We start from the raw sequence: 72089 nt of genomic DNA on the forward strand, positions 1-72089 counted from the left end.
AAACCTTGCACACTGTCTGGCACAACGTCAGCTCAACTTGCTTAAAGAACACATAAGACTGTCTTTTCTCGCCACCTCCTGGTTTATATCGTTAATGTCACAGGGATGAATGAAAATTCACACATCTACCAGCTCTTACACATCTGCACTGCTCTTACACATTCATTTAGAATGCCACAAACACAAGCAGAGTAATACATGGTTTGCGTGATGGTGTGAGCTATCAGCACTCTAGGAATTCCTCTCGTCCAATCAGATTTGAGGACTTTGATTTTTGACTGGAATGAAAAATCAGGCTGTTATGGGATGGGACTCCCATCTCTTCCATGACATGCACTGTATAAATCTATCAAAAAGCTCCTAGATCACAATTAATTTCCCACAACTCAAGTTTTCTGGAGTTTTTTTGTCTACAAAAATTTCTTGGATCGTCAGAAGAACATTCCATGAAGTGACTGTACTGTATGTCTATCCCTCACAGCCTTGTTGTCATTCCCATCAAATATCAAAGATGGTGCTGCTGTGAATAAGGTCTGTTAAACCATTGTTAAATATACTGGTGACGTGAGCGTGTTTACAAGAACATTCTTACATAGATTATGCTTAATCAGCCATTAACACATGTATTCATGTAAACACATTAAATGGCTTTCCTTTATCGGTGTAAGGTCACAAACCTCTTAAGAATAAACAGATTTATTTGCATGTAAACACATTTACTGGCTTTTACTTCTCAGCTTATCCAATGTACGCAAGTGTTGTGTATATGGCTCTTCATGGTTGGACATCAAAAGCAGAGAATAGCTGTGTTTGACTTTATGCAGTGCTGAGCAGACCAATCGGCACTGGACAATCATGCCTAGAAGGTAAACTCCCGGTTGCCTAAAGTCTTGTGTTAATTGTGTTTTTTGGAAGTACTACAGAAACCCTACATCTACTCCTAAACTTTACCCTAACCTTAATCCTACCACTAAATCTAACCCTAAACCTAACCTTAGTAAAAGCGAATGAGACTCTTGTGAGACTTAGGCTGCCGGGGTGTTACCTTCTAAACACAGCATCCTTGGCCAGACTTGAAGCAGTGCATGTTGGTTTGAAATTTTGGTTTCAGTTTAGATGTCACCACCACCACCAAAGTACAGCGAAAGCAGCTTGAGACCAGCTGTCATGGTTCCGGTGAGTTATTCGATTTGTTATGTTTGTTTTGTTATAACGAAGGATTCCTTGTCTCTGACAATGTGTCTGGAGAGTGATTGCCTTCTAGTCTGCTATGCGCTGGTTCTCTGCACCTCACTACACTTCACAGAGTCCTCACGGATCTGCCCACTGCGTGGCCACGACTCGCACACATCCACGAGTTTCTCTCCCTGCTACTGCAGCCGTTCCTGGGTTCTCCATTCTTTGCCAGCACAGTTTAAGTTGCTATTTATTGTTAATTTATCCTTTGAACTGTTCCTCTGCTCTTAGGTCTCTTTGTCTTGCTCTGGATTTGTGACAGAAGAATCTGGCCAAGTATGGACCCAGCGGAGGAATCTACTCTTCGCGCCACCCTGTCTCAGCAGGGAGTTTTACTGGGCCGTCAGCAGGATTAAATCTCTGCATTAAACAGGGCTCTGGAGATGATGGCACCGCAGCTCGCTGAGCACACCTCTGTTGTTCAAAAACTCCACCAACCTCCCAATACTGGTCTCACTCAGGAGGTGCCCGTACCGGCTCCAGCTGTTCCCCATGTTTCTGGATGCTTAGAAACTCGTATCCCTCCTCCAACCCTGTTTTCAGGTGAGGCGGGATCCTGTAGCATATTCCTTTCACAATGTCATGTTGCAGGCCTCTGCTTTCCCGTCGGAGACAATGAGCGTGGCTTGCATAATCACACTTCTCAACGGAAAGGCCAGTGAATGGAAGACTGTCATCGAGTTCCACACCCTGGCTGCTTCTTGTGAGTAGAACGATCTCACCATGTGGCACTGGTTTGTGCATGGGCTTTCCAACAACATCCAGGAAGAAATCTATCCTTTGGATCTGCCTCCACGCTTAAACGATTTGGTGGATCTGGCCAACTCTACCTACCCGGGCGGCTAGCAATCCAACCCAGTCATTGGCCAGGTCACTAGAATCACGGCCCTACGCAGAGCCCATGCAAGCCGGGAAAACTCAGATCATGCATAAGGAGAAGCGGCGACAGCTCATTCAAGGATTATGCTTTCATTGTGCCTGGTCTGGTCATTTCTACACTTCCTGTCTGGTAAAAGACACCGCTCATCAGTAGGAAGGGGGTTACTGGTGAGTAAAACACCCTTGGATAAAGCCCCCGGATTACGCACACTTCTACCGGGCCGACTGCAGTATGGATCTACCAGTCACACGGTCTCAGCCCTGGTTGATTCCAGAGCCAAATGGAACTTTATGGACATTGACTTGGCTTTCGAACGGCGGGTTCCTATGGTCCAGTTGGATGAACCTATCACCGCCAACACCCTCAGTGGCACGCCCCTGTCTGTCATCACTCAGTCTACCAAGCCAGTCACCTTTGTCTCTGGAAATCATATGGAGCCAATAAAGAGGACTTAATCATCTTTTAAAAATACCTCTAAATGACATTCACTAAATTAAAGTGAAAAAAAAAAATACTTTTTATTAAGTTAATTAATTCAGTAAATAAATTTACTGCAAAAAAAAATCCTATTGTTATCAAGAGTTTTTGTCTGGTTTTCCATTTAAAATTGTCTAAAAATCCTTAAAAGTTACATTTACATCAGAAGCTAAATATAAACATATAAGATATTTAGACTTGCTTTAAGTGTATGTACCTTAAACTAAGTGTATTTTGTACTTGGTTATACTTCTGTGAGTGCAGTAAAGGCAAAAACAAAGCCAAAACAAAAACAATCAAAAAAGTATTTTGTTGCAGTGTATAATGGGGCGAAGACTACCCTCTCTCACATTTCTGTTCACTTCAATCCATCTATAACTCACAAAAAACAAACTCTATCTAATTAATAAAGCTGCATATTGCCAATTTTCTTTACGATAATAAACACATATATTATATATAAACAGTGACATATATTATGATTCAATCAGTCACGAGACATCACATTATAATCTAGCTTCATTAAGCGTGCACCCTTGAGGGATGAGCTTCCCCACGACATAGTGTGCCTCAGCCGGGTGGAGTTTCAATCTCTCCCCCTTAGGGACATTTTGCGCAACTCATAGAAGAGGTGATGACCGCACAGAGAAATGCCAGTTTCGGAGTTTGTAGTTATTTACATGACCTGATTCCGTATTATTTGAACTTTAATAAAACTTGAATGATGCTCAGGCTCCACTAATTCCACAGCAAGTGTGCTTCTGTATTTACTTAATTGTAATTTTTTTTATCATTTCCTCATACTTTGTGATCTACTGTACATCAACTGAAGCTATTTGGAAAGTTTAGAGTGCCTCTGGACTGTGATCTGTGTAATTCTTCCTTTTCTCAGTTAGGCATGGACTGCAGTGCTGCTTTCACGTCATCATTACAATTTATTGTGATCCCATGTTAAATGAGATCAAACGACTACTCTACAACAAAATACTTTTAGAAAATTCTTTGTTGTCGATAACGTTGATTAATGGTTTTAGCTCTATGTGGTTGACCGTTGGACATTCCAGTTTTTTCCCCATTCATCTTAATAGAAGTTGTAAGAGCCAAATCAATAATTTGTGTAATTTATGTATACTAATATTATTTGCATGTTGTTTATTTTCTTTGCTTTTAAGTATTACGGGTTTAAAGTGTATCTTTATTTGTTTTTTTGTTATGTAATGTAATATTTTTTGTCTATATGTGTATTTGTGTTTTGGTTTCAGTTTCAGCAGACCACTCCTGCTGGATGGAAAATTCCAGTGTCTTCAAATAGGTTAAATGTGTGCAAGCAGTATGGAAAGAAAAATGGTTATTTTACTGTGTAAAGCACACAAAAAGGTAACTTTGCTAGGCTAGGAGGACACCCTTAATAAGCTGTAATTGTATTAAGGAGTTACGAATACATACTTCAGTGATGTAAAGACTTTTCTTTTTTGTTTTTGTATTTTTGTGCTTGTGACAATTAAACTTGAATGTATTCATAGACTTCTGGCCTAGTGTGTTTCACGTGTACGATCCCGTTCTCTTGTACCATAGGATCAAGGAAAGTGAATTTCGACTTTGCTCCTATATTCTTATATTCTTTTTGAATTGGAAATTTTGTATTTTTCTTTTTAACAAGAGGATTAACGAGCAATTTATGGATCAGCGGAGACGAGACGCACGCTCAAATCGGATTCCGGTGGTGGAGATTCTTTGACGTTTATGTTTGCAGATCTGTTTGGTGAAAAATGACTTTTGAGTGGACTTCTGTAAAAAAAAGTCACACTTTTGGATTAATATTCAACGATTTCGGACTTGATTTTGTAATGACATGGACATGTTACGTATACTGCATATTAACGCAAGAGGGTGATCTTGAGGAAGTGAATGCTGCTTCAAATAGAGTGCCGAAGATGAGGCCCAGGAGGAACAGCTGAACCAGTTAATAGGAACTAGGAGAGCAAAGTTGGGACATTTATTAACAAGGCAAATGAGAGAAATTTAAGCTTTGCTAGAGGACTCTGGTAATGGGAATAATGTGCATGAATGTATAACCGGTGAGTTTGCAAAGTCTTTTGTTGTGTTCCAAGACATTCATAATGCAGCCAAAGAACTTATGTCTGAAGATGAGGCATACTTAGATCAGTTAAACTGATTTGAGCCTAAATCTCAAGCAGTTAAGCATTTTGTGGATAAGGTCAATGATTGGATTGAAAGAGTGAAGCTTCAATCTAAATGTGGTGGGACGTACTGTTGCGTCTCTAATCAAACTAATGCACTTGGGTCATCGAGGGTCCAATTATGAACTGTGCGGTACCGTATAAAAGGAGACTCTAGTCCTATGTGTGTGATTGCCGTCTGTGTGGTGCGTCATTGCCCGGGGACCGCCCCTTCTGGTTTTCTCATCTGTTTCCGCTCTGAGGTATGTGTTGTTTGGCTAACTAGTTAAAACACAGATGCGTGAACTTTTGTAATAATTATTTGGTTTGTAGTTGTGAGGATAGTTCGCTGCTGTGGGCTGTTGGTGGCTGCTATTTCCCCCTTTCATGCCTCTCCCGCAGTCCCATGCTTTGTGATATGGTGGTAACCTTCTGTGTGTGCGTAATGTGGATGTGCGTCTGGGTATGAAATGAAGGTACGTGAAACCACCACCATTGTGCAGCGCTCATTTTTATACCGCAAGTATACACTCACCTAAAGGATTATTAGGAACACCTGTTCAATTTCTCATTAATGCAATTATCTAATCAACCAATCACATGGCAGTTGCTTCAGTGCATTTAGGGGTGTGGTCCTGGTCAAGACAATCTCCTGAACTCCAAACTGAATGTCAGAATGGGAAAAAAAGGTGATTTAAGCAATTTTGAGCGTGGCATGGTTGTTGGTGCCAGACGGGCCGGTCTGAGTATTTCACAATCTGCTCAGTTACTGGGATTTTCACGCACAACCATTTCTAGGGTTTACAAAGAATGGTGTGAAAAGGGAAAAACATCCAGCATGCGGCAGTCCTGTGGGCGAAAATGCCTTGTTGATGCTAGAGGTCAGAGGAGAATGAGAATGAGACTGATTCAAGCTGATAGAAGAGCAACTTTGCCTGAAATAACCACTCGTTACAACCAAGGTATGCAGCAAAGCATTTGTGAAGCCACAACACGCACAACCTTGAGGCGGATGGGCTACAACAGCAGAAGACCCCACCGGGTACCACTCATCCCCACTACAAATAGGAAAAAGAGGCTACAATTTACAAGAGCTCACCAAAATTGGACAGTTGAATACTGGAAAAATGTTGCCTGGTCTAATGGGTCTCGATTTCTGTTGACACATTCAGATGGTAGAGTCAGAATTTGGCGTAAACAGAATGAGAACATGGATCCATCATGCCTTGTTACCACTGTGCAGGCTGGTGGTGGTGGTGTAATAGTGTGGGGGATGTTTTCTTGGCACACTTTAGGCCCCTTAGTACCAGTTGGCATTGTTTAAATGCCACGGCCTACCTGAGCATTGTTTCTGACCATGTCCATCCCTTTATGGCCACCATGTACCCATCCTCTGATGGCTACTTCCAACAGGATAATGCACCATGTCACAAAGCTCGAATCATTTCAAATTGGTTTCTTGAACATGACAATGAGTTCACTGTACTAAAATGGCCCCCACAGTCACCAGATCTCAACCCAATAGAGCATCTTTGGGATGTGGTGGAACGGGAGCTTCGTGCCCTGGATGTGCATCCCACAAATCTCCATCAACTGCAAGATGCTATCCTATCAATATGGGCCAACATTTCTAAAGAATGCTTTCAGCACCTTGTTGAATCAATGCCACGTAGAATTAAGGCAGTTCTGAAGGCGAAAGGGGGTCAAACACAGTATTAGTATGGTGTTCCTAATAATCCTTTAGGTGAGTGTATGTTTTATGTTTACATTTTAGGAGGAATAGACTGTTCTGTGAGGCCTGCAGGGCAACGCTGTTTGACGCTGCTGTTTTGTATATTGTGACTCTCTCCTGTGACAAACTTTCTCGTCAACACGTATGGCGTCGATCTATGTGTGGTGTGTGACGCCTGCCCGCCAGTATTTGTTCTTGTGATCGATGGGTTCTTTTCTTCAACTAGTCCTTCAATTTGTTTGTGATTTACTCTAATTGCTTTTGGTATATTTATTTTACTTAATTTTCAGTGTATTCCTTTTATGAATGTTGTTTTTCATTTGGCTTGTTTTGTGAAGTTTTCTTGTAGTGTTTTTTTTTTTTTGCTTTATCTTTGTTTTGCTTTACGGGTGTTGTTAGAGGGACAGTGAGGTGAACATTCACCCAGCTTTGGTACCAATTGTGAACCCCATTATTGTAGTATTGTTTCATGATTTTTTGGTTTATTAATTTAAATGTTTATTATTGTTTTTTGTAATTAAGTGTCCTTGTTGAATGTTGAGACCAGTGTGGTAATTTTGCTTTCGTTATAGGAGCCGAGGCTTCAGGGCAGGCCACTAGTAGGCCCTCACGTGCAGTGGTGGAGGTTTTGTCACGGAGTGCTGTGCGTTCCTGTTTGACCTTATTGGAGTGCGTGTGTTGACATCTGTACACAGGGTGGTAAGAGTGATTATAGGAGCCTTGTGCTCACTAAAATAGAGTACCTGCCATTGTTAAGCCTCGGCCTTCTTTTTGGTTCCTTTAAAAGTCGTGAATGTTGAAGGATGAATGTTGACCTAGTTTTTTAATGTTGTTTTTTTAAGATTGTTGTTGACTACTTAAATAAAGCTTTTGTATTTTTTTGTATCCACGTCTCCGGCCCTCCTTTCAAAAAACCCACGCTCCTGTGTGTCCTTTTGTAGGTGGTTAAATTCACCAGTATTAATATTTCCCTGGTCAAACAGGGTGGCATAGTCTTGCATAGGTAGAGGTAGTTTTCTCCTCTTAAGGTCCCGCTTCATAAAGAAGCAGTACAATGTGATGCTGAGATTGAATGCATTGATTGTGTTTCAATTCTTATTCGTCCTCACAACTACCTCTCTGTAGGAAAAAATCTGGCAGTGAAGTAGTGTCAGATGTTTCATCTACAGCATCTTCTAGAATGAAAGTTGAAACAGAGTGGAGTTGTTGGCATGAGCTAGTACTTTGAAGCAAAAACAAGAACTGGAGAGGGAATAAGCTGCAAACTGCTATAGCTGCTGCTGAAGCCAAACTTCAGGTTTTGTCTATGTATGAAACAGCACAAAGTGTTTCTGTTGTCAGAGGTCTGACAAAGGCTGCTGGAAAAGCAGATAAGCGCAGTAAAACATCAGAGGAAGAGGTTGAAGCTGCATTGGGTAATGTCAGTGCAGCAGTCATTGCCTGATACAACTGTTCCTACACAGGTTGAAGCAGGAAGTTTGTTTAGCATCACGCAACGTCAAAATGACATTGCTGAGTTTCTAATGAAACAACAGTCTTTATCTGCTCTCCCATCTATGAACATCCCACTTTAGAGTGGTGATCCACTCGAATGACATTTTTCAATCAAACATTTGAACATGAGGTAGAGAGTAAAACACAGAATGACCGAGACAGGTTGTATTTGGAGCAGTTCACTCAGGAACCTAAGGTTCTTGTGCACAGTTGCCAGCACATGCCTTTTGACAGAGGCTACAAAGAAGCTAAGAAACTGCTCTACCAACATTTTGGTAATGAGTACACAATTGCTACTGCATATATTGAGAAAGCACTGAACTGGCCGTTTATTAAGCCTGAGGATGACAAAGCTTTAGCAGATTTTTCTTACTGGTTGTTGCAATACTGTATGCAGTGTTGAGTATGTAGAAGAGATGGATAGCACAAGCAATATGCTCACCATCTTATCAAAGCTTCCTTATTGGCTGAGAGAAAAATGGAGAGTGATGGCTTGTGAATATCAAGAAAGAACAGGTAGGAGGTCCAGATTTTCTGACCTGGTTAGTTTTGTGGATAAGCAAGCAAAGATTGTTTCACATCCGCTTTTTGACAATATTCAGGATAACAAGCCACCAAAGGACAATGCGATTGTAGCAGTATGAGTTAACGTGTAATGAGCTGGCGTACTTTTGGCCAATCCCCGTGCGAGGCTCCGTCCTATAAATGTAGCGAGTAGTCTTTCTAACATCCTCTCTTGCTCGTCGGTGACGGAAGTTGTGTTGTGCTTCCGAGTCGCTCTCTCCGTGTGCCCTGTTGTGCTAACAGGTAGGGTAGCGGCTTCGCTGTCTCTACGCGAATATCGTTGTTACTATCTGCCGTTATGGTTACTATGTGTTGAACGCTCGTAGATCTCCGGTTGGAGGGCCAGTGTTCTATCTCGTCATTCAGCGCATTCAACAAGCGGACTTGCTGCATTATCGGTGCTATTGGCACGCGTCGAGCTGTTTCCCTCGGGTATACATGAATGCTGCTTGATCGGTATGTATGCCAAATGGCGTGGGATTTATTTATTTTTCTTTTATTAATTGGGGTTAATGGGAAATATTATTGTTTGTAAATAACAGGAATGAGGCTGGTTTAGCTGGAGATCATCGCCAGCCACACAGTATTGATTCGCTAGTTGCTGTTTTGCCTGTACTGTTTGTTTTCTGAACTGCTGTTTGCTTTATGCGCATGCATTGAACATTTGACCAGCAACTGGAGCAGATTGCTGTGCAGTTTTGATTCCTATTTAGAAGTATTTGTATTTATCCCTTGTTTTGATTTTTTAGATTTTTTATTACTGAATATATTTTTTTATTTTTGTACCACCTTTTTAGAACCATTGCTGGTTCTGGCAGTTTATATTGGGTGTATCTTGTGATAAGGTTATGTTAGTTTTTTTTATTTAAAGATTATATATCGATTTCCCTTATTTCCTTTTTTTTTTGGTGAATCTCTGTTAACTGAGTGTGTGTGTTTTCATTCTTTTTCGTTACAGTGGCTGAGAGCCGATGTTGGTGTATGGGTGGTAGCGTCCTCTTTCGGTGTGCTGTGTTGACTTTCTTGTTTTCCTTTGTGTTCACTGTGGTGTGGTTGTGTGTTTACTAGGGGGACTTTCCTTGGGATTTTTTACTGCCTTTGACTCCTTTCTCCTCCATCGGTAAGCCTCAGCAATTATAAATTATATATATTTTTCTTTTTTTGTTTCTTTATTTTTAATGTGCTCTCTTCCCCGAGAGATGAATGTGTTTTAAATTGTTTTAAATGATTGAAATAAAAGGTGTTTCTTCTTTAAAATCGAAAGTTGTCTTTGGCTGAATTGTACATGTACCTGTGTGTCCTTAATTGTATCAATACCATTGTAATTAGGTAATAAAATCATTCCCTGGGTGAAATTCCCAGGGTGGCATAGTCTGCATATTGTCTGTCCTCGTTTTGATCGCCACACAAAGTTTAAGATGAACAGATCAAAAAGCTTACCAGTTAAAGAAAAGAAAATCACTTTTGCAACCAGTGCAATGCTCGTTTCAGATTTCAAGAAACAAAGAGTGAAAGAAAAGACTGCGGCTAAGGTTAGCCATGGCAAGTTATGTTTGTGCTGTAACAATGAACATAGGTTAGAATCTTGTGAAGTTCCGCAACATAAACTGCACAAAGATAAGCTTGATTTTCTTAAGACTAAGGGTTTGTGCTATGGTTGTTTGTTGCCAGGGCACCTGAGCAAGGGTTGTTTGCAAAGACTTACTTGTCAGAAGTGTTCGCTGAAGCATCCAACTGTGCTTCATATCACGGATAAGAGCTCTTTAACTCCAACTCCTCAGAGTGACGAGAGTTTCTTGACTGCTGCAGATTCTAACGTCATATGTGATGAAGCTTGTGGCTATACTGGGGCTGGACAATTGGTATGTGCTCTTGCCACTGTACCACTCAGAGTTAAGTCAAAGAAGAGTAGTCATGAAGTGATGACTTATGCATTCTTGGACTCAGGTAGTTCAGCCACATTCTGTACTGAGAAGTTAATGAATGAGCTGAAACTAACTGGTAAAATGTCAAACATTCTCCTATGTACAATAGGTCAGGAAACATCATGTGTTCTCACTGATCAAGAGGTAAGCGGTCTGAATGAGAATAATTTTGTGGATCTTTCTCAGGTGTTCTCTCAAAAGGAAATACATGTTAAAAGAGAAAACATTCCACATGAATGGGATGTTAAAAGATGGAAATACCTTGAGGAGATACATACCCCTCAAATTGATGCAAAAGTTGGGTTGTTAATAGGGACGACCGTACCCAAGGTGCTCGAGCCATGGAAAGTAATTAATAGCAAAGGAGATGGGCCTTACGCTGTCAAGACCATTTTAGGTTGGGTTGGGTTAGACCTTTGGAAAGAGAGGGCATTTGGAAAGATGAGGAAGCACCACAGGTGTTAGCTAACAGGATTTCTGTGGTAAGCTTAGAGAATCTCTCTCAGCAGCAAATGAGGTATGACTTTCCTGAATGTCAGCAGGCTGAAAGGTTGGAAATGTCTATAGAGGATAGACAGTTTATGGAGTCTGTGTCTAAGTCCATAAAGCTGGTTGATGGTCACTACTGCATTGGCCTTCCGCTAAAAAGAACAGATGCAGTGTTTCCCAACAACCGTGAGGTTGCTGTGCAGCGCACTCACTCTCTGATGAAGAAATTCAAAAGAAATGTGGGTTTTCATCAGGAGTATTACAAATTCATAAATGACATTTTGTAAAAAGGTCATGCTGGGAAAATCAATGATGATGAGGTTAAAGGTATTCCTGGTAGAACTTGGTACCTCCCACATCATGGGGTGTAACACCAGCAGAAGCACAAACTCCGAGTGGTGTTTGATTGTGCAACTGCTTACCAAGGAAAATTGCTTAGCTCTCAACTGTTGCAGGGGCCTGATTTGAACAACTCTCTTGTTAGTGTGTTAATTAGGTTTAGACAGGAGTCGGTTGCCTTAGCTGCAGACGTAGAAGGGATGTTTCATCAGGTTAGAGTTCCCACTAAAGACTCAGACCTGTTGAGATTTCTGTGGTGGCAAAAAAGACATGCTACACTTAATATGGAGGAATACAGGATGACTGTTAATTTATTTGGTGCCACATCGTCTCCAAGTTGTGCAATTTATGCACTTCAAAAGTGTGCAGAGGACAACAGTGGCCTGAGGTTATTAGAACAGTGATCAGGAATTATTACGTCAATGATTTTTTGAGGTCTGTGGATACTGAACAGCAAGGCATTCCATTGATTTGTGATCTGCGAGCTGTATGTGCATTTGGAGGGTTTATTTTAACCAAGTGGATTTCCAACAGTCACATTGTGTTGGCATCTGTCCATGAAGAGGACAGAGCAAAAACAGTAAAAGACTTTGATTTGGAAAAGGACAGGTTGCCTATGGAAAGGGACTTAGGAGTGCGGTGGTGTACAGAGACAGACACTTTTCAGTTCAAAGTGAATCTGCAGGAAAAAACATTGACAAGAAGAGAGATTTTGTCTATGGTCAGCTCAATTTATGATCCCCTTGGAATTCTGTCTCCAGTTATACTTCTTGCAAAACAAATATTGCAAGAGCTTTGTAGAATGAGACATGATTGGGACGGCAGTATTTCAGAGGCTCTCAGGCAACAATGGGTCATATGGTTGGCCGACTTGCAAAAGCTAAATGACTTTCAGATTGAGAGATGTATGAAGCCACTTGACTTTGGTGAAGTCACCTCAGCTCAACTGCATCATTTTCCAGAGGCCAGCAAGCGAGGGTATGGCACTGTGTCATATTTGCTTATGAAGAACAGTGAAGGTAAACAGTACTGTGCTTTTGTTGTGGGCAAAGCAAGAGTAGCTCCATTAAAACTAGTTAATAACTTGAGCTCACTGCAGCTGCAATGGTTGCAAAATTGGATAATATGTTGAAGTCTCAGTTGGACTTCGTGCTTCAGGAATCTATGTTTTCGACGGACAGTACTTCAGTCCTGAAGTATCTCAACAATGAAAGTGCAAGATTCGGACATTTGTAGCTAACAGAGTAGCTTTGATGAGGGAGCTTACAAACATATCACCCAGCCAATAGTGCCTCAAGAGGTCTCAATGCAGATGCTTTTCTTAAATTGATGTCATGGTTTTCGGGTCCATCTTTTTGGCAGATCCAGAAATAAAGTGGCCAGAAATACCAGTTAACACTTTCAAGATGTCTGTCGGTGATCCAGAGGTTGGGGAAACCATAGTCAACTCCTTATGTGTTGAAGGGTTTGATTATACTTCTCAGTTTGTTTTGCACTACTCTGACTGGTACAGGTTGAGAAAAGGTGTAGCATGGCTTCTTAAGGTTAAGAATGTACTTAAGTTGCTGGTGAAGAAAAGGAAATAGCTGACTCACTGTGGGACAAAACACAATGGCAATTTCTGACGTTGAAAAGAGTATGAAGTATTTCAAAGCTTCTTTGCCAGAGGTTACATTATCGGTCAGTGACATTGAGGAGGTGGAAAAATAAATTATCAATTACAGTCAGTCAGTTATGTTTCCTGAGGAAGTTAAAATCCTTCAGCAAGGAAAAGTTGTAAAGTGCAATAGTGCAAAAACTGTCTCCAGTTTTACATGACCAGATCCTGAGGGTGGGTGGCTGGCGAAGCAGATCAGCTATGCAGGAAGAATCCAAGCACCCTGCTATTTTGGCGAAAGACCATCGTGTTTCGAACCTGAACTTAAGATCTAACCATGCTGAACTAGGTCATAGCGGCCGTAACAACACGTTGTCAAGATTGCGGCAAAAGTATTGGATTCCTAGTGTAAAGCCTTGCCCCACTAAAAATGGCAGCAGAGAGAGCATGGCCCTTTTCTATAATCGAAGGGGAGACATTGAACTCAGTTTCCCAGAATGCTTCACAGCCAAACGGGAAGTCCCGCCCATGGACTCAATCTCAAACGTCATTGGTCAAAAGCGGTTGACGTCATCTTCTTATCAAAACTAGCGCTCACATTTGAGTTTTCTCTCTCTCCACATCCAGCCTGACTGCTACATCTACAGCCTCGCTGCGCTCTGAAGAGACATATCTACACAAAGGAATTTCCCTCCTTCTGGACAAAGAGAGACTACGTTTTTACAAACCTCACCATTTGGCCACGGTAGAGTAAGATTAACTTAGCTTTGTTCCAGTCGTGTAGTGTACTTGGTACAACCGGTTAATTTCATCTTCACTGCGAGACAACAGTGAATTTATTTAGAAAACAGAAAAGGATACCAACTTCCCTTCTCAATCGTTTTCTCTCAACGTTGACTACCTCCCGCGTTTCTTGCAATCACCGGACCCAAGACACAATGCAGAGACGTGTCTTTTCGCTGACGAGCATGAGACAAAGGACCGAATCCAGATTGTTTCCTCCTGACCGCTCCATGCAACAGGAATTCAACAGACAACCCTGCTGAAATCACACAGGATTTCCCAATGCTTGATATCTGGGCAGATTTAATTTAGAAACTGTGACTTTTCTTATAAACCTAAATCATATATTTGATCGCTGAATGTTTGATGTTTTGTTTACAACTGTACAACATTTAACTATGATCGCTGATTGCTGTTTGGAGTTATGAGATCGTCATTTTTGGGGAAATGTTATTTTATTGAGTGATCTGAATCAACGATTCAATCGCGCTGTTACCAGCGTGTATCCTCTGTTAAATTGCATGAACCCCTGTTTGTTCGCTCTCTCGCTCTCTCTCTCTCTCTCTCTCTCTCTCTTTGTGTCTTTGTTATCGACTCGAGACACACACACACACACACACACACACACACACACACACACACACACACACACACACACACATATACTAGCATATAGCTCCACCATTTAGTTAGGATTTCCACCTTATTTTTTTGTGTTATATTAATTTAGTATTGGCAGTGTTCATTGCTGTTTGATTATAATAAATCTTGTTATATTATAATAAGTACTCCTGGTTTGTTTGTTTGAATATTGTGTTGAAGCCAGCCTCAGCCACATCAAGAACTCCTGTATTACTTCAGTATTTTTAAATTGCTGTTGCTAGAAGCCAACTGTAACCAGATTACTGTTGGATTCATATGGCAATAATTGGCTAACTTCTTCCCTTTTTGATTATTTTGATTGCCAATCAAAATACTCAATCTGCAGGGTAGAATTTTATGAGACTTGATCAGTCACTTACTATCATTTTTCTCTTGTCAAAGAGTGGTGCCCCGAGGATAGAATTTAACGAATTAAATTATATTATTTAATTGAATTATTAATTAATAAACATTAATTATTAATTATTTCTGATAGTAAAACTGATCTAATCAACCTGTGCACCCTACATAAATTAGTGCCCCGTGTGAGGTTATCATTGATTCTAATCAATGTTCTATTTATTTTAATAATTGATAGTTATCTATGATAATTATTAATTATTGCTTATAAACACACCCACTACTAAACTGTGAGCCCTACACTAGAGCGCAGGCTGCCATACAAAAGATTTTGTCTCAGTGTGTGGGCTGTAAGCGCTTACATGGCGGTACAAACAAACAGTTTATGGCAAACCTCCCTCGTGACAGACTTCTGCCAGATGAACCGCCATTCACAAATGTAGGCATTGATTATTTCGGCCCATTCGAAATCAAAAGAGGAAGAACTTTGATTAAAAGATATGGGGTGATTTTTACTTGCCTTACATTAAGAGCTATTCATGTTGAAGTGGTGAGCCCCCTTGACACAGATTCATGTATTCATGCTCTGTGCTGATTCATAGCAAGACGGGGTCAAGTATCAATTACTAATCAATTAGGTCTAACAATGGTTTGAATTTTGTTGGGGCAGATATGGAGTTACGTGAGGCTGTACAGGGGCTAGACAATGACAAGATTCTGAAACAGTTTGCTTTCAAAGGGCATCCAATGGATTTTCAATCCTTCGGCTGCGTCTCACTTTGGAAGAATTTGGGAACGGCAGATACGTACCATCAGAAAGGTTCTTAATTCTCTTGTAAAGCAGCAATCACTGGATGAGGAAGGTTTGCAAACTCTCTTATGTGAGGTGGAGGCGATCATTAACAGCCATCCCATCACTAGGGTGTCAAGTGACCCAATTGATTGAGTTTTTGAAAAAGTGGATCTGTACTCTAAACGTACAGTAGGTGGTGCCAAGTTCAGTATATGGCTGATCTGTTTTGGAGGTGATGGGTGAAACAGTACTTGCCAGATCTGCAAGAAAGACAATATTCGCAAGGTTTAATGAAAAATCTCAAGTCTGGGGACATTGTGCTTGTTGCTGATAACTCAGCACCACACAACTGTTGGGTAATGGGCAGAGTTTTGCAGGTGTTCGCAGACAACAAGGGTTTTGTAAGACAAGCTCAAGTAAAAACGAGTACAAATGTTCTTTTAAGGCCAGTTACTAAACTTTGTTTGCTTTTAGAAGCAGATTTATAATCTCATTTTCTCAAATGTGATGAGTAAAGTAATAAGGGATTACTTAATAAAGTGTATTATGTTTAACATTTCAGATTGGGTAATTCTGTTTGGCTCTTTAGTTTAAGATTGTGTTTGTAATTGTTTTGTGAAATCAAAGACAATTAGGGGCTGGTGTGTAAGAGCCAAATCAATAATTTATGTAATTTGTGTATGCTAATATTATTTGCATGTTGTTTATTTTCTTTACTTTTAAGTATTACGGGTTTAAAGTGTATCTTTATTTGTTTTTTTTGTTATGTAATGCAGGCATTCATATTTTTTGTCTATATGTGTATTTGTGTTTTGGTTTCAGTTTCAGCTGACCACTCCTGCTGGATGGAAAATTCCAGTGTCTTCAAATAGGTTAAATGTGTGCAAGCAGTATGGAAAGAAAAATGGTTATTTTACCATGTAAAGCACACAAAAAGGTAACTTTGCTAGGCTAGGAGGACACCCTTAATAAGCTGTAATTGTATTAAGGAGTTACGAATACATACTTCTGTGATGTAAAGACTTTTCTTTTTTGTTTTTGTATTTTTGTGCTTGTGACAATTAAACTTGAATGTGTTCACAGACTTCTGGCCTAGTGTGTTTCACGTGTACGATCCCGTTCTCTTGTACCATAGGATCAAGGAAAGTGAATTTCGACTTTGCTCATATAGAATTGGCCCGTCTCTGCTAAATAGTCTGTGATACAATCCACCAGTCTGCAAAGGTAATTCACTTGCATTCACATTGACAGCGAAGATTGAGAGACTCATACCATTGAGCGCAGATCACGATGGTTTCATGGTCCGCACAGTATTAACATAAAGTTGAACTGTCTGCTCAGCTTTGTCACATTGCCAACAGTATCACTTATGTCACCTCAAATCGTCAACTGTCATTGAAAACGAATGTATTCAAGTTGATTCAGTGATGTTCAATTATATTTGATTGGCTTAAATTAATAAGTTAATTTAGATGTTACCACATTCATACAATTTTTTAGGTTAACATTTCTTTTTCTGTCCATATAAAGCATCCGGACAGGCTACTCTAAATGGCTCTAAATGGTTAGGATTATAGATTTACATAATGCATTCTTACAAGCTGAACAAACATATGATAACCATAATCAACAGTATAGGTACACTGTGACAGGATCAACTCAATGGTCTTGAGAAAATAAGTATCAACCATGTGATTGCTGGGCAGATTTGACAAAGTTAAAAATCATTTTGGATCAATAAAAACTAGGCCAAAAACTAACTTTTCTTATGTTATATGTAATAGCACAAGCAGCAATCTGTAAGAATTCTGCCATTTTCTTTATTTATTGACTCTATAATTTAATTGTGCAATTTAAGTTCTGTATATATTATGTAAATGTTAATATAATTTGCCATATATATATGCAGACACACACATATATATATATATATATATATATATATATATATATATATATATATATATATATATATATATATATGTCACGATTCCCTGGTTGTCTGCCCTGTGTTTTCTGTGTCACCGTCACCATGTTTCTCTGTCACGATTCCCTGGTTGTCTGCCCCGTGTTTTCCGTGTCACCGTCACCATGTTTCCTGGTCCTCAACACTCTGTCATTGTTCGCACCTGAATGTCGTTTGTGATCATCCTGTGTCTGTGTATTTAAACCCTGCTGTTTCCCCATTCCCCTGTCAGTCGTTGATGTTAGTGGATGCTTGTTTTGCCTGTTTTCCTGTTGGATGTCTTCCGTGTTTTTGTTTTGTTTGTTGTTATTTCATCTTTCAATAAAAAACCCACTGCATTTAGATCCTCGCCCCTCATCTGCCTTCACCTGCTCATCATTACATATACACTCACCTAAAGGATTATTAGGAACACCTGTTCAATTTCTCATTAATGCAATTATCTAATCAACCAATCACATGGCAGTTGCTTCAATGCATTTAGGGGTGTGGTCCTGGTCAAGACAATCTCCTGAACTCCAAACTGAATGTCAGAATGGGAAAGAAAGGTGATTTAAGCAATTTTGAGCGTGGCATGGTTGTTGGTGCCAGGCGGGCGGTCTGAGTATTTCACAATCTGCTCAGTTACTGGGATTTTCACGCACAACCATTTCTAGGGTTTACAAAGAATGGTGTGAAAAGGAAAAACATCCAGTATGCGGCAGTCCTGTGGGCGAAAATGCCTTGTTGATGCTAGAGGTCAGAGGAGAATGAGAATGAGACTGATTCAAGCTGATAGAAGAGCAACTTTGCCTGAAATAACCACTCGTTACAACCAAGGTATGCAGCAAAGCATTTGTGAAGCCACAACACGCACAACCTTGAGGCGGATGGGCTTCAACAGCAGAAGACCCCACCGGGTACCACTCATCTCCACTACAAATAGGAAAAAGAGACTACAATTTGCAAGAGCTCACCAAAATTGGACAGTTGAAGACTGGAAAAATGTTGCCTGGTCTGATGAGTCTTGATTTCTGTTGAGACGTTCAGATGGTAGAGTCAGAATTTGGCGTAAACAGAATGAGAACATGGATCCATCATGCCTTGTTATCACTGTGCAGGCTGGTGGTGGTGGTGTAATGGTGTGGGGGACGTTTTCTTGGCACACTTTAGGCCCCTTAGTGTCAATTGGGCATCGTTTAAATGCCACGGCCTCCCTGAGCATTGTTTCTGACCATGTCCATCCCTTTAAGGCCACCATGTACCCATCCTCTGATGGCTACTTCCAGCAGGATAATGCACCATGTCACAAAGCTCGAATCATTTCAAATTGGTTTTTGAACATGACAATGAGTTCACTGTACTAAAATGGCCCCCACAGTCACCAGATCTCAACCCAATAGAGCATCTTTGGGATGTGGTGGAACGGGAGCTTCGTGCCCTGGATGTGCATCCCACAAATCTCCATCAACTGCAAGATGCTATCCTATCAATATGGGCCAACATTTCTAAAGAATGCTTTCAGCACCTTGTTGAATCAATGCCACGTAGAATTAAGGCAGTTCTGAAGGCGAAAGGGGGTCAAACAGAGTATTAGTATGGTGTTCCTAATAATCCTTTAGGTGAGTGTATATATACACACACTAGGGCTGTCAATCGATTAAAACATTTAATTGAATTAATTACATGGTGTCCCTATTAATTAATCGTGATTAATCACATATACAAATATTTGCTGAGAAAGCCCCTCATATAACAATAATTCAGTATATAAGGATGAAATAGTTATACATAGTTATCTTTAAATATTTAAAAATTATATATTTTTTTATATATTTAAATAAAATAAAAACATATTCAGATCATTAAAATGCATTACATTCTTGTAGCAGAAGAGTTCATCATTAATAAGGCAATACAAAAATTGGCTTTAGAATACAATGTATTGTTTACTGCCATAATATTGATCATAAGTCAGTCATTGGACAGTAATCCATTTCACAAGTGAATCTGTCAATCAGTTGGAGATTTATTATGAGGGCTTGTTTAAGGTCCCGTCAATTTACACCTGCATCAGACATGCTTGTGTAGCGTCTTGGGTGCGTTGCGTCATAAACATAACATTTTTAGGTCACTGTGTCAAGTTAAATATAGTTTAATACTTAGAACACATCTTGAGATCCCTTAGTTTGGATTTGCACTCCATCAAGTGTTTTGAACGCAAGAATGTAACGCATGTTTGTTTTCTGCTGTTCAAGGGTGTTTTTCTTCACTATATAAACTGCGCATTGCCACGCAGCTGAAGTTTCACTTACTGCCCTATGGAGTAAACAGGTGGTACTATAAGCTTGCATTTCTCAGGAATCTTCCATATTACGTTCCGTGGGGCATTGCGATTAATGGCGTTAATTTTTTTTAACGCGTTATTTTTAGTAAAAATAATCGCACTGAATTAACGTATTAAATCAACAGCCATAATATATATATACATACATATATATATACTGTATATATACACACTACCGGTCATAATTTTTGAAACACTTACTAATTCTTATTATATATATATATATATATATATATATATATATATATATATTTTTTTCTTTTTTTCACATTTTACAATAATAGTAAAGTCATCAAAACTATGGAATAACATAAATGGAGCTCTGGGAATTATGTTGTGACTAAACAATATCCAAAATAAATCAAAACTGTGTTCTATTTTAGCATCTTCAAAGTATTCACCCTTTGTCTAGAATTTGCAGACATGTACTCTTGACATTTTCTCAAGCAACTTCTTGAGGAATCACCCTGGGATGCTTTTTAAACAGTATTGAAGGATTTCCCATCTAAGTTGGGCACTTATTGGCTGAATTTCTTTATTATTTGGTCCAAGTCATCAATTTCAAAACCTTTTATTATTATAAAATTTTAGTTTTATAATGAAATAAAATAATATGGTGGCACAATTAGAATTTTGTCCACAAAACTAATTTCAACAGTTTAAACATACACTTTCAGATCAAAAGATTTTTAAACTCATGAGAAACATTTCCGTCTTGTCGGATCTTGCCTAGGGCACCAAATAAGCCAGAACTGCCACAGCATTAGATTACAACAGACTACAATTACACATCAAAGCTTAGTGTGGAACAGTGGAGAATAAGACAATAATCATTCACCCTTAAAGAAATTTGAAAATGAAAATGATGTCATCATTTACTCACCCTTATGAGTTCTTCTAAAGTCATATGATTTTCTTTCTTTCATGGTCCATAAAATGAGACGTTGCGGACTGACTGCTTAATTTCATTGTATGGAAAATGAGCAGCAATAACGTTGTTCAAAATTTCTCCTTTTGTGTTCCACTGAAGAAAGTCATTTTGGTTTGGGAAGACATGAGGGTGAGTAAATCATGACAGACTGTTCGCTTTTGGGTGTACTATCCCTTTAAGGATGTTTTCCTTCTAGACAAACCACTTTATATCCCATCACAGCTCAGTATAAATGCACATACACTTTGAAAGAAATAAAACTAGTCTATTATTCTGACATTTCACATTCTTAAAATAAAGTAATGATCCTAACTGACCTAACATGGAATGTTTTCTATGATTAAATGTAAGGAATTGTGAAAAACTGATTTTAAATGTATTTATGTAAACTGATTTCAAATGTACATAATTCAAAGCTGCTGGTCAAGTCAAGTCAACTTTTATTTATAGAGCACATTTAAAAACAACAGAAGTTGGCCCAAAGTGCTTTACAAATCAAGCCAAAAAATATATACAAACTGAATTAAAGACAGATTTAAAATTAAATATAAAACATAATAAAATAAGTAAAAGTATTGAAATACAACATCATGTATTAATCAACTTCAACCTATTGAATTATCTATTCAAAAGCTGCTGCTGACAAGGACAAATTGAGACATACAGGTGAAACTCGAAAAATTAGAATATCGTGCAAAAGTTCATTAATTTCAGTAATTCAACTTAAAAGGTGAAACTAATATATTATATAGACTCATTACAAGCAAAGTAAGATATTTCAAGCCTTTATTTGATATAATTTTGATGATTATGGCTTACAGCTTATGAAAACCCCAATTCAGAATCTCAGAAAATTAGAATATTACATGAAATCAATAAAAAAAGGATTTTAAATACAGAAATGTCGGCCCTCTGAAAAATATAATCATGCATATGTACTCAGTACTTGGTTTGGGCCCCTTTTGCATTAATTACTGCCTCAATGCGGCGTGGCATGGATGCTATCAGCCTGTGGCACTGCTGAGGTGTTATGGAAGACCAAGATGCTTCAATAGCGGCCTTCAGCTCTTCTGCATTGTTTGGTCTCATGTCTCTCATCTTTCTCTTGGCAATGCCCCATAGATTCTCTATGGGGTTCAGGTCAAGCGAGTTTGCTGGCCAATCAAGCACAGTAATACCATGGTCATTGAACCAGGTTTTGGTACTTTTGGCAGTGTGGGCAGGTGCCAAGTCCTGCTGGAAAATGAAGTCAGCATCTCCATAAAGCTTGTCTGCTGAAGGAAGCATGAAGTGCTCTAAAATGTCCCGGTAGACGGCTGCGTTGACTCTGGACTTAATAAAGCACAGTGGACCAACACCAGCCGATGACATGGCTCCCCAAACCAACACAGACTGTGGAAACTTCACACTGGACTTCAAGCATCTTGGATTGTGTGCCTCTCCATTCTTCCTCCAGACTCTGGGACCTTGGTTTCCAAATGAGATGCAAAATTTGCTCTCATCAGAAAAGAGGACTTTGGACCACTGAGCAACAGACCAGTTCTTTTTTTCTTTAGCCCAGGTAAGACGTTTGACATTTGAAGCCCATATCCAGGACCCGTCTGTGTGTGGTGGCTCTTGATGCAGTAACTCCGGCCTCAGTCCACTCCTTGTGAAGCTCCCCCACACATTTGAATGGCCTTTTCCTGACAATCCTCTCCAGGCTATGGTCATCCCTGCTGCTTGTGCACCTTTTTCTTCCACACTTTTCCCTTCCATTTAACTTTCTAATAATGTGCTTTGATACAGCACTTTGAGAACATCCAACTTCTTTTGTAATTACCTTTTGAGGCTTTCCCTCCTTGTGGAGGGTGTCAATGATGGTTTTCTGCACAACTGTCAGGTCAGCAGTCTTCCCCATGATTGTGAATTCAACTGAACCAGACTGAGAGACCATTTAAAGGCTCAGGAACCCTTTGCAGGTGTTTAGCTGATTAGATTGTGACACTTTGAGCCTACAATACTGAACCTTTTCACAATATTCTAATTTTCTGAGATTCTGAATTTGGGGTTTTCATAAGCTGTAAGCCATAATCATCAAAATTATATCAAATAAAGGCTTGAAATATCTTACTTTGCTTGTAATGAGTCTATATAATATATTAGTTTCACCTTTTAAGTTGAATTACTGAAATTAATGAACTTTTGCACGATATTCAAATTTTTCGAGTTTCACGTGTATACCTCAAATAAAGAGCTTGGTGTTAATTTCTGCACAACTGCAACTGACAGAAATTGTTTCGCTAGAAGATTTACTACTAATTAAAAACATGAAATTATACTGTAGGTTTCCTACAAGAATATTCCAGTAGTAACCGTTCTACCAATGAGCAGAAATCCGATCATCTTGATCATCCAGCTCAATCACCGACTGTTTTATTTTTGTCAGTCAAATGCATGCACAGATTCACCTGACAGCTCGAGCCGCTCGTCACTGCTTTTACTATAGCAATATGTGTCAATCAACATCCCACTTACCTCAGTACTCATCTGCCACACAACTCAATCTACACCACGCTATCATTCAGGTAGAACTATTCTTTCGACCACTAAAGATAGCTTCACTAATAATCTTCAGATCTATCTCATACACTCAGTAAACCCCAAAGCCCTGAAAAACTTGATGAAATAACTAAAAATATAAATGCAGTCTTCTCTAGCACTCTTGATAGTGTCACCCCCCTTTGATTAAAAATATTTAAGAAAAATAAGCCCTGCACCATGGTACAATGATCACACTCATGCTCTCAAGATAGCAGCTCGGAAAATGGAGCGCATGTGGACGAATACAAAATTAGAAGTATTGAAGGGTCTTGAGCCCTGTGGCCGTGCTGAGTCGAGGGACATCGAAGCACTTACCTGGCTCCTGATCCCCACCAGAGGATTGGTCGGGGAGAGGGGAGGAGGTACATCGTGCCCGTAGTCTGTCGAAACCATCCGGGTGTGGCCATGTTTGTGCCAGAGCTCGGTGCGCAGGGGCCACTGCTGGAGCGCCGGACCTGCCAAAATTTAATGGTGGACTGTGGTCGTAATGTCAGCCGTGCACACGAAAAACTGCTCTTTCTTGAATCCTTGGGTACTGCAGCTACTTGAGCGTGTGGCAAAATTAAATGAGAATGAAACAAAAGATTCTCCTCCCGGCCCTTCTCCGGGGGACGGAGTGGTCTGTCTACCAGCTCCGGAATAGCAGGTCTCCTCGTTCCTGGGTCGCCCATCTCAAGGGCACTTTAGAAGTCTTCTTCTTGGTGGCGTCTGCCACCAAGAAGAAGACCATGAGCGTCTGCTTCCTTTGTGGTGTTCGATGCCGAGGCGGGGCCGTGGTGGAGCCTGTGCAGCCACCGCAGGAGGACGCCCTTGGTGATGAGCAGACGGGGTGCAGGATCTTGTGTCACGCTGGGGCAGGATGTGTTAGATGCTGCAACTTCACTGCCGAGAACTACCAGGCAAAGTCCACAACGGTGTCGCCGAATAGGCCAGCCTGGGAAATGGGGGCATTGAGGAACCGTGCCTTGTCGGCCTCTCTCATCTCAACCAGGTTGAGCCAAAGGTGGCGCTCCTGGATCAACAAGGTGGACATCGCCTGCCCGAGAAACCGCGCCGTGACCTTCGTTCCCCAGAGGGCGAGATCGGTCGACGAGCGCAGTTCCTGCATCAATCCCAGGGCAGAACTACCCTTGTGCAGCTCTTTTAGTGCCTTGGCTTGGTGGACTTGCAGGAGAGCCATGATGTGCAGGGCAGAGGCAGCTTGTCCGGCGGCACCGTAGGCCTTGGCTGTCAGAGACGACGTAAACCTGCAGGGTCTGGAAGGGAGGTTTGGGCGCCAGCACCAGGTGATGGCGCTCTGCAGGCAAAGGTGTATTACAAGCGCCTTATCCACTGGGGGCATCGCCAAGTAGCCTTTGGCCGCCCCACCATCAAGGGTAGTGAGGGCGGGGGATCTGAAAGATTGGGACCGTGCCGCGGGCCCAGGAACCAATCATCGAGCAGTGTGGGTTCAGGGGAGAGTAGAGGGTTCCACTCTAGCCCGACGCTTGCGGCTACCCGGGAAAGCATGTCCGTCATTTCGGCGCCGGCCTGTGACTGGGCGACCATACCCATACTCATAGGTAGAAGACAGAACAGAAAAACTTTAGAAGGTTAGAGTGGGCAAAGAAACACAGACATTGGACAACAGATAATTGGAAAAGAGTGCTATGGATCTTAACCCCATTGAGCTTGTGTGGGATCAGCTAGACTGTAAGGTGCGTGAGAAGTGCCCGAAAAGACAGCCACATCTATGGCAAGTGCTACAGGAAGTGTGAGTATCTGGTCAAACTGACAGCTAGAATGTCAAGGATCTAGAAAGCTGTCATTGTTGCACGTGAAGGATTTTTTAATGAGAAATCTCTTTTTAAAAAAAATTATAATTGTAATTTTTATGTTATGAATGTCTGACTATACATTGTGATCAGTTGAATGTCATTTTGGTGAATAAAAGTGCCAATTTCTTTGCATAAGAGCAAAATCTGTACATTATTCCAAACATTTGGCCGCCAGTGTAGTTATAAAATCCTGAATAATTTATAAATTCTAAACCAGTTATAAATCTGAATATTTAGATTATAGGATATTCTTATAAATCTAAATCTATTTGTAAATCTGAATATATAGATATAAATATGAACATACAGTCATAAATTATGAATATATAGTTAGAAAACTAAAGGGTTGAAAAGGTTGAAATGTATTCCTCTACAGATTACAGAATACATGCTGTAAAATGTCATTTGTAACGTATTCCGTTAGATTACTCAAGGTCAGTATTTTAAATACTTTGGATTACTTCTTCAGCACTGGTAGATTTTTTCACTTTTTTGACGTAGAAAATGTACCAGGGCCAGTAAAGCCTTCTCTGCTGGTGTAACATGCTTAATAAATAAATGTTTTTTCATCTTTTCATTCTCATTGACCTTTTTACCCATTGCTCATTGGCGTATTTACAATTGCTTTCCTCTCCTTATTCATCTACAAACAAATAGCAAAAAACAAAGAGTTTATCCAGTCAGAATTTATTCCTTGATGCTTACAAGTAAAGTGTGACAACTGCTTCACAAATCGCATGCCAGAAGCAGTGCATGAGTTTGAGCTCCACACCGTCAGGCCTTCAGAATTTCCCCAGAAATTGTCAACAGTGCAAATGAATGGGCAACTAAAGTCAAATTGTCAGATTCATCAGCCAATCAGGTTGATTTATTTGATCTTGGTAGGTGTGATCTTTAGGATATGTCCCAGTCCAGGCCTTCTAGCTGTCCTTGAGTGATGCAATCACAATTTGAAAGTGAAGAGTGCAAGATCTTGCTGATGAGTCGGCTGTCATCACTACTGGTATCGAGAAAGAGATCCTTATGGATTTAAAAACCTCAAATGTTCTGCATGATCTTGTGACTGATTAATTAAACAGGAAAGGAGGACTGATTTTCAGTTCAAGTAATAGGTGAGTGCTTTTTGCATTATTATAGCAACATCAGGAGTTTTCTAAGTGTAAATTAGGCTGCTTGAGCGTTCAGTGTCTGATCAAGTTTTAAAAAGTTACCCTAACAAAACAAAATTTATTGCAAGCAAATTTAAAATCGCAAATATTATTAGAGCTTTTTCTTGGTATTAGGCATCCTTGGTTCTGGATTTCGTGCGTGGACGTGTTTTTAATATTTCAATTGGTATTATTAGTTTACTGCCACGTAATGTATGTAGGTAATAATGTATGGTCTTATTCATTGTGAAACTGCGTTTTCTTAATGGCGTGAATCGCAATGCAAGGGTATTTGGTATGCAACATTTTGAAGGGAACCGTTAAAGTGCCCTCATTCTCACACCATTATATGTAGGATATTTGATACTGATGAATTTAGACAGGAACCATTAAAGTGCTTGTATTCTCACACCAATACATGTAAGGGAATTTAGGGGTCGTGAAATATGTGAGCTATGAATTAAATTAAATTGTCCTGATTCTACATTACTATGTAATGCAAGATATAATGGAATCAGTCGTGTTCGACAACCATTCTAATTTAGATAAATGAAAAATAACTAGATTATTTGTCTGAATAAAATTCTCCATTATTAAAATCGTAATACATCATCTCGATGTATCTGCTCACAATTTCTACTGTAGGGAATGCTTTAATAAGAGAATTATGATTATTGAAAATAATATCACACGTATTTAGGTACAGCTTTTAAGCAAAATCTTTTAGATACAAGGATGATATTATTTATCAAAATATACCACAGTCAAATCACAGTCTTTAAATACAGACAAACTTTATTGCTATTCTAAACATAAATCTAATCTAACACATATATACATGAGACAAGTTAGTGAGAAGAGTGACAGAATGTGAAATAAATAATCAATATGGTGAAAATGAACTTTATGGAGTCTGTTGACAATACCTTAAGAACCATTTAACCTTATTTGTGTCTGCATCGATTTGCTATCTGATTAACCAAAGTATTTAACTAAAACACCAGCACTTTGAGCGCAATATTGGAGATGTACTTGCGTGTCATGGTGTTTCCTTGCATTCTTTGTGTTACTTGATTCTTGGCTCTTGTTCGAAAGTTCGTTCTGTCGATGTTTTGGACCTCTGTAAGATCGGATAGTTATTGTCTATATGAATGATGAGGTTGGCTTTGAAGCAAGGCCTTCTCTGAATCATAGAGATTGAGAGGCTTCCTCTGGACTTCGAGTCTCGAGCTTCCTTGGACCTCACATGGCATGGATCTGGTTCCGAAGAAATCCAGAGAAGACCACGAGGGAAGAGCCAGAGCATTCAGTACATTTAGAAGGTTAAATCGGTAAAGTACTGTGCCGGTGTAAAATGTTCCTGGATTAAGATGAAATGTGTTAGTATTAGAGTCGTGCAAATCTGATGGTCTTTTGTAAACCTTTCAAGGAAAAGTCTGCTTATAACTCTGTGTGGAATTTCAGAAGGTCATGCTGAGTGGCCTTTCTGACCAACGACCCTTTTGCTTTAAATTAGGTTGTTTAGAGTGTCTTGACCATTTTATTGTCCAAAGACAGGCCTTCAGTAGGACTGTTGATGCTTGGTCTTTTAATTTATGATGTTGAAGAATTCCAGGATTGCAAAGGCTGGGTTTTCCTAGATTCAAATCAGGTTGCTGCAATTTTTCTGCATGTATAATACTACAGCAATGAAGGCCAAGACTTAAAATGCACGTGCCGTGGCTGGCTAGTACAGTAAGACAAAATACACATTAAAAAGGTTTAGGTTGAAAAACCTAAATATCTTATGCAGTGTTGTTTCTAAAACAAGATCAATCAAATATATATTGTTTTAAGGATTTTAAGATATTTTTACAGTAAAACAATACACATTATTATCAAGAAAACTATTTTTGCCCTAATATCAAAGATCTTACGAGAAAAAAAAGAAATTATGATGTAACGTGAATTTTCTTGATAAAAAAATATGATCGTGCCTTGTAACGTGCATGTAAAATGGCTAGAAATAGCATTTTATCTTAGCGTAAAACTGACAATTTACACAAGGTTTATTTCTATTTCTTCTGCTCCAAACTTACTTCAATGTTACTTCTCTGTCTGCTCGTATGAATGTAACACATCATAAGAAAGTGTTTCACCGCTGTTCAAATGCACTTTGGATCACATCATTTATTTGTATAAATGTTTTCCATCTGAAAGGAATAAATATTAAATGAAACAAATGACAATAAAATGCAAATTAATTGCTTCAGCAATCAAAATACTTTTTGAATGTAACTGTATTCTAAGGTAGTGGCAGATGGAACTTGAACGGCGGCTATTCCTCCGACCCCACCACGTTCGGTGGCTGGTAGCGAGCCCCTCCACCCCAGGCAGCGGCTCCACCGCTCCAGGCGGCCGGCAGCGGGCCCCTCCTCCCCTTGCAGATGGCGGCTGTTCCTCCGCATTCAGGCGGACGGCAGTGACTCCTCCGTCCCCAGGTGGACGATAATGGCTGCTCCTTAGGGCGGACGGCAGTGGTGAGGACTCCATGACAGTGCATCCCTCCTCCTTCCTGGGTTTTGTCACTAATGTAACAGTATAGAGATGGGCAAGGAGGAGGCTGAACAGTCAAAATAATGTTTAATGAAAACTTAAAAAGACATAACCATAAACACACACAGCAGCTGCGAGTGTCTCTCTCTCTCGAAATGCCACATCCAGCTTGGCCTCTCCTTGGCTGATTACCCCGATTGGGAGTCGGCCGTGCGCACTCACGGCTCGGACACACCCTCCTACTCATCACACCCACTCTGCAGATTAACTGAACTGGCTCCCTGCCTGTGAGCCAAACAACCTCAATAACACAACAAACTGCAGCAGTGCATCGTCAGCCACAGCCACACAGCTAAACTAAGCACTGTTGCTCAGTTTCTACACAGACATGCTTGATTTGAAAGGAAAGGCTTTACCATGACACTACACGGAGGAATTCACATACCTTTTAGTATTACATTTCATTACTACAATGTGAACTTTACATCTTGAGGTAAATTACTGGAAAAATCCATTACAAATTACATCTCTAAAATTGTAATCAGATTACTGACTTTACTGGTTACTTTATTTAAAAGTAATCTTTTCTAATTAATTTTAAGTTACTTTCTAAAAACACTTCATGGAAAAGGTTTTCTGCTCAAATTCAAAATAATGTCTATCTTTCTTGTTCATTCCCAAACGCAAACATACAGACATATATGAACATACTTCCTGCTCCAGGGGCGCTGTTTCATGGCTGACCCTGTGCTCTGACCCAGCTTAGTTGGAATATGGAAAACATCTGCATTTCATTGGCTCTGTACCTGTACATCATTTCACATTATGTAATATAATAATAATATTTTTGAAATGTGTAACCCAAGTAATGTACTTACAGTTAATTCACTTGAATCAGTAAATGTAATCTAATTTAAAGAATTAAAAAATAAATGTGCACTACTTTTGTACTAAAAGTAGTTAGATTACAGTGATTCATTATTTTACAATTAGATACACCTAACACTGGTAATGTAACATCAACATCTTTCAATAAAACATTATTCTTTTAGCTGTACTGTAATTTAAACGTTTGTTCAGATAACTTTTTTATTTAGAATGGCAAAGTACAGATGCATAGGAGGACCAGAAGAAAACATATTAAGAACTTTGTTGTTGTTATTATAAGCTTACTGTATAATGAATGTTTTAATTATGTAGTAACATCACTTGAACCTCCTTAAACCTCAGTGACTCCTGTGTTATATAGGTTGAATGTTTTGAAAAATCAAAGACTCACTCAATATATATATATATATATATATATATATATATATATATATATATATATAAATAATTTATTTATTGGAAAAACAAATGAAAGTGCATTAGATTAGAAAAGACCTCATTGGTATCATTGCCAGGTGATTACAATGAACACAAAGTAATACATTACAAATACAAAACTACATTGAAGAGTTAAACAACACTTAAATTAGTACAAACTGTACACAGTCTTCTTACAGTATTTACAACAAGGTGTTTTCGTCATTGTTGAATTCCTTTCTATTAATTTCCTATTAAATAAATAGTAAACAATACAATTCATATAACTCATTCGTAGTGGATAATTTTTCCCCCCAAATCACTTTGGGGCTCGCAATAGATTTTCATGCTTGTCAAATCGGCTTCAATTAGATATAAACATTAAAAGTGACCTCTGAAATCAGAGTAAGTTATAAGGGTCAGTTGATAAACAGTATTCCTCATTGTACAGTATAATAAAAATCAATTGTAAATAATGATGCTCAATGAGAATTTACAAATTTAACATAAAAAATACATATGATTACATTATTGTTCTGTATTGAGGAAAAAGTTATTGAAATGAACTCATATGAACTCTTTGTCCACAATGTCTAGTTTTCAGTGCTTCAGGTCTGTCGTAGCCTATACATGACCAGTCAAACAGCCAGATTACTTCAGAGCTTCAAACAGCCAAATTATTTTAGAGCTTCACAAAATACAAAAAAGAAGTAACGTTCAGTGGAGCCAGAGTCAAGGCTCACTTCATGTCTAACATTCGAGATTTATGCTCACAGGAAGTGAGGATTTCAGGGTCCAGTAAAACACGGAGCTGCCTCATGTGCACATGTGCTAGACTATCAGCGTGTGTGTGTGTGTGTGTGTGTGTGTGTGTGTGTGTGTTACACGGGACAGCTTCTCACATGTCATTATCATAGTCCCCAGTCATTCTCCGTGAGTTGGAGGCGAGGAAGATATCATTCTCCCGTGGGCAGTCATAATGACAGGAGCAGGTCTTAATGAACATCATCTTCCTCCTGAAAGAGTCTCCCTCGGGACAGCGAAACTCCACCTCGGCCGTGAGGGTGGAGTGAGGCGTACAGCAGCGGCCGTCTGTACACATACCGCAGAATTTTGGCTTATACACCCTGACACTCTGGCATCCAGAAAGTTCAAAACGCATCCCACGCTGGCTCTTTGGGGTCCGTACACACTTCTTGCCTCTCTGTAAAGTGGATGAGGTGTTTTTTTAATATTTGAGAAGATGATTCTTGATAGGTTTACTACAAAATGAGAATTAAGACCAGAAACATATTCTATGCAGTGCAAAGACGCAGTCCCATTTGACAATTTTTTGGTGGCAGTAACAAACCCTTGTATACAAGTGGTGGGGATAGAGTTACCTTGAAATGTCTGTGCTATCCATCTTTTACCTGAATGCAAAAGTGTTCCATGATTCATAATGGAAGCCTGTTCTCGTTTTCTGGTCTAAAGTGTTTTAACTCACCTTGGTGTATGTTTTTAGCAGATTATGTAATAGCAAACGTATTCAATTAGTAAAAAGTTGCTAAATAAAAAAATAGGGATGCACCGATCCGATACCTGAATCAGTATCGGCTCCGATACTGAAGTTTTCAGATGGATTGGGCATGTTGGTGCGGCTATTTTAATGAAAAATATTCTAAACTGATTATGCAAAAAACAACACTGGTATCAGATCGTATCGGTATCGGCTGATACTGAGATTTCCTATATCAGAATCGGAAGACAAAAAGTGGTGTCGGTGCATCCCTATAAAAAAACATGAGACTTCAGAGTGCCAATACTATACAGAGATGAGATGGCCATCTTTTGACACTGCCTCACCTTCCAAACTTTAACGAGTGGAAAGATGAGCAGCATTTTTACTCCAACTAACACATAAAATGCAACTAACACATGTTCTCCACCTGGATCGATAGTTTTTACATTGCTTCTTATGGAGAATTGAACCAGAAAACAAAATCATCAGGAAAACTGTGGATTATACTGGATGTGTTATTATTAAAGTAGCTAGCTATAAACATGTTGACTTGAATTAAATTCAGCCTGATCTCTTGAAATGTATGTGACCATGACAACAGTTTTGCAAACAAAATTACATGCTGTATTACATGTTCTGCTGCAGTTTCCAAGTGAAATGTCCAGTGAGGGGCACCAAAAGTGAGTAAAATGTTTAATGTAAATTTTAGATGGAGGTTTTAATGAGTAAAACCTAACCAATGGTGATCTAAATGCAAATGAGAGGTAAAAAAACAGACATCCTTACCCTAAAACCAACACGGCATGTAAAACTCCATTTGCAAAAATTTAGTTATAGTAAATGTTTATTCAAAGAGACTAGGTTGACTAAATTGCTTAGCAATATTCTTTTCAATTAGTTAGTCTTCCATGACAGTAGTTAACCTTAGAAAAAGACAATCTTTAACAATGAGAAACCTAGATATAACCAGTACCTAGATATAATCAGAAATGTGTAACTAGAAGCTTTTGCGTCCATGTACTTGCATAGAGTGTGCTTCAGGCCTTAGTTATTACTCACTACCCATCTTACCTTGATGTCCTTGTCCAGTTCTACATGGCAGGGGCGGATCATGCAAATGCGTGTCTGTCGTTCCAGCTGGCATCGCTCATTGTCATTGGTTACACGAGAAGACATGCCCATTCCACAGGTGGCAGAGCACTCACTCCATTCAGTAGTTTGAACGATGCAGTTGTCTCTTGCACTCTCAGGCTGAACATCCTGAGATATTTCTCGATAAGCTGAGGTAAAAGAGAGGGGTATTAAATTCATGCACCAATGATGATACGTTGAACATGACAACAGCGAGAGTATTATTTTCAAGCAGTGTGACTAGTTGAATGAGTATGTTATGTAGGGTTGGGAACCAAGAACTAGTTCTTGTTCAGAACTATGGGGAGTTCTGTAGAGCTTGTCAGATCCAGCAACTGTAACCAAGGGGGTGGAGCTTAGTAAAGGGTCAATTGTTTTCAATGTATTTCTGATTTGTTATATCTGCTTTGTAGAAATCAGAAATGATCTCATCACTTGGCAAGAGGCTGCCGAGGGCAGTAAATACAATAAGAATGTATTATCCTATTTACAAATAATTCTTCTAAGGATACTTCTGGATCCAAGGATGCTGAAAAAGTGGATGCTTACAGTTGCGGTCCATTAGGACATTTGTTCTCAGATCTCTCCAGCTAAATGTTTACAAGGCTAACAGTAAATAATATCAAAGAATTTTTAAAAGAGGCTAAGATTATATGTAAATTAGTCATTTATACTGAAGAACTATATCCATTGATATACTTTATTAAGAAAAATGCTTTTTAGGCAGAGCAATGTAAAATGAAAGAAAGGTTGACTTGCCGGTTGACCTACCAGCCATTGCTGACTGGAAGGAGTCTTCTTGAGGGACCTGGTCGCACACCCACTCCTCACAGCACTTTCCGGGGATCTTGATATGCCGTGGGTAGGGGCAGTCTGGAGAAGGCAGTCGTATGTTGCTGGCACAGGTTGGCACACAACCGATCTCCCCATTCATGCACACACATTGATGCTTGCAGCTGGGCTGAAATGTCTCTCCACTGCGGTAGATCACACCACCCAGGTCGCATGTCTGACCCTCTTGAGCTGCATCACAAACAGAAGAAGAAGCCAAGCCATTGCATTAGATATAACAACAACAACTCACATTAGGTATTTCCAACATTGAGAAAGTCTATATGCAACAACTAAAGAACGTGCTACATGTGGTAACATCTAAATTAATTGCTTTTATGTTCATTTTCATGACTGCAAAAAAAAACTCAATGGTCCTAAAAAAAGGCTTAATTGTGTTGATGCACTTTTTATAATTGAGTGAAATGTGACTTGGAGATGTTTGTGTGAGTTTTACCCATTTTACACTTTTTAATATACAAATGTAATTATTTACCCATTATATTACATTTCCAAAAAGCAACAGAGGATTCATATACATACCCATGCAGATGCCCATTTCAGTGTCACTGAGGATGCTATAGTCGCAATACAGGTCCTTATGATAGTCGCATGGCTCCAGGAGAGAGCAGGGCTCTCCCGCCTGTCGGGCACACACCTTACAGCAGCTACAGCTGTCCAGCACTAGACTGGTCCCTACAGGGCATAGAGGGGGCTCGGCTGGGCAGTCACAGGGCTGGGAACAACCCTGACAAAAAACCTGCATGGAAGAATGAATAGTGCATGGAAGAAATAATAATTTGACCAACCAAGTTTCAAGTGATAATTTCTTTGCTGTGATTTAGGTGGACAGTCCATATACAATACTTATGATGGCCACAAGGGGGAGACAACATGTACTACAGAGGCAGATATGTATAGTAACCAAAGTACTGATGTTTTGAAATTACGCTACTATAACTGTAACTACAACCACACAAAGCATGTTTGAGGGGGAAGAAATGGTTATGAAACTATCAAGATGACAGCTTTTTTTCCTACCAGTCAATACAGAACACAACAAAACACTTTTACAAAAATAAAGCAAACTAGCATAGTTACTTACACTCCACCAGAAATGTTATTAAGGGAACTTTATTAGCATCTAATTAAAAGATCCAATTGGCTCAATTACCAAGAACAACAGTTACAATGTTAACCACACCCCCAACTATCTGTCACACTGTGCAGACAGTAGCACACATACTACACACATGCATAATGGGTTTTTCATTACAATGTATCTTATGGCTAGTTGTTGAATCAATCCAAAAATACATCAATCCAAAGGTGAAATAATAACTCTTGCTTACATAACGTAATCAGCTATTTAATGTATATTCTAACTTTTCATAAGTAACATTTTATATAGCAATAGTTGCACATTTAGTTGACAATATCAAAGGTTTATTTTCACTCACCGTATTAATAAGCAAGAAGAGAACGATGCAGGATTTGATGAACATTGTTCCAGCTATTTCCTCAGCGAGTTTCCTCCAGACACACACTCAACACTTTTGTTTTGGTTCTCTGTTGCGTGTGTGTGTGTGTGTGTGTGTGTGTGTGTGTGTGATTACTGTTAGACTGCAGGACTGTAGTGGAGTGAGCAGAGAACCCCTCTTAAATACTACCAGAATGGGGTGTAGCCCACCAGATTCAAGCCATGCCACGCGACCCAGAGGGGTGAAAATATTTCAAATCCAGATGGTTTTCCAGAATGTTTGAAAACGCTACAGATGCTGTCGACCAGCCTTTCAGTTAATCATACCACAGATTCCAGAGAGTTCACAGGGGAAAAAATCTGTTTTTTTGCAACAAAGTGTGACTTCTGTTAATGTGAATATTAATGTAGGCAAGTTTATCAGGATAGTTCAGGAAGATTTTGCGCATCTGAATCCACTAATTAAATACTTTTATTTAGCATTTTTGTAATTTAATACAGTTGTTTCCCCCATTGGAAATGATCAACAGTCTGAGTGAAAAGTTGCATTGAAAAATAAACATGAATTCCAGAATTTCTCAGTGAGTAGAAATTCTTAGACTCAGCATGCATTTGAGCTGGCATGTGTTCCACAGGATTCTGCAAAACATTATGATCCATGTTATCTCAGTATTATTTGCAGCTTTATTTTATGAAAATGGTGTGACAGGGGTGACATTTTGCAAATTACATTACAATCATTACACGTATCGCGGTGGAATGTCCACTGTGTGGCACTAAAAGCGAGTTACAGTTTCTCCCAAACAGATGAGGTTTTGAAGGTTAATGCTTTATTGAGATTTGAATCAACAAAACCAACATCCATACCCTAAAGCTAAATCTAACCAATAGTGTCATAAAAAGCAAATGTTAAAGGGGCACTCAGTAATATTTTGAGGTATGTCATAGTGGCTTACATTGTCTTAAACTGACACTTTTTGGCCTGGATGTAGGATCATCCAAACACAGTAGTTACCCAGTAAGCCAGGATTTATTTAATCCATGAGTGAATGTGTCCAATATCAGGGCAGTTACTGAGATTAAGCAAGTAGTATTCAGCTGGTCGTGTGATGCTAACATGGCATTCCACCAACTCCCTATGGGGGCGCCAACTGACCCTAGGAGGGCACCAGAAAGTCCACTGGCTGCCCTTACTCGCACGTTATATGTTATTCAAGGACCTGAAAACAGCTGCGGAACACAGATGACCGCTTCACGCTCATATCACGCGACTCGGTTAGAAGATCGCTCCGCACTCAAATTATCAACCCGGTCTCATATAATCACATTAATATACCTACATTTTCGTTGTACGTATCGTGGCAGTTTCCTGCTGATATGAACACTAGAGGCGATACAACAACAATCTATCTAGAAAGTCAGTCCACTGGCGGCCATCTTTGGAATACTTTCAGGAAGCTATTTTCAGCCAGTGCAGATCCTATCTACTTGAATGGGGGAACAATTATATCTTCAAAACGGTTAGTCAAGATTATGATCACAGAACATATTTCAAATCAGCAGTAAAATCTGACAAAACAATGTTTCCGGGTTGCACAGCAAATGCGCATGTGCATTCTCAAGTTGACTGACAGAGATCCATATCTAAAAGGCGATTGGCTCTTTTACCTGTAAGGCGGGACATCATCTCTACAACTGTTGACCATTGAGCATTCTAATTTCTGCCATTTATTTTAATAGAAGAGGCCAGTTTCTGCTAGATAGCTTCTACTTTTATTAACTTTCACACAAATTGTGAAAAATGTGCTTATTTTGACCTAAAAATAGTGCAGAATCTTGAAAAGGTCTTACACCATATATTTTCTTTGTAAAATCCAAAAACTTTATATACAGGTGTGAGGATAACTTTGCATCCCAGATTATCAATGATCTTAGACTTTTGAACCACACTGTTTATTAGTAAATTTATCGGATATTGTTGGAATGAAGGAATGTTTGACTTAATAATGTGTGCACTGTGCAACCATGCATGCAGGATGATTCATTGCTTTGAAGTTTGGACTACAGATTTAAGAGATTGCATCATATGGCATCGCATTAAACAGTTGTTTTCACATTGAAAACATTACACAACTGATTTGAATGCATTGTTTTGTTACACAAATGGCTCAACCACAGTGATGTCATACTAGACATGCCTGCAGGACAGAAGACATGACAAACACCTCAATTTAATGTTCAGTATGACTAAATTACAGGGAAAAGAAGATTGTCATAGAGTAGAAGGTGTGTTTAGAAGAAAGACGATAATAAAGTATGACTGTGTCAGGTGCAGATAAAAAACATTTAAGAAAAAGTAAATGTTCTTAACTCTAGCCATTTCCTGCAGTATGTCAATCTTGTGAGGTTTTGTGTGCAGCACTTAGAGAAAAGAAACTGCTGCCGGTTGCACAAAACCCCTTAAATTAAGAAAACCCATTGTTATAATTCCCTTAAAAATATTATATATTATTATATTACATTATATAAGATTATCCGTTCATAGACACTTACTGTTCTTATGACATTTAAACACTTTTACAATGGCACCTGAAGGACAGATTTTAATGTTGTCATTACATACAGTAAGTAACTACAAGCTTGTTCAAATGCATTCAAATTGCGCTGTGATTCAACTGAGCAATGCACTTTCGATAAATAGGATCGGGGTATGAAAAGAGCACGCAAGTCGACACCTGAGCCGAAATTGTCATAGAAGTACCACAAAATAACAGTTACTTCAGCAATTGCATTTTTTCATGTCACATTTGCTGTTTATGACACTATCAGTTACGTTAAGATTAAAAGGCGAAAGTAAAAGCCGAAAGCTAGGTGTCTGCGTTCTGGACACACAACGCAAATTTCGTCATCAGCAGGGTGCTCAAGCAGGTGCAACCCGATTTTTCTAATAGGTATGCGTATGTGCCTGGAAATATTTGCACTAATAAGTGGGTCCACAAGGTGGCAACACTCACAGTTCAGCTGCTGAAGAAGATGTAATCACCACTAAACAGCTCGACACAAATGTGGAAACAAGAACAGTGGATGTGCACGTCAAGAGTGAGCGTGTGAGGAGAAACCTGCATTCTTATACAGGCTGAAGGAATATAAAGACATCTTTATGGGTCTAAATTCTTGAAGATAAACAGTTATTATTATTCTTGGGGACTTTAACAAAACAAATCTCACACGCGAACTGCCCAAATACAGATAGCACATTACATGCCCAACCAGAGACAGGAATATATTGGATCACTGCTATACAACATTAAAGGATGCATATCGCTCTGTCCCACGTGCAGCTTTGGGACTCTCTGATCACTGTCTGGTTCATCTTCTCCCATCCTACAGGCAGAAATTAAAATCAACAAAGCCAGTTGTAAGGACTGTAAGGAGATGGACTATTGAAGCAGAGATGGAACTACAAGCCTGCTTTGACTGCACTGATTGGAGTGTTTTTGAAGCTGCAGCTACAGACCTGGATGAGCTCACAGATACTATTACATCATACATCAGTTTCTGTGAGGATATGTGCATCCCTACTAGGACATTTTTATCATTCAACAATGATAAACCATGGTTCACAGGAAAACTCAGACAGCTTCGTCATGCCAAAGAGGAGGCTTACAGGGGTGGGGATAGAGTCTTGTATAATCAGGCCAGGAACACACTGAATAAGGAAATCAGAGTGGCTAAAAGAAGCTACTCTGAGAAGCTGAAAAACACGTTTTCAGCTAACGACCCTGCATCAGTGTGGAGTGGCCTGAAACAACTTACTAATTACAGGACTCCTACCCCCAACCTTGTGGCGGACCAACGACTGGCTGACGACCTGAATGTGTTTTATTGCAGATATGAAAGGCCCGATTTCACACCCCACATGCACTCGGACCTTCATTTCACACAACCATTAACACCTTCTGCAACCCCCCTCCTACCCCCTCCTGCTACACTACCTGCACTCAAGATCTGTGAGGATGATGTGTGCCATGTCTTTCGGAAGCAAAGGTCAAGGAAGGCTCCAGGCCCAGATGGCATCTCACCAGTGTGCCTTCGTTCCTGTGCTAACCAACTGGCCCCCATCTTCACTGAGATCTTCAATAGATCACTGGAGCAGTGTGAAGTCCCATGCTGCTTCAAACGCTCCGTTATTATCCCCGTCCCTAAGAAACCTAAAATCACAGGACTTAATGACTACAGACCTGTCGCCCTGACATCTGTGGTCATGAAGTAATTTGAGAGACTGGTGTTGGCCCACCTGAAGGACATCACTGGACCCTTTCTGGACCCCCTTCAATTTGCTTATCGAGCAAACAGGTCTGTGGATGATGCAGTCAACATGGGTTTGCATCACGTCCTGCAACATCTGGACAGACCGGGGACATTTGTGGACTTCAGCTTGGCTTTCAACACAATCATACCAGATATACTCCGGACTAAGTTAAACCAACTCCCTGTTCCCACCTCTACCTGTCAGTGGATTACCAGCTTTCTGACGGACAGGCAGCAGCTTGTGAGGCAGGGAAAATTAACTTCCACCACCTGTATCATCATGTGTGCTCTCCCCACTACTCTTCTCCCTGTACACCAATGACTGCACCAACAAGGACCCCTCTGTCAAGCTCCTGAAGTTTTCAGACGACACCACTGTCATCGGCCTTATCCGAGATGATGATGAGTCTGCATATAGAAAGGAGGTTGAAAGGCTGGCTTTCTGGTGCAGTCAAAACAACCTGGAGCTGAACACGCTCAAAACGGTGGAGATGATTGTGGACTTTAGGTGGAACACCCCATCATTGTCCCCCTTCACCATTCTAAACAGCACTGTGGCAGCAGTGGATTCATTCAGGTTCCTGGGCACTACCATCTCACAGGACCTGAAGTGGGAGATACACATCGACTCCATTGTGAAAAAGGCCCAGCAGAGGTTGTACTTCCTTCGCCAGCTGAGGAAGTTCAACCTGCCACAGGTGCTGCTGAAACAGTTCTACTCAGCAGTCATTGAGTCTGTCCTGTGCACTTCAATAACTGTCTGGTTTGGTGCAGCTACGAAATCAGACATCAGAAGACTACAAAGGACAGTTCGGTCTGCTGAGAGGATTATTGGTTGCCCCCTGCCCCCCCTTCAAGAACTATACACTTCCAGAGTGAGGAAAAAGGCTGGTAAAATCACTCTGGACACCACTCACCCTGCCCACTACCTTTTTGAACTGTTGCCTTCTGGCCGGCGCTTCAGAGCTCTGAACACCAGAACCGTCAGACACAGGAACAGTTTTTTCCCTCAGTTTTTTCATCTAATGAACAATTAAATTGCCCCATTGAGCAATAATGATGTGCAATACACAGTTTAATTTTAATTTTAATTTATATTACCCAACATATCCACTTCTGCCATTACTTACATTGCTCTGTACATAATACACTGTATTTTTGTTGTTTATATAACAGATTGTAATAGATTTGCACTACGTGTGTGTATGTGAGTATGTAGGAAGGTGAGTGTATGTACGTATATGTATAATTATTTATTTTGTGTTCTTTTTTGTTTTAATTACCTATGTCTTGCTGCTGTTTTTGGTATTGTTTGTATTGTTGTAGACTGGAAGCTCCTGTCACCAAGACAAATTCCTTTTATGTGTAAGCATACTTGGCAATAAAGCTGATTCTGATTCTGATTATAGTGCCAACCGCCTGTGTATCAGTGGGGATTTCTTTAAGACTGCAAGGGAAGCTCAGCTTCCCCTATAATGTCAAAAAAATAATGGTCAAATATGTACTATTGTGTAAACAATTTATTGACTAAAAATGCGTTAGAACACGTTCATCTCGAAGACGAGTTCGTTCAGAATCAGCTACATTACATATAGCAGGTCGGCTGACTCGATTTACTTCTCATACATTCCCGTAGCGTCAGTGCATTTCCCTGTTGAAGCCGAGTGTCCATTGACTTCAATGGGGCTGCTCTAAACAGTTTTTTTCAGTGCTCCGAAAATAGACCGTCATTGGATAAATGCTGCAATTATGTCCCGCCCACGGACGCTCAGCGTCTCTGGGGGTGAATGAGGAGTGGGCTGGCCCGGACGCCGGGCTTCCGCGTGATGCTTGGAGGATCTGTCGAAAGACTGCATCTCCTTTTGATTGACAGCGAATCTGTACTATAAGAAGTTACTGAAGCTAATCCCATCGCGGATTTCTCAAGTGCAGTCGAAAGACAAACTGCTGCAACCTATTTCTTTATATTTGTTTGGCGAAATTGCTAGTCAATTTGCATAATACATTTCACACAATTATACACCACATTCCTTGTTTCAGTTTTACCAAGTTTAATATATTTTGTTTTAGAGCGTTCGCTCGTTCATTCGCTCGTTCGCTCGCTCGTTCGCTCGCTCGTTCGTTCATTCATTCATTCATACAGTAGGCTAGGCTAGCGTCAGTACGGGTGAAACTGCGCACGATGGCAGACGGTGCTAATATTGTCGACCTGATTTTGGCAAAGCCATTTGAAAGTCTTCCTTACGAGGAAAAAATTTGAATTAAACAGCAGGGCAGATCAACACCTAAGATTGATTTAGTGCAAAAAATAGGGTAAATAAGTTTATAATGTAGGCCGAAAATGAGCTTCCCCTCTTTGAAAGACCAGCAGCCGCCACTGCTGTGTATGGGCGTACAGTCAAATGAAGTATACTTTGAAAGGCTAGCGTTCAACTGTACGCAGACGCTAAGTGTTTGCATCAAACTGAAGTATACTTTGGGATTTAGGTTTAGGGTAGGGAGGAAGATTTACATTTACCTTTATTTAAGTGCCACACAGTGGATATTTCACACTGCAACTGCCGCAACACATGTAAAGAACCACTTAATATAATGTTGCAGACTGCTGATGTGATTTTTTCCCCCACCTGTTTTATAGTTCACCAGGTGTAAATTGTAGGTCCAATCGCTTAGAAAATGAATAGCACACCTCTCCTCAACAAGCCACAGATTTAAGGTACTATATCACTCAATTACGCAGCACAAATAGTGCAGATGGTGGAAGTTACGCACTGCGATTGAATTCTTAGGGTTAGGGGTTTGTTCAAAGTAATAATATGCTTGCCTTAACCAGCACCACTAAAAGGCAATTACATGCTTGTTAAACAAATTAGCAACATAACAACCTCATAAAGTCTTTTTCAGCTTTTTACATGTTAAAACTAATTTTGCCTCCAGGGCTTGCTCTTCCCAACACTGCTTGCTTTGCTGCACAATTGCATGTGCAGTTCACTAAAATGTGCAGATATGCAAAAGAGTCTGCAAAGAGATATTATCATGCTGCGGTGCACTATGAGGTCTCTTGTTTTGATGGGGATTTTATTTCTCATGGTTAGTGAAGTTGAGATGCAGGAAGGTAACAGCAGGCAGTGTACCGCCGTCTCTTCTCTTTCCACCAGAGTGGCGGGTTGGGGATTGTACCTTGGCAACAGGATACTCAGGCCCGGCCATTAAACATGTATATAAGTTCCAAACAGAACCGTAACTAAGGAGTGCCTTAAATATCCTCAAACTGTGAGGCTGTGGAGTTGCCATAGCTTTGCTGCCATGGGACACCCTCAGAACTATACTACTTCTCCTTACATCACTGTCAGGTCTGTAACTGGCAGCTGCGTTGAGGTTTAGTCTTCTGGTAGTTTCTCACATTTAGTGTCACTTAGATGTTAGGTGAGGATTGCGGACAAAAAAAGATGATAAAATTCTTCTATTGACTGATAATAGATGGTTTACTTTTATGTCAGATCAGCACGCATTATTTTATGTGTGATTGTTGAAGATAAACAAACCCAATCACACTTTGATCCACACCCAAAAAATCGGTCCAAGACCACCTGGGCCAGGAAGCCTCAGCCTGACTTCAAATAAACACTGGAGCAGTTTGCTTACGAACCAACAAACCAATCATTAACCTTGTGCAACCCCACGCACACATGCATGGACATTGTATTTTGGCTTCACTCTATGCAAAATTGAAATTCATTTAAACTGACTGATCTCAGTTCTAGAGATTCTGTGCTTTTGGTAAAGGGTTAAACGTTTGATGCACAGAGTCACCTGACCAAACAACATGGTGCTGACCACAGCAGAGTTTGCCTTTGGGAGAAACACCAACAAAACTACATTTGATAAGAAACCTAATTACGTTTTTACATTGAAATCTGAAATAAACCAATTTTTTCTCTTAGATGTCCTATATTTTCTGTGCTTTATCACATTGAGAATCAATAAGTTAATCCAAAATACTTTCGTAGGCTTTATATGGAGTGAGGATGAAAATAAGGTGCATTTAGAACTATTCTCAGCCCAATGCAGACAGACAGCACACTGGAGGTTAAGTCATTCACTAAATAGGGAGCAAGGGAGTATCCTATATCTCTCTATGCAACTAAGTGCATTCAATCAAAACTTCCTATCAAAAGTTCAGTTTCAGGCTGCAGATGATGTTTGGATCACTCAACATGTTTGGCAGACATGGGACAATGATAATCAGAACATAGATTCACAATTTATAATGTATCATTTTATTTAACATGGTTGGCAGTGATTGGATGATGCTGGACATTACTTTGAATCAGAATTAACCATGCTAATTTCTGTCTGTAACACTCCTGGAAACTCCTTTTAATAATTCCTGAGGTAAATTTAGTACAATCAACTTTTTTCTGTTGAAAAGCTGCAGAGGTACAGGTAGGACGGCATAAAAAAAAACATGAGCGAAAATCATTTAGGAGGTATAAAATACAACCTGTGCATCAGTTTTTATTTTAACCATCTTTACGTGGCTTCACTCTTGTTACTGTGTGTTTGTGTGTGTGTTAGTGCGTGCTTGAGAGAGAGAGAGAGAGAGAGAGAGAGAGAGAGAGAGAGAGAGAGAGTTAGGTGGCCTTGAGAACTTTTCAATGCAGAAATAATACAAAAGTAACTAATGACAGATAATAATAACCATGACAGAAATTGTACAACTCATATCTATCTGAATGACCGCTAATGTTTATTTGTAGCACAACCCGTGATTGGAATGAGCATTCTATACGGGACAGCATTTTGTATAACGTAGGCGGTCCCACTTTATATTAGTTCCCACAATTTATATTATTTAACTACTATATACTAACATTAAAATAGATACAATAAAATGTAGGTTCAGGGGTAAGGTGAACATTGTAACTACAGATGTAATTAAATGCAGGTACTTTAAATGTAAGTACATGTGAAAACACATATAGCTAGGTGCAAAAACCATATATATGCAACGCATAGGGGCGCTTTGAGCCTGCGGCTCAATAAAGGGGGTGTAATCTTTTATTAACACAATTTTGGTCCATTTTGAAAAGTTGCCTTTTGAAAGTGAACCAAACCAGGAAGATAATGCAACATTGTAAAAATGTTAGCCCCTGTTCCAGAACAAATCAAATGAGCTACAAATCTGAAATCGCCCTCAGACATAATTATATTCTGTTTTTCATGATAAGAGCCATTTTGGCAGCATAAGCATTATTAGATTAGTGTGTTGATCAGGAAGATGTGATCAGTTAACGGTTCATTCAGCACATTACAAATAGTGAGGTTCTTTCTGATGAAAACCACCCAACATTGGCATCTGAGCTTACCCACATTGCATGTAGAAATTATATTTTGGCTTTGAAGTATGTTTGCATTTTCAATAATGAAAAACAAAACACCAACAGTTTAGCGGTCAAAAATGTTGTACGCAAGTGAAATGGCATTTGACAACAGTTTGTTACAGCATGTTTTTACAATATGGACAACTTTGCTAGCCTTTGGTACTATGCATCTTAGATTAATGACACTGTTTTATTGGGTTGTAAAATGACTGCTCTTGGTTTATTTGTGACACAAATAGTTAAACTGCATGTTACATTTCACCTAATAGACATAAGCTGGGTTTCCACATAATTCCAAATATGTGCTTATCCACATATTTGTATGCACATTTTGTGATATCATTTAAAATACACTGGTTGGAAACACTAAGATACTGATAAAATCTCCAAAAGTTGCATAAAAAAACGAAATCGCTTGCTTGAGGTAGATACATTTTTCTCTGGAAACCACATCTGGTTTTTCCAGAGTGGGGCTACCAGGAGCACTGCACATTTCACCTCCCTGATCCGACTGATGACCTGAGGTAGCATCGCGATCGGGGGAAAAGCATACAAGGGGCGGCTCAGCCAAACTTGGGCGAGCGCGTCCGTGCTTTTGAGAAGAAGAGAGGGCAGTGCGCGTTTTCCTTGGAGGCGAAGAGGTCGACCTCTGCCTCGCCAAAGGTTCGCCATAACCACTGAACCGTCAGAGGGTGGAGAGACCATTCTCCTGGGAGAACTTTGTCTCTGGATAGCATGTCCGCTCCTTGGTTCAGGACGCCTGGCACGTGCGCTGCCCTTAGCGAGCGCAGGTGGTGTTGTGACCATAGGATGAGCTCCCTGGCCATAGAGTGCAGGGAGCTCGACCTGAGTCCACCTTGGCGATTTATATACGAAACTACCGTCATGTTGTCCATTCAGGACGTGTTTGTTTCGCAGGTACGGAAGCAGGGCTCTGAGAGCCAAGGCGACTGCTTTCATTTCCAGACAGTTTATGTGTAGGCGCTTTTCCGGGTTTGACCAAAAGCCGTAAACAGGCCTGCCCTCGTAAAGGGCCCCCCCATCCTATTTTGGAGGCATCTGTCGTGATCATTTTTCTCCGCGTATTCACGCCCAGACTCACGGCGGTTTCATACCAGTTTATGGCTTTCCAGGGCGTCAGGGCTTTTTTACAGCCGTGATTCGCTCTGAGCAAAAAGTGGCCCGAGCGCCACGCGTGAGTGGGGACACGGCTCTTGAGCCAGCACTGGAGAGGACGCATGTGCAACAATCCTAGCTGGAGTACAGCTGATGCCGAGGCCATGAGACCGAGCATTTTCTGAAATCGTTTGACGGGGCGTGCGCGCCCGTTCTGAACGATGTTGCAAGGCGTCGAATAGAGAGCGCGCGCTCTGATGAGAGGCGCGCTGTCATCTGCACTGAGTCTAGCACTATTCCCAGAAAAGAAATATTCTGGATGGGGGATAGCACGCTCTTTGCAAAATTTATTCTCAGACCCAGGCATTGTAAATGGCTGATAGTCCAAGATCTGTGTGTCATTAACTGAACTTCTGATTGTGCTATGATTAGCCAATCGTCGAGGTAATTCAGTATCCGCACTCTCCGCTGTCTCAAGGGGGAAATTGCCGCGTCCATACATTTCGTGAATGTACGGGGGGCCAGTGATAGGCCGAATGGTAGTACTGTGTACTGGTATGACTGTCCCTCGAGCTGAATCTCAGAAAGGGCCTGTGGTGAGGCGCTATCGGGATGTGAATGTAAGCGTCTTTCAAATCCACTGATAGAAACCAATCCCGGGCTGAACTTGCGCGAGGATATGTTTGGTTGTTAACATTCTGAACGAGCGAATCATTAACGCTTTGTTCAGATGTCTGAGATCCAGGATGGGGCGAAGGCCACCGTCCTTTTCGGACGAGAAAATAGCGGCTGTAAAACCCGCCTCGCTCAAAGAGGGAGGAACAGTTTCTATAGCGCCCTTCTCTATCAGTTTGAGCACCTCAGTGCGTAGAACATGTGACACATCTTTCCTTACTTTCGTCTCGACCACCGCTGAAAAGCGGGGTGGTCTGCGAGCGAATTGAAGTGAGTATCCGTGTTTTATTATGTTCAAAACCCATTTCGGCATGTCAGGGATTTTTTCCCAGGCTTCTGCTCGCACAGATATGGGCTGAATGCCGGCTGGGGCCGTGTCGCAGTGACGTATGGGCCCCGCCGGCAAATCGCTTTGTGCTAACACAGAATCTATGGCTCTCAGAGGCGCAGGTTCGCGCTGAGCAGCCGTATTGAGTGCCGAGTGCAGAGGTGCATGTGAGAGTACAGGCACATGCGCTATTTCCGAAATGCTCACAGCATGAGTCGGAGAGGTGCTTGAAACTGTATGAACAGTGTTTTGAAGTGGGGGTGCATTCATCATTATGGGCACGCAGCCACATTCATAAAGCTTTCCGCATTTAGCGGGAGTTTCTTAGCTCGCGCATTGCATCTGTGATGTTTGTGGCATAGCTGTTTGAAACTGTGTGGGTAGCTGTGTGTAGGGGTGCATGCAATCACGGCAGGCACACGCGCTACACTTATAGCACTTCCCGCTTTTACTGGGGAAGTGTTTATAACTGTGGGAACAGTGCTTGTGTGTAGTGGTGCATACATGACAATAGGCACACGATCTACATTTTTGAGACATCCAGCCTGAGCTGGGGAGGTGTTTGGCACTGTTTGGACAGTAGTGATATGTGGGAATGCGCACTTTAGTGTGGACATGTGAACCCTTAGTGACACAGGCAGAAAATGACTCTTTTGGTGATTTCTGTGTGTCGCCGTGAAAACGGCGTTTGATTGCAGGTGAGCGAGTTTTATGACTGGCCCATTGACTGCTGTATAGACATTTCCAGCCGCCTGTAAGGGGACTGGGTAATGTTTTAAATATTTGCTGAGGAGCGGTCCGGCATTTGCGAGACGCGTACTCCCTCTCTTTCTTCCTGCTGCTAGGAAGACTTATGAGGCTCTGTGTTCAGGGTGATTCTGGGTCGAGGGCCTCGTTGCTCCTGCGGCTTTCTTCGGCCAGCGGAACGCAAGCGGCGTCGAGCGTCCTTTTCAGGTCTGCTCTTCGGCTGGGAGACGGGCGGCTCTGCCCTGGCTCGCTGCTGCTGCTGGGGCAGTTTTTGAGATGAGCTGGAGCGCTTAGGCAGGAAGTGATGCATAGCTTGCGAATCCTTCCGCGCCTCAGTGAAGCACTCCATGAAATCTCTCACCGTAGGTCCGAACAGGCCGCTCGGAGTGACAGGTGCGTCAAGGAAGGGTGCCTTATCCGCGTCCTTCATCTCCGTTAGCATTAGCCACAGATGGCGCTCAAGGACGATCAAATTAGCCATGGCCCGGCCAATGGATTGGGCGGTGGCCTTTGTGGCTCGCAGAGCTACGTCCGTAGCACTGCGCAGGTTCTTAAAAGCATCGGGTTCAGGTCCAGACTCGTCCATAGAGCAGAGAAGTTTGGCCTGAAACACTTGTAGAACCGCCATCGAATGCAGCGCTGACGCAGCTTGACCGGCGGTGGCGTATGTGCGACCGGTGAGAGCTGATGTGGTTCTGCACGGCTTCGATGGGTGAGAAGCTCTGGCCTTCCATCCAGCAGTGGAGGGTGGGCATAGATGGTTGGCCACAGTCTCCTCTAGGGGCGGAGTTGCCTCATAGCCTCTTTCTCTCGCGCCGTCCACTGAGGAGAGCGAAGAAGAGAAAGAAGGCTTTAGGCGAGCCGAGTGCGGGGCTTTCCACGACTTTGTGAGCTCGTCGTGCACCTCTGGGAAGAAAGGAGAGGGTCTCTGTCGGGGGGCCTGCCGGCGCCCCTGCAGGAACCACTCATCCAGCCGGCTGCGGGCGGGTTCTTCCGGAGAAGACCAGTCGAGCCTGAGGTCTTCCACGGCCTTAGACAAAATATGGACGATCTCCGAGTCCATGCTGGTGCCCGCGCTCGTGTCCGCTGATGCCGATGGCGCGGGGTCGAACGAGCCTGGCCAGTCGTCGGATGCAGCGTCAAGAGAGAGGCTGTCATCCTTTCCGTCGTCGTCCCCTGATGTGCTGAACGAGACGAGACCCACTGCTTTGTTGGAGGGGTGCAGGTCCGCTCTCGCGAAATGGACTGGCGGCGGGGAGACATCTGGTAGCGGTGATGCCCGCGGGGACTGAGCCGTCATGACATCACCGGAGTCGGGGTGCTCTGGCAGCCTCTGTGAGCGGCGCTTTTTCTTGCGCTGCTCGAACAGAGGTGGCAGCACGGGGGCAGCCGGCTCGCTTGCGCTGAAAACGGCAAAGCGAGTGCGCAGCTCGGCGAGGCCCAAGGAGTCGCATTCAGGGCATGCGCCCTGAATGAGTGCAGCTTCTGCGTGGTCCAGACCCAGGCAGTGAGTGCAGATGGTGTGCCGATCTCCGTCGGAAAGAGGGCCTCTGCACGAGGCGCAGGCTGAAGGCATTTGAAACAACGCCTGGAAAATAACTATTTTACTCATAAAAGCGTCGCGGGGGCAAATGCTTGTTCAGTAAAGGATATGCGATGCGCACCGGATGGCGTAGCAGAAGGCTTCGAAGGCGGCTGAAGATGCCGGTGTCCTCTCAGCAGTCCCGCTGTAAGCTTGTCCACGGCGGCGAAAGACTCCAAAAATCCGGAGGATCCAGCGAAGAGAAGGTCTTCGCTGAAGGAGATTAAATCTAAAAGAACTGGCATGACGGGACGTTCATTATATAGCCCTCATATGCTAATTTCAGCAGGCTCTGAGCGCTGAATGCGGACGCGCCCCATTGGTCGCGCGTTCTAAGTCGCCCGTCACTGGTTCGAGCAGTTGCCGCAGCACAGCCAATGACCGAGCTGCCTCGGCTCATCACTGTCTGCTGTGCAGCTGCAATGCGTTTTACATAAAGACTTCAATATTTCTCGAGAAACGGAGTTTTCCCATAGCGTAAGCTACTTACGCAATAGGAGAGACCTCTCGATAGGGAACACTGCTTTCACAAGTTTTTGCGATATTCCAATTGTTTGCATAAACTAAATTTGTGACTTGGGTTTAAACATGACTAATGAGAGGTCCTCGGGAGTTGCATATAGCCTGTTACCAGTAGGCTAATGGCATCAAAAAAAGCTAATTAGAGTCATGAGTTGGCAAACCTGTCATCCAATTAATGAAACAAGATTGGAGATGTAAGTTAGAGCTACTTTGACTTATAAAAAGCTCTCAAACATTTTGAGTTTGCTATTTACAAGAAGCATCTGCTGACGTGGACCATGCCTCACAAAAATAGATCTCAGAAGACCTACGATCAAGAATTGTTGCTTTGCATAAAGATGGAACGGGTTACAAAGTTATCTCGAAGATATTAATCTGTCCACAGTTAGACAAACTATCTATAAATGGAGACGATTTAGCACTGTGGCTACTCTCTCTAGAAGTGGCTGTCCAGCCAAGATAACTCAAAAGAACACCGCAGAATGCTCAATTAGGTAAAAAAAAAAAAGAACACTAGAGTGACAGCTAAAGACTCGAAGGAATCGTTGGAGCTGGATAACATCTCTGTTCATGAGTTTACTGTACAGAAAACATTTAACCGGCCTGTGTCCATGGCAGGAAACCATGAAGGATGTCGTTGCTTTCCATCAAAAACATTGCTGCATGCCTGAAGTTTTCCAAAGACCACCTTGACACTCTACAACACTACTGGGAAAATGTTTTGTGGACTGATGAAACAAAGGTTGAATTGTTTGGGAAGAACATGCAGCACTGCGTATGGCGTAAAAATGCACTGCATACCAACATGAAAACATCATCCCAAGTATGGTGGAGGAAGCATCATAATTTGGAGCTGCTTTGCTGCTTCGGGGCCTGGACCGTTTGCCAACATCAAGGGAAAAATGAATTCCAAAGTTTATCAAGATATCCAATAATGTCAGGATGGCTGCATGTCAGCAGAAGCTCAGAAGAACTTGGGTGATGCAGCAGGTCAATGACCCTAAAAATCGAAGTAAATCCACTACAGAATGACTTCAGAAAAAAAAAAAATCCACCTTTTGGAATAGCCCAGTCATAGCCCAGTCAATAGTCCAGTCAATAGTACAGACCTTAATCCAATAGAGATCCTGTGGAAGAGAGCCATTCACACCAGACATCCTAAGAATATGGCTGAGCTGAAGCAGTTCTGTAAGGAAGAATGGTCCAAAATTCCTTATGAACATTGAGCAGGTCTAATTAACAGCTACCAGAAATGCTTGGTTGAGGTCATTGCTAAAGGAGGATCAACCAATTATTAAACCCACAGGTTAATTTACTTTCACTTACAGCACTGTTATTTTTAATGGTATGTGTTCAATAAAGGCATGAAAGATTATAATTGTTTGTGTGTTGTTAGATTAAGCACATTAAGCACATAGATTAAGCACATTGTGTTTGTTTATACTTGTGACTTTGATGAAGATGAGATCACATTTTATGACCAATTAATACAGAAAAGAAGCTAACTCCGAAGGGTTCACATACTTTTTTCTTGCGACTGTAAATGTATTTTACCATGCCATTATTCACTGTCATTTAGTGGTAAATTAAATAATAGTTTCAGCCTCAGATGGCATGCCCACAGACCGTTCACAGACTCACTTGTCGATATTGCACACAAAACTGGCATGAGCTGCAAAGTGAACTAATCTTTATGCCAACAGTCAAAAATCAGGGTACTCAAGACTAGTCAGATACTGGCAGAACATTTTGCCATATGATTTAATGTTCAGTGACATTAGGTTTCAATCTAACTCTGTCTGACCAACCTTTTTTATCTTTTCCTGTTCCTATATAATTAACTTGCATTGTTACCAAGACTCAAAGGCTTGGAAGTCTGTAGCTATAAAGTTAACCCCACTCTGACTGGATCAAAGGTGAGGTGAATTCTCCAGAAATGTGCACAGCTTAAAAACAAATACTCCATTTCATTTGTTGTCAGGAGGATGTAAGCTCTCTCGCCTGACACATGTTAACTTCCTCAATACGAATCACATGCATCTATCCAGAGCTCTATCGGAAGTGTCTAGGCCCCCTGTTGTGTGCAGAGAGAGAATAGGTCTCGACCTCTCTCTGTGACTCTTCATTACATGAAGTACTTGCTTTCATCTGAGCTGACATCTTGTTTCCTTCCGATAACTATAACAGAAGGAGGATTTTCGCTCATTTACTACAAGTACACACTGATCTTATACAGATGAATCACTTATGATCTTGGGCCAGATTACACCTGGAAGAGTACTGTTAAATTGTGTGTCTTAAATGAGAGATTTACAGATCTGTGATTGACTTAGTTTGAGACTTACTTTATTTTGATGCACTACTGCATGAAAGACTTCCTGTTCAGATTTGGACGCTACTCCCAAAATGATGAAAAATGTTTGTAACTGTGTCAAAGTTAAGGAAGTTCTCCAGTGAGTTTCCACAAAGCTCACCTTTAGGACCATTAGCATTTTTTGCATTTTTAGTTTTGTGTGTGTGGCATGGGGAGTCGTGGTCATGTGTCTGTCTGCGAGAGAGAGAGAGAGAGAGAGAGAGAGAGAGAGAGAGAGAGAGAGAGAATGGTAAGGCTCAGCACCTGGGTTGTGATTACTCTAACACCTGTCTCTCATTATAGTGATGGTGGAGGGAGACCTGATAAGGCACGCCAGAGCATCAGCATGTGAGAGAGAGAGCGCGACACAAGAGTGGTGTGAACTCATGTACCTGAAAAGTAGACAGTGTTAAAGTAATCACAACCCAGGTGATGAACCTTATCCTTCTGCCGCAGACAGACACATGACCATGTCCCTCATGCCACAGTGTGCTACTCCCAGTTTCTTTCTATCATGGTCTCATTAGCACTGACTGCTGTCCGAATGCTAGATAATATTCATAACAGTTTCAAAGGTAATGAGGTTCTCCACTGAGGTTCCTCAAGGCTCACCTTTAGGTCTATTTACATGCTTTGTTCAGATTTGCATTCTACTCCCACTTTCCTGTTAGCTTGGTCTCTTTAGCAATGGCTGCTGTTGGAATGATGGATCATTTTCATAACTGTGTCAGAGGTAAGGAGGTTCTCCAGCGGGGTTCCACAAGGCTCACCTATAGGACCATTTGTGTACTTAGAACAACATTAGGGTAAAACATGGCCTTTTTTGACCAGGGCCAATAATCAACCACCTAGCGTTCACCCAGAACACCTTTGCGACCGAACAGTATTTCACTAAAATACACTCAGAGCACCCTAGATACAACCTAGCAATGTTCTGGCAACCACCCACAACACCTAAGCATCACAATAATTTTTATTTTCACAATAGTTTTGCATAGTCACACACCACTTACATTTTCTTCACTGAAATAAAATTAGTTGATTATGAACTTCACATGGCTGAAATAATGAGGTTGCAATAAAAAATGCAGAAAAAAATAACCGTGTCCAAGTAGAAATTTTGCAGCAGTGCAATGTAATGCACATCTCTTTCTCACCCTGTTCACCAGGCCTCTCTTTTGTCCACCAGATGTTTGTAATTGTGTTGTAGCACTTTACTCTTAAGATCGGATCTGTGAGTTTATTTTCTCTGGGAGCATGGTAGACGTCATGTCTGTACAGATCTCTGATTTAGCATCAGTTCTTTTCTACTGTGCTTAATTCATATCCTCTCACTTCAAAGACACACAGCTAGGGCAAAGCTATGGGTGTATTTTCATGCTTATGCCAACGGTACTTTCATTAGGCGGCTCTCGCTTTGGTTAATCTCCCCTTTTGACTGAACGCTGATGCCTGTTCTCATGAGTATGTCATACTTCATGCTTGCCTTTGCTTAGTCTACAATAGGTACTTTCCTTTTAGGTAATTTTTCAGTTTAGAGGTTATGTGTGAACAGGACACGTTGTCGAAATTCTGGCAATCAGCTTAAGAAGTACATTTTACAGGTAAATGCACATTTAATGACAAGCTGTTTGCATTTGTACTAACTGAAAAATAGGATCGGTTGGCAAATATGCAACTGCGTCTGAAACAACGTTCAGATGGGTTGCACAGCTGAGTCGGACAGTCTTGCCCATGCCATTTAGTTTAACACTCTCACAGGTTTTTTACATTTAAAACATGTTTTCATTGCTGATAATTAAATTATGCTAAATCAATACTTTGTAAGAATTTATTTTGCAGATAAAAATTCCATTTCACACCATCAGTCAATTGCATGAGAGCACGCACTCTCGCTCCCTTTTTTTCCACACACACATATGCAGGGAGAGAGAGTTATATTATAAATCTAATTGAGGTAAGAAAATTCCACTGAAACCAGACACAAGTTTGATTTAAAGGAACGCACTTGGTTTAAGTGTGTTCATGTTTTTTCATTTGTTAAATGACGGACGACTTTTGGAATCATCTGTTTTTAAAAATCAGTAAATTATGGACATATTTTTGTACGCAATCCCTACACTCTCACAAACCCCCTGTTTGGTAAACCCCGACCTAAAATATAAGATGTGTACTAGTGCCTGATTTGGCTACAGCTTACCTTATTAAAGACGCACTTCTATGTGTCATGGCCAAAGCAGACCTTACCGTGCAAGCTGAGATAATAAAAAGCCCTAGCAACCACCTGAGCAAATAGCATAAAGCATAGAGTGGTGGGCATTTCCTCCATCACTTGCAGGCTAAGCTGTTAAAGTCTATGACACTTTGAGGAACTACAGGAGATCCTTTAGTTGCTTGGTGAACTTTAGCGTACTTATTGAAAATAAAAAAAACTGATTTGTGACATTATAAATCAGTGTGTTTGCTAAATCTCAATGAAAAGAAATCCAACAATTTGCTCAAATAAGTGTCACATGGTGGGGGCATGAGTAGCTCAGCGAATATTGACGCTGACTACCACCCCTGGAGTACTGAGTTCAAATCCAGGGTGTACTGAGTGACACCAGCCAGGTCTCCTAAGCAACCAAATTGGCCTTGTTGCTAGGAAGAGTAGATTCACATGGGGTAACCTCCTCGTGGTCGCGATTAGTAGTTCTCGCTTTCAATGGGGCATGTGGTAAGTTGTGTGTGGATCATGGAGTAGCATGAGCCTCCACGTGCTGGGAGTCTCCCCGGTGTCATGCACAAAGAGCCACGTAATAAGATGTGTGGATTGACTGTCTCAGAAACTGAGGCAATGGAGACTTTTCCTCTGCCACCCGGATTGAGGTGATTAACCGCACCACCACGAGGACCTACTAAGTAGTGGGAATTGGGCATTCCAAATTGGGAGAAAATGGTATAAAAACATCACATTCTTTTAAACAGGAGTTAGTCCAACTTTAAATAAAATACATTTTTCCACATCCAACCCTATATTACAGCCTACAGTAGTTAGGCTTTTCTTCTTTTTATGTAATACACTGTCAATGGGAACCTTGTCCAAATCCAATATTCCCTCTAATGACGCTGGTTTTCAAATAGTTGCAGTAGACCACAATAAACTGCATCAACATCTGTCTGAAATATTCAGGCATAGACAAAGCTAATTTAATAGTATGTTTAATATAAAAAACAAGACAAATGTAATCTAATATAAAAAGGCCATTGAATCAGTGTGCATGAGGGGGGAGTTCCCAAAAACCACAGTAAATTCTTTCTCTTAAAAAAAGAAGGGAAATAAAAACAGGCTCTAAAGTGAGGGAGAAAAACTAAAAGGATCCATTGCATAAGTTGGGTAATGGGTTTCAAAGGGGGTGTACCTTTCCAATAAAACCAAATCTAGATAAAAGTACAGATGTTAACAGAAGGGATGTGCAAAATTACATTTTGATTAGTTGTGGTTGGCATGAATGACTATAAGGAAGCCTTGTATAATTTAACTGATTTCAGGTTCACCCGGTCCTGATCACGTTTCTTAGAAGGCTTTTACGTAAGATCATTCTTGCATTCAAAGCAGCTGCACAGAGCAAAATGGAATGAAACAGAATGCAGGGGTCTCGTTTTATAACTTTTTAAACCAGCTTAGTATGGTTGTAATATTTTACAAGGGTAGTTAACAACCCATGTTGTTAGAGTCTTTATTCTGTGTAATAAAGGTTTCTTGAAACCCACTGATATGACAACAGCACATTGTCTCTAATGAGGTGAGTCGGACAGGGCTAAAAATAGCAGTTCTTCTCTGCTCCCTCAGGATGTTGTTGAAGCTGCTGGTACATTCCTCATACACTTGGCCGGTCTCTTTTTAATCTTTTCTTTCCACTTTCCCCATTCCCTCCTGTCTCAATGTGGATGGCTCTTGAGAAGCATTTTGTGTCCCATACCTGTGGTTTTGTGGTGTTCTGCTGTATCGTCTGGTAATGAGTCAAGTTTACACAGCTGATTCTCTTTCATGTTAAAGTGTTTTCTATTTTTGCTCCCTTTCTAGAAACTTTCTTTTGTTTCCTCTAGCAGAAGTCTGGGATCTTATATTGGATTTATGATGCAATACATACACTGAAGATGATGAGAAGACTGCTGACTGCTGTAATTCACCGTTAGGCTTTGATAAAGAAAAAGGGCCTTTGATAAAGCTGCACTACGGAATAATTTGTTGGTTAAAAATGTAATTTGAATATTCAGAGGTGGGTAATAACTTGTTATATTTACTCTGTTACATTTACTTGAGTAACATTTTGGGGAAGATTTTACTTTTAGAGTAGGTTTAAAAGTGGGTACTTTTTACTCTTACTCAAGTACATTTCTAATGTTTTTTTTACTTTGACTTCTTTACAATGTGTGGAGTTACTGTCATTACATTAGTGGGTTTAATTTGAATTAATGTGTAATTTATTGAGAGATTATTGAATGGGAATTTTACAAGAGGGGAAGTTCACTGCTGAGCGTGATGAGACGCTACCACTTGAGTGATGACACTGATATCTTCAGTGCAGCAGCATCAAACTCTTCAAAGTGAAACACTTTCTTCGCTCCACACAGTGAAAAAAGAATAGTTTCGTCATGCAATGCCTTCATTTAACACCAAAACAAGCTGATATTTCAAGATTAAGTCACAGCTCCAACTTCAGGCAGCACGCTGAGGTAAATTTTGGCTTTAATTCTAACGCGGGCTTTGCTGTGTAATGAGATGGACATTTTCGGGGGGATTCTGTAACTGGGCTCTTATGACATCAGTTTTTAAGTGTCCATTTTTAAATCAGTGCAGCAAAATATATCAGTGTGCTTTGTCCCGCATGTCATAAGCAGTATTTATGCCTATACTCCGCACCCTCGCGGGGGTGCTGGAAACTATCGCCGCTACTTCAGGTGGATTATCTGTATAAATCCATGTCAACATCCAAGTTGAGTGTAAATCACTGCCATTCGCGTGATCGACAACTGGAGTGCGAACAGACAGCAGTTCTGCACGTGCACAGTGAGGTGCGTGGGGCACACATGTGTGATGTGCACAAGGCAATCATGGCAACGAGAGTGGCTGTGTATGCAATTGTTCAGTCATGTACTATTTCCTATATAGTGAATGGCCGTTAGCGCACTATATCTCAGCAGTAAGTGAATGAAATGAGTGAATTTGGATGAGTGTCGGAGCTCAGGGGATGATGGAGAACCGTCACATTAGAAATTTTTAAAACTTGGGCCTTATTTGTTTTCATATTAAATTATATATTAATTAGGGCTGTCGATTTAACATGTTAATTCAGTGCGATTAATTGTATTAAAAATAACACGTAAAAAAAAAATGAACGCTATTAATCGCAATGCCCCCGGATTGTAATAAGGAAGATTCCTGAGAAATGCAAGCTTGTAGTACCACCTGTTTACTGGCAGTAATTGAAATTGCAGCTGTGTGGCAATGCGTAGTTTATACAGTGAACAAAACAACACTTCAGCAGACAGAAGAACACAAACATGCGTCATGTTCTTGCATTCAAACACTTGATGGAGCGCAAATTCAAACTAAGGGATCTCAAGATGTGTTCTAAGTATTAAACTATATTTAACTTGACACAGTGACCTAAAACATTTATGTTTATGACGCAACGCACCCGAGACGCTACACAAGCATGTCTGATGCAGGTGTAAATTGACATGCCCTTAAACAAGCCTCATAATAAATCTCCAACTGATTGACAAATTCACTTGTGAAATGGATTGCTGTGAACTGTGTGCCAATGATTGACTTACGTTCAATAATATGGTAGTAAACAATACATTGTATTCTAAAGCCGCTTTTTGTATTGTCTTATCAATGATTAACTCTTCTGGGATATATATATATATATATATATATATATATATATCCACCGGGGGAATCGCTGAATACCCCTTGGCCGCCCCACCATCGAGGGTAGTGAGGGTGGGGGAGCTGAAAGATCAGGACTGGGCAGTAAAAGGTGCCTCCCACGACCTTGTCAGCTCCTCGTGCACTTCCGGGAAGAAAGGAACTGGGGCGGGGTGTGGCTGTGAGCAGTGTTACGGGACCAGGAACCAATCATTGTGCCGCGAGGGTTCAGGGGAGAACAGAGGGTTCCACTCTAGCCCGAAGCTCACGGCTGCCCGGAAAAGCGTGTCCGTCATTTCCGTGTCAGCCTGTGACTGGGCAACCATACATGAGGGGGGAAGCCGACTGGATGAGCTCGATCTCCAATTCTGCGCTCGAGCGCTCATCACCTTCGCGAACCTCGAACCTGAGACGAGCCGGTAGACTCATCCAGAAGCCCGATCGGGGCAAACGAGCATTCTGGGGATTGGGAGGTCTGTGGGGGAATGCCCGGCGAAGGTGGTCCCATTGATGTCCACAAATTGTCCCCAGTACTAGCCGTGCTGGCCTCATACCTGTAGGTAGAAGGACCGAGGCAGGGAGCCGCTGGGGTGGCTTGCTTTCTTATGATGGCAAGCCATGACCACAACGTTGCCGTGGTCATGTTCTCGCAGTGAGCGAGACCCTTAACTCTTACTTAGTTGAAGCACCTTTGGGAATGATTACAACCTCAAGTCTTTTTGGATATGAAGCGACAAGTTTTGCACATCTGAATTTTTATATTTGCTGCCATTCTTCTCTGCAGCCATTTTCAGTTCTCTCCAGAGATGTTCGATTGGGTTCAAGTCCGTGCTCTGGCTGGGCCATTCAAGGACATTCACAGAGTTGTCCCTAAGCCACTCTTGTGTTGTCTTAGCTGTGTGCTTAGGGCCATTGTCCTGTTGGAAGGTGAACCTTCGGCCCAGTCTGAAGTCCTGAGTGCTCTGGACCAGGTTTTCATTAAAGATTTCTCTGTATTTTGCTGCGTTCAGCTTTCCTTCAACACTGACCAGTCCCCCAGTACCTGAAACTGAAAAACACCCCCACAGCATCATGCTACCACCACCACCATGCTTCACTGTTGGAATTGTATTGTGCAGATGATGAGCAGTGCTTGGTTTCCTCCAGATGACACTTGGAATTAAGGCCAAACAGTTCAATCTTCATTTCATCAGACCCGAGAATCTTGTTTCTCACAGTCTGAGAGTCCTTTAGGTGCTTTTTAATGTGCACTGAGGAGAGGCTTCCATCTGGATACACTGCCATAAAGGCCAGATCAGTGGAGTGTCGCAGTGATGGTTGTCCTTCTGCAAGTTTCCCCCATCTCCACACATGATCTCTGTAGCTCAACCAGTGGCCATCGGGTTTTTAGTCTCCTCTCTTACCAAGGATCCACCTGAGCTAAATTTGAAATGTCATAGCAAAGGGTCTGAATACTTATGTCAATGTGATATTTCAACTTTTTCTTTTTTTTTATTTGCAAAGTTATAAAAAATCTTGTTTTTGCTTTGTCATTATGGGGTATGGAGTGTAGACTGATGTGAAAAAATATAAATGAAAGCATTTTAGCATAAGGCTGCAACATAAAAAATTTGAAAAAAATGAAAGGGTCTGAATACTTTCTGAATGCACTGCATGCCCTGAAAACAAAGAGTAATATGGACAAATGTGCTCAAGGAATTTACCATGAACCTCGCAAACTTTGGCTAGCAACTATTCTTTTCTCATAAGCACATATTTTAGCCTACTACAGCCTGCTTACTAACTTAAACTCCCAAACGAAACAATAATCAACTACAAAACTGTAAAACCTACACAATTTGCTTTGACCTACGGAAAGCTGAAAGGGCCAACATGTTTTTTTTAACATGTTTGGTTCACATTTTAAAATGCATAATGTTAAAAGCATGCAATTTCTGATCTTTGAGTGTATCTCAGGTTAGAGGGTTGGCTTTTAGTTTCAGTAATATTTAAAGATTTACTATATAAATTACCCTCACAGGTGTAACATGCAGAGTTATAATTTTCCAATATTTCATCAATGGATACATCCACAGAGCGATACTCCAAATATCCACCCATGGATTTGATAGTGCCACAGAGCCACATTGCTCATACTTTTTGGGACAAATCTATCTCAACCGTATTAATTAAATCTTAAATATATGAATCATATGGATTTGTTCCCACAATTTTACTCTTTTGGGAATTTACTGTACATATTTTCATTAGGCAGACACTGTTGTCCATGAAAGCTATACAGTTCTACACATTTGACCTTTGAAACTCTGACCTTGGCATTGCTAACACAAGGCTCCAAGTATTCAAAATTTTTGTCTGGTTAGTGTCGGCAGTTAGCCCCTACTGGTAGATGCCGTAACTACACCATTATGCTGGGGAAAAGTATCTTCTATTTTGACAGCCATCTTCAAGTAGCATGCACACTGATGCTATATATGTTTGCAACCAACATATATAATGTGTAAATATTCCATTATATTAAAGTAGATGTTTAATAGTGATCAATTCTTTTAAATAGAACTGCAGCTTTTTTTTGTGGCTTCAGAGTGATTAGTCGCATGGCATTCATGGCATTCCAAAAAATATATTTCCAGCAATTGAGCACTTGAGCAAATATGACAGCCTGAAGAGTGCATACTTCTGGGGCTGCGTATGCCAGCCAAACAACTGTCATTTAAATGAATTGGAATGCTAAAGCACAGCTCACTCCAGGTATTATATACTTCTATGTCAGGCTCTACCAGTTGAGCTACAGGAAATACTGGCACTTTTATAACCTCCCATGTATCGTTTTCTCTTTCAGTCTGAGCAAAGAACGGATGAAAGTCCTTCTCTTTACAAAGATGAAGATCTTATTGGCTATCCCCAACAAGAAAAGGAAAATAGAAAGTTTAAATGTTCCACTCATTACGGAACATCCTGTACTTCCAGCTTCCAGCTCTTCACCAATGTCAATATTGTCAATGCAGTCTGCAGCCCAGATGTGCCTCTCCAAAACATCTATCACAGACCACCATGTCACCCTCTGAAGAAGTCGCATGACTGATAAAACTCAATGCACGATCCGACATACAAAACAAATACCACACCTGTGTGCCATTCCACTCGACAGGTGGTCTGAAAACTTAACCTCTGCGCTGACATCAATGAACCATATGTAACCCTTGACTGACTGTAGAGTCCCTGAACCCTAAAAGTGACCCCTGTTCTATAAATACTAGTAATGGTTAAGAAAAACAGTGATACTCATTCAGAAACAGGGTTAAATACAGGGAGACCACAGAACACCCTCAAACAACTAGCAGAAAGCACTTTCCACTTGGAATAACGTACAAAAGTAACATTTTTGTTTTGTTTTTTAAATAAAGGCTCAGTGAAAAGAGAAAATAATTGTTTAATCTTCAGAAAATTACCACACAGCATCATTCTGAATGTTATATGAGCTGTTTTATTTTTTTTTGTATTTCATACAATGTTTGCAATTTTTGCAACCCTGTTACAAATATCTGGGACATGTTATTATTACAGAGCCATTCCCTCTCAATACCTTTATCCATCCTTTATGCAAATTAACATCTAGTTACGCATGTAACCTCAGTTCCCCGATGGAGGGAATGAGACGTTGTGTCGAAGAAGCGACACTAGGGGTCCCAATTAAATCATGCCATGTGCTGGGCCGTGTACGTGAACTGCTGATACAGAAGTGGGCAGGTATTCTCACGTGCAAATGCGACCAGCTGTATCAGACTGCACGTACCCTTCCCCAATGCCCCATAAAGTCATCAGAATCCTTCTGGTTACCCTAACAAGGTGACGCTTGCCAACCTGAGGCCCAGCCTGAGGAAGGGGGTCTTATAGAGGAAGACCCTGCCGAGACCACACCTGCCCGGAAGGGGAGGTAAGTGTGGTGAATACTCACATGGGTTTTTAGGCGACAAGTGGAAAGTGGCGCGGTGGTAGATCCAGCCTCAAGGAGGCGAGCGCGATCAGCAGGGCCGTTTTAAGAGAGAGGGCCCTGAGTCCAGCTGATTCTTGCGGCTCGAAGGGAGATCTCGGGAGGCCTGTGAGGCTTGGCCGGGAGGGATTTAACCTCCAGGCGCCTCTTAGGAACCTGATAATTAAGTTGTGCTTACCCAGAGACTTGCCGTCTACTGCATCGTGGTGGGCCACGATTGCGGTGACATACACCTTTAGGGTGGAAGGGGACAGCCTCCCCTCCAACCTCTCCTGCAGAAACAAAAGCACTGACCTAACTGCGCACCTCTGTGGGTCTTTAGCCCGGGAAGAACACCAATTCGCGAACAGGCGCCACTTTAGGGCTTAAAGGTGCCTGGTGGAAGGGGCTCTGGCTTGGTTGATCGTGTCTACGACAGCAAGTGGTAGACCGGCTAGATCTTCCGCGTCCCATCCAGAGGCCAAACATGGAGGTTCCAAAGGTATGGGTGCGGATTCTAGAGGGTGAAAAGAAGGTCCTTCCTCAGGGGAATTTGCCAGGGAGGGGCTGTCGCAAGAAGCATAAGGTCTGAGAACCAAGTCCGAGTGGGCAAGTACGGAGCCACTAGGGTGACTTGCTGCTCGTCCTCCCTGACATTGCACAGCACCTGTGCAAGAAGGCTCACTGGGGGAAATGCGTACTTGCGCAGCCCCGTGGGCCAGCTGTGTGTCAGTGCGTCTGCCAAAGGGGAGCCTCTGTTTGGGCATACCAGAGGGGGCAGTGGGAGGTTTCTCGGGAGGCAAACAGGTCTACCTGAGCCTTGCCAAATCGTTCCCAAATCAGCTGGACCGACTGGGGGTGAAGCCTCCACTCTCCGCTGGGCAAGCGTTGTCGTGACAGCACGTCCGCTATCACATTGAGGTTGCCGGGGATTTGAGTGGCATGCAGCGCTGCTGGATCCAAAGGAGGAGATGACGGGCGAGTCGTGACATGTGGCGGGAGATTACGCCGCCATGGCGATTTATGTACGCTACCACAGTGGTGTTGTCTAACCTGACTAGGACATGTTTGCCCCGAACCAGCAGGAGGAACTTCCGCAGGGCAAAGAAAACAGTCAGCGGCTCAGGACATGTTTGCCCCTCTCCAACGGCCTGCAGGTGTGTGCCCGTTGCACACAGCGCACCCACCCAATCTGGAGGCATCGGTCTTGACCATTTTGATCGGGACACCTGCTTCAAGGGTACTCCTGCCCGTAAAAAGCAGAGGTCTGTCCAAGGTTTGAATGTCTGGTGGAAGGTGGGGGTGATCATCACTCGGTGCGTGCCGCGGCGACATGCTCGTCTCGGGACTCGAGTCTGAAGCCAGTGCTGAAGCGGTCTCATATGCATCAACCCCATCGGCGCGACCGCCGCGGAGGATGCCATAAGCCCCAGGAGCTTTTGGAAGAGTTTTAAAGGGACCGTTGTTCCGGGCTTGAAAGAGGCGAGGCATTTCACCACTGACTGTGCATGCTCATTGGTGAGACGTGCTGTCATTGAGACTGAGTCTAACTCCATGCCAAGAAAAGAGATGCTCTGAACCGGGGTGAGCTTGCTCTTTTCCCAGTTGACCTGAAGCCCCAAGCGGCTGAGGTGCCTGAGCACCTGGTCTTTGTGCGCGCATAGTAATTCTCGTGAGCGAGCCAGGATGAGCCAATCGTCGAGGTAATGGAGTATGCGGATGCCGGCTTCTCGGAGCAGGGCAAGAGCTGCCTCTGCGACTTTTGTGAAGACGCGAGGGGACAGAGACGTGCCGAAGGGGAGGACTTCGTACTGATACGCCTGGCCAGCGAACGCAAGCCGTGGAAGGGTCGGTGTCGAGGCAAAATTGAGACATGGAAGTACGCGTCCTTCAGGTCTACCGCTGCGTACCTAGATGCCAAACGCAAGTTTAGATGTGTTCTTGCGTGAGCATTTTGAACGGGAGTTTGTGCAAAGCCCGGTTGAAAAACGTATAAGTCCAAGATCGGTCGTAAGCCGCCACGCTTCCTTGGGTACGATGAAGTAAGGGCTGTAGGGACACTTCTTCATCTCGGTTGGAGGGACAAGCTCTATCGCATCTTTGAGTAAGAGACGATTTCCACATGCAGGGATTTGGCATATTTGCCATATACTGTGGTAAAGCGGCCACCCACAAAGGGGGCGGAGGCCTGGCAAACTTAACTGCATAACTGAGTCATATGGTCCTGGCCAGCCAGCGTGACAGATTGGGAAGTGAAAAACATGCATCCAAGCTCCGTGCTAGGGGCACTAAGGGGCGATTATTTTTGACATACCTGGCGGGGCTTCACAGCAGGGCGGAGCAGGTAGTATGGCGTCGGGAGGCGAGGACGCGTCCCGAGGCTCTAGTGCTTAGAAAGATCTCAAAGCACTTACCTTGCTCCGCAAACCCGGCAGGGGGTGGGTTAGTGACTGAGGAGGAGGTCCTGTAGCGGCGTCATCTGAACTCGTTAGAACCGGCCGGCCGGGGAACAGTCGTGAGACTGAGGGTGGAGGGTCCGTGTCTGTGGCGGCCGAGTGCTGTGAGAACGGCATTTGCGGGCCAGGTGACCCAGAAAGAGGAAATTGCTCTGTTAGTGAAAAACATGCAAAAAATACCTTTAACTGAAGGTTCTCTTCCCAGCCCTCCACCGGGGGATGGAGTGGTCTGTTTACCAACTCCGGAGCAAACGTCTCGATCTCTGGGTCGTCCGTCTCTGGAAAGCTTGGGAGCCTTCCAGGTCCTCGAAGGGGTCCGTGAGACAGGGGAGCGTGCGCTTCTTTCGGGGTGCTCCATGCTGGGGCTGAGAGCTGGGCCCACTCTTGGTTGAGGCGGAGCGGCACGTTTTTTTTTTTTTTTTTAAGCCGCAGTAGGAAACCCTCGGCGAGCAGACAGGGCATGGCCCCTGGCAGCAGGTTTGCGGCAGGGCAGGATGTGTGAAATGGTCTCCGTCTGCTTCTTCGCCGCTGAGGACTGCTGGGCGGAGTTGTCAACGGTGCCGCCGAATGTACGGCGCTGGGAGAAGGGGACATTCGTGAAGGCGCCCGTATTTTGACCAGGTCCAGTACATAGATTGCATTTCTGGACCACAGGGGTGGACATCGCACGTTCGAGTGATAGGCGCTTCTGACCTTCGTGGCCCGCGGGACCCGATCGGTCATTGAGTGCAGTTCCTGCAGCACATCAAGAACAGGACTACCCAAGTGCAAGTTTGCTTGCACCTGCCTCAATCTCGTAGGAAGGAGGTGAGATGCGGGCGGCGGCTGAAGTGGCTCTCTATCATGACAAAAGAAAGCCGCAACCGCAATGCTGTCATGGATATGTTCTCGCACTGAGAACATAGATCATTCATAAAACGCTGCCTGCGTGTAATCGCAGCCCAGGCATGCAAGGCAGCTTTTATGACCGTCAGAGGTGGGGAGAAATCTACCGCATCCAGAAACTACACAGAGTCGGAAACACGTCTTTAAAAAGACGTGTCCTGAAAAGGACGTTCGACGCCAGCTGTGTATTTGCTCTTTTAGAGAAAATAACTGTTTTAACTGCGCTGTCGAAGTGCCCATGGGCAAACTGCACTGCCGTGCAGAGAAGGAGAAAGCTGCTGTAATGCGCCGTAGATCCAACAGCAGGCAGCGTCATAGGAACAGGAACGGGTGTGTAACTCGCAGCTGACTGCATACACGACCATCGTCTCCGAAGAAACTTTCTGAATGAACTCATAGTATTTCCTTGCCCTTATACCCGTATAACAACGTCGAAGTGAGCGACAGGCGGGGAACTATAGTTTAACTTTGCTATATACTGTATAGTGAAACCATAACCACAAAATTTACCATGGTTTTACTACACCTCTTAACCATGATATCCATGGTAAAAAAAAAACTGTAGTAACAATGTTGTTTGTTTGTTTTGCAGAATGATTATGATTTTTATTACCATAGTTTTGGTTCCCCTTCTGTCGCTCTCTCCACGTTGTGTCAGAGAAGCAACACTAGGGGTCTCTCTTGAGCGCCGATATACACCTCTGTTCTATGAAAAAAGGCCAATGAGAAGTTGGCAGCCGGTATTTACATATCCCGCCCCCGGACATATGGGTATTTAAGCGGGGCAAATACGGGAGTTCATTCAGAAAATTTCTTCGGAGCCGATGGTCGTGCATGCAGTCTGCTGCGAGTTACTCACCAAGTTCCTGTTTAAATCCTCTGACGCGCTGCATGCTGTTGGACTTTATGGCGCACAACAGCGGCTTTCTCCTTCGTGCACGGCTGTGCATTCTTGCCCCTGGGTGCTTCGACAGCGCAGACAGCTCAGTAATTGTAATTTTAATTTTAACAGTAATTTTGGGGAAGGGTACGTGCAGTCTGATACAGCTGGTCGCCTTTGCACGTAAGAATACCTGCTCGCTCCTGTATCAGCAGTTCACGTACATGGCTCAGCGCATGGCATGTTTATAAGTGGACCCATAGTGTCGCTTCTCTGACACAACGTGGAGAGAGCGACAGAAGGGGAACGTCTAGGTTACATATGTAACCTCTGTTCCCCGATGGAGGGAACGAGACGTTGTGTCTTCCCCGCCACGTCGCTGAGCCGAGCCACTGTCTGAGGAGCCGGACCTTTTCCGGCTCCTCAGAAAAATCCTGAATGAACTCCCGTATTTGCCCAGCTTAAATACCCGTTTGTCCGGGTGCGGGATATGCAAATACCGGCTGCCAACTTCTTTTTTCATAGATCAGAGGTGTATATTGGCGCTCAAGAAAGACCCATAGTTTCGCTTCTCTGACACAACATCTCGTTCCCTCCATCGGGGAACGGAGGTTACATACGTAACCTAGACGTTTTCAGTATTATTACTATAATGTATTTTGTGGTTATGGTTTTACTAAAAATAAAACATAGTTGAACTAATTATTGTAATAAAATCATGGTAAATGTTGTGTTTACTATGGTTTTTACTAAAAATACCATTGTTCAATTACAGTTACTGTAGTAAACTGTGCTTAACCCTTTTAGCTATGAAGATGTATTTAAAGATTTCCTGTTTCAGTGGCATGTCCAAAATTAAAGACTCATAACTCTATAGTAAAACCAGAGAAGCTCAATTGTTTGCTATCGTTTTAAAGAAAACTTTAAAATCATACCAAGAAAAGGTTTTTTTTTTCATCTGTTTTAATGATAAAGGTTATGATACTCTCAGCCCAAGAAACTTCTTAAAAATAAAAAAATAAAAATTCCAAGTATCCAAAAGCCTCACTAAACAAATAAAACATAATAATTGTACATAAGAAGTAATTACACATGCAAATACAACAATGACTAAATGTATGCTCTCTCTCCAAAGAATGCAGGCATGTGTAACATGATCTTATTCAGTTCCATTCTGTGTCATTTCAGTCATCGAGTCTTTGTCATGTACTTGGCACCATCACCTGGTGGCCATAGATAATTAGAGTGAACAATCCTCTCTGCCCATATTTGGATGACTTCCACCTCTGATTGCGGCAATCTGAATCCTAATAGGATTGGTTTAGCATTCCATGATGCTGGACAACAAACTGCATAATTTCCAATGAAGTCTAGGAAAGCTAACATGTTTTGAGCCAGATAGCACATGTGCTGTGTGCACATTGTGCTTTGTGTGGATTATTTAAAGATATGTGCATCCGATTACCTTGTGTGTGTGCTCATTTTAAAGGGGAATCCCCTCCTTTAAGTAATGGTATGTGATATTTTTTTCCTGTTTATTTTTCGTGAAGTTATAAGCAAAATGTGGCTTATAAGCAAAACCAGTTTACATGTAACATGTATGTCAAAGATATTTACTTAGCTTTTCTCTTTGTATTTTTGTCTGTGAGTAAAACAAATAGGCTGGTTGCATTCTACTCTTTGAGAGCTTTCCATCGACATTTGAGCCGTTTTGATGTTTTTACCGATTACAATAATATGTACAGTGCAAAATTATTCATAAAATGTATTCATCAAAACATAACTTTGAAATTGATGTCTTGGACCAAATAATAAAGAAAAAAAGCCTATTAGTGCCCAACATAGATGGGAACTCCTTCAATACCGTTTAAAAATCATCCCAGGGTGATACTTCAAGAAGTTGATTGAGAAAATGTCAAGAGTACATGTCTGCAAATTCTAGGCAAAGGTGGACTACTTTGAAGATGCTAAAATATAACACAGTTGTTATTTATTTTGGATTTTGTTTAGGCACAACATAATTCCCATAGTTCAATTTATGTTATTCCAAAGTTTTAATGACTTTACTATTATTCTAAAATGTTTCAAGAATGAGTGTTTCAAAACCTTTGACTGGTTACAATATATATATATATATATATATATATATATATATATATATACACACACTCACCTAAAGGATTATTAGGAACACCTGTTCAATTTCTCATTAATGCAATTATCTAATCAACCAATCACATGGCAGTTGCTTCAATGCATTTAGGGGTGTGGTCCTGGTCAAGACAATCTCCTGAACTCCAAACTGAATGTCAGAATGGGAAAGAAAGGTGATTTAAGCAATTTTGAGCGTGGCATGGTTGTTGGTGCCAGACGGGCCGGTCTGAGTATTTCACAATCTGCTAAGTTACTGGGATTTTAACGCACAACCATTTCTAGGGTTTACAAAGAATGGTGTGAAAAGGGAAAAACATCCAGTATGCGGCAGTCCTGTGGGCGATAATGCCTTGTTGATGCTAGAGGTCAGAGGAGAATGGGCCGACTGATTCAAGCTGATAGAAGAGCAACTTTGCCTGAAATAACCACTCGTTACAACCAAGGTATGCAGCAAAGCATTTGTAAAGCCACAACACGCACAACCTTGAGGCGGATGGGCTACAACAGCAGAAGACCCCACCGGGTACCACTCATCTCCACTACAAATAGGAAAAAGAGGCTACAATTTGCAAGAGTTCACCAAAATTGGACAGTTGAAGACTGGAAAAATGTTGCCTGGTCTGATGAGTCTCGATTTCTGTTGAGACATTCAGATGGTAGAGTCAGAATCATGCCTTGTTACCACTGTGCAGGCTGGTGGTGGTGGTGTAATGGTGTGGGGGATGTTTTCTTGGCACACTTTAGGCCCCTTAGTGCCAATTGGGCATCGTTTAAATGCCACGGCCTACCTGAGCATTGTTTCTGACCATGTCCATCCCTTTATGGCCACCATGTACCCATCCTCTGATGGCTACTTCCAGCAGGATAATGCACCATGTCACAAAGCTCGAATCATTTCAAATTGGTTTCTTGAACATGACAATGTGTTCACTGTACTAAAATGGCCCCCACAGTCACCAGATCTCAACCCAATAGAGCATCTTTGGGATGTGGTGGAACGGGAGCTTCGTGCCCTGAATGTGCATCCCACAAATTTCCATCAACTGCAAGATGCTATCCTATCAATATGGGCCAACATTTCTAAAGAATGCTTTCAGCACCTTGTTGAATCAATGCCAAGTAGAATTAAGGCAGTTCTGAAGGCTGAAAGGGGTCAAACACAGTATTAGTATGGTGTTCCTAATAATCCTTTAGGTGAGTGTATGTATATATATATATATATATATATATATATATATATATGTATATTCTTACTATTCTTAGTTTACTTTAAAGGATCTAGTGGATGCCATCTAAGGGCGAGTCTCTGACCTCTCTGACTAATGTCCTTCTCCCCTGATCGCTCAGTTTGGCCGGGCGGCCAGCTCTAGGAAGAGTCCTGGTGGTTCCAAACTTCTTCCATTTATGGATGATGGAGGCCACTGTGCTCATTGGGACCTTCAATGCTGCAGAAATGTTTCTGTACCCTTCCCCAGATCTGTGCCTGGATACAGTCCTGTCTCGGAGGTCTACAGACAATTCCTTGGACTTCATGGCTTGGTTTGTGCTCTGACATGCACTGTTAAATCTGGGACCTTATATAGACAGGTGTGTGCCTTTCCAAATCATGTCCAATCAACTGAATTTACCACAGGTGGACTCCAATCAAGTTGTAGAAACATCTCAAGGATGATCAGTGGAAACAGGATGCACCTGAGCTCAATTTTGAGTGTCATAGCAAAGGCTGTGAATACTTATGTACATGTGATTTTTTCGGTTTTTATTATTAATACATTTGCAAAGATTTCAAACAAACATCTTTCACGTTGTCATTATAGGGTATTGTTTGCAGAATTTTGAGGAAAATAATGAATCGCATCCATTTTGGAATAAGGCTGTAACATAACAAAATGTGGAAAAAGTGAAGCGCTGTGAAAACTTTCCGGATGCACTGTATATATCAGTGGGTGATAAAGACATTTGATGTGTTTAAATCTATCTACTTTGGTTGCTAGGTCTAATTTCATGTTAAACAAGTTTAACTAATGAATCTATCTCTTTCTTGAAAGAAAATTTTTACTTTTGAAAAAGTAAAGTAATACCAAGTGTATCCTATCTGTGAAAAGTGCCAGAATATTTTTTTATATGGCTACACTTACAGAACATTTATTGTAAATAAATATCCACACGTGAATGTTAGCAGGCTCGAATGTTAGAGGTCCATATGACATGAACTGAGTTCGATGAGCCAGCTGAATTTGAGCACTTCATTAATGAAACAAGAGTAATGGATATGTAGGTTTTCCGGTCTTATGCAACTCCTTGGATTTCAGGTTGGATTGGTGTGTCGACAGCTCTGGTGATAGATTAGCCACAATAGAAAGCATGTAGCATTCTTGTGCCTTAAGTTATTGGTGGTTTATATAAGAGGGTGAAAGTTAATTGGAATGAAAGTGAATCAGTATTTTAGCACATAATTAAAAACATTTACTTTATATGCATCCTCGAAATCATAAGCCTGTGCTTATGACAAATATTTATGTGATTAATGTCGAACATGCCATGCAAAGCTAATTTCTTGCTGTTTATTTGACCTGTGTTCAGCTCTCCCATACACTTTAGGCTTTATGTGGGAGGTAAGACAGAGATATGCGTACTACCAATTCAAAATTATATACATCATGAAATATTGAGTAAAAGATTTGTGCTCTTTATTTCCACAATGGAACTCCACCAAAGCTCCAGGGTGGTCTGATGTCCCATCTCAAAGGTGCATATTTTCAGAGGCAAAGAACTATGTCTATAGTTTCGATGAGTATGCCGTACACCATTGTACTGGTTCAGAAAAAATAAAACATTGCAGGTACAGAGGTTCAGTACAAATTTATTAAAATGGACAATGTACCATGCGGTGCCCAAAAAAAGAACTTTCCATGATTGGAGATCATGGACTGTGTTTCATTTTACAGTTAAAATGTACCACATTTTCTTCCCAGTTTCTTCATGAGAATCACTTGAATAATGAATGCAGTTCCAGAGATAAAGTGATATTTCACTGGTCATCCAGGTGAGTGCATTATTCTGCGATCTCTACAAGCAAGCTAATAAAATAATTTCAATTAATACATTTTTCATGTCCATTACTTTTTTGGCTAGTAGTTAAGAAATAAGCAGGATAATGAGGATCAGACTGTTATTTTCACACTTTAAACACCAACAGAATTCAGACACAATTAGCCACCATTATAGCAAAATAAACCCCTTCAGGATGATACAAGACCTGACTACCCTGTCTGTTTTTATTTTGCAATAATGACTGGCTGACTGTTGATTATGCCTTGTTTAGTGTGTTTCAACTAATTTTGAGGCTCGAAGTTACTCAAAGTTTTAGACTGCAGTTATTAGTTTATAAGACAAACTGTCTCATGACTCCTTCACTCTCATCAGTCCGTTATCACCCTCGTCTTCATCTGAAATTTAGCTTCGCCAAAATTAGAAGACTTGCTAAAAGGCACAGAAATCAGAGAACAGAGTAAAACCAGAGTAAACATCGGCACCACATTTACAAGATGGAGGACTTTAAGGGAATTTTTGGGGTTCAATGGAGACGCCAAACTTGCAGAGTTTCTTCTCCACAGGTAAGCAACACTCAAGGTATTGCCACACAAGTTAGTTCATTGCTGTCAAGCTTCAAATAAATTCTTAAGATACTCTGAATATGCACAGTTACGCTTACTAGTTACCAGAAGAACCATCCTTCCTCATGTGCTGGATCTCCC

General features: G+C 41.5%; 1 protein-coding gene across 2 annotated transcripts; it reads right to left on the reverse strand.

The window, feature by feature from the left end:
* Positions 1-30121: 30121 nt before the first annotated feature.
* LOC127619964 (CCN family member 2-like) lies at positions 30122-35192 on the reverse strand. 2 transcript variants are annotated; one of them, XM_052093008.1, is made up of 5 exons: positions 35026-35192; positions 34109-34325; positions 33506-33757; positions 32675-32883; positions 30122-31306 (listed from the first exon to the last, which is right to left on the reverse strand). In XM_052093008.1, exons 1-5 carry the CDS (start codon positions 35068-35070, stop codon positions 31001-31003), a joined length of 1029 nt encoding a protein of 342 aa, XP_051948968.1. In that variant the 5' UTR covers positions 35071-35192; the 3' UTR covers positions 30122-31000. The 2 variants fall into 2 exon arrangements, with proteins under 2 accessions (XP_051948968.1, XP_051948967.1); XM_052093007.1 differs by having other exon boundaries at positions 30123-31306; positions 33494-33757.
* Positions 35193-72089: the final 36897 nt, after the last annotated feature.

The sequence above is a fragment of the Xyrauchen texanus genome, chromosome 26, assembly GCF_025860055.1.
Source record: "Xyrauchen texanus isolate HMW12.3.18 chromosome 26, RBS_HiC_50CHRs, whole genome shotgun sequence".
Lineage (NCBI taxonomy): Eukaryota > Metazoa > Chordata > Actinopteri > Cypriniformes > Catostomidae > Xyrauchen > Xyrauchen texanus.

Bases quoted from the DNA above. Each gene is read 5' to 3' on its own strand.
- LOC127619964 (XM_052093007.1), bottom strand. From the start codon at position 35,070: ATGTTCATCAAATCCTGCATCGTTCTCTTCTTGCTTATTAATACG. The intron at 34,326-35,025 runs GTGAGTGAAAAT...TCTTCCATGCAG, and splicing joins TCTTCTTGCTTATTAATACG to GTTTTTTGTCAGGGTTGTTC. The intron at 33,758-34,108 runs GTATGTATATGA...TTTGTGATGCAG, and splicing joins TGAAATGGGCATCTGCATGG to CTCAAGAGGGTCAGACATGC.